Genomic DNA, 60,948 nt, shown 5'->3' with positions numbered 1-60,948 from the left:
AGTTGGTGCAGCACTCTAGAGAGCAGGCTGGCCTTACACGTTGCCTAGACAACACAGTAGAGCTGTCCCTGGTGGCATGAGTTCAGGAAATCTGGCCCTGCTACTCATCTCCTATAAGGTGGTTTGATCAAGGGAGATGTGCCCTCCACTACCTTGCCACTCACCACCTGTGACAGGCAGGAGTGTTGGTCATGAAAGCAGGAGAAATGGCTCTGACCCTCAACGGGTGCAGTACTTGGGAGATCTGGCCCTGAACCTTACCTGGGCAGCATAGTAGAATTGGGCCTGTGGCAAGGATGCAGGTGAGCTGCATGAGATGGCACAAGTGCTGAAGATCTGGCCCTACCATTCATTTATCATGTGCAGAGGCCTTGAACCAGACCACTGACTCATTGCAATGAACATTTGCAACTAAATGTTTGTGGACAAAAGAGTATACTGTGGGAGACACTATGATACACTACAGCTGCCACATTTAAAGTTTTTTTTAATACTGTTTTCTTTTGGGGTTTTGTTTTTATTTTATTTTGAGGAGAAAATTACAAGGTCAGATGGTGAATACACAGGGAAGAAGAGATGAGTGGAACTGGGTTAAATGATATGAAAACTCATTAAGAATCAATAAAATGTTTTTTAAATCTAAAAAACCCCTCTATTTTCAATAAAAGGAAAAAGATGGTTCTTGAAAGTGATAATGGAATTGACAGTCTTTAATTAGATTAACTTTGTTTTTTAAAGATTGATATTATTATCAATAGAAGTGACAACATATGATGCCACAAAGTGACAAGGTATAAGGAATTATAACAGAACAGTTTGTACATTTAGACATTAAGGCATGTAGTTAATTTAGACATTCTAGGAATTCCCACTATATCTTGGGTTCATGGGAAGTTTAAACCAACTTGCCTATATTTATGGTGAATACTAGGATTTGTGGTGTCATCTGGAGTGAAGGATTATCTGAGGCCACAAGTCGGCTTCAAGGCTATCCCCTAGTGAGGCATCTGGAGGTCCACAGAGGTATTTATGGCAGCCATAAACTCTCTAAAATTGTTTTAGATGGTCTAAAACAATTTAACTTTGTAAACTATTTGAATCAAATCAGAAATTCCATAATCAGGGATTAATTCATCTGAATAACAAATGGTACATCATTAACAAGATACTGTAGAAAGTTTTCTCAATCCGATCTGGTCAATACCCAGAAAGTCACAGTTCACACCAATGCCAGATGTTTTTTTCATTTTGAATTTTTGAGACAGGGTATCTATGTGTAATCTTGGCTGTCCTGGACTTGCCTTGCAGACCAGGCCTGCTTTGAATGTAGTCTTGGCTGTCCTAGACTCAATTTGTAGACTAAGCTGGCCTTAGACTCACAGTGATCCACCTGCCTCTACCTCCTTGAGTGCTGGGATTAAAGGCATGCACCAGCATGCCCAGCTCTAATGCCAGATTTTAGAGAGATAGAGCAGTGCACAGTTGACGGGGTTGTCAGAGGTTGGAAGCAATTCTGGGGTACATCACAATACAGACCTTGCAAAATACTGGATCCTTTCCAGAGATCTCTTATGCCTACTGAATTTCCCCAAATCAATGGCTCCTGACAGTGTGTCCAAAGCTGGAAGCAGATTGGGAGGTGTATCATGGAATACACCTTGCAAAATACTGAATAACTTTCTAGAAATCCCACATGCCTAATGAGCACCTTTAACAGGATGGCTATTGGCAATATTAACAGGAAAAAGATTCATGTGCAAGGTCCCACTGTGAATGCGACTCCCAATATAAGCTACAGTCCTTACACTGTGGATTTTATATCTGTACATCAAAAAACTGAGAATAAATTCTATATATAAACCAATTAAATATAAACAGTTCTTTCTTTTATCATCTTTATTTCCCATGGATGACTTGTGCCTAGGCAACCTTAATGTTAGATGAGGTAGTAAACATGAAATATGTTTTGGCATATGAGAAGTTGCATTTCTCTCTACGCAACAGATTCAGACCATCCAAAAGGTCTAGGGTTCCTCTCAATTAGTTCCTGTGGATTCTTAGGGTTGGCTATATATTTGACCATACAACCTAAGCTCTTAATGCCTCTGAGTTTTGTTTGCTGTTTTGATGTCTTTGTTTTTCTTTGAATTCTTTATCCTAACCTGTACTTGAACACACACATAGCCCAGGATTACAGGCATGACTCACCATGCTGGCTGTACCTGAGAAGTAACTGACTATTTTTTCCCACATAATTTTCCTCTATGTCATGCCACATCAATAAAGAAATGCAGGCCTTCTGCTATAGGATGAAAGGGGAGGTCACTCATTCATCACGGCCACCTGACTGGGTAACTGAGCTTTGTATCTACTCGATTGGTGACCATACACCGATACTCTCCTTCATCCTCCAGCCTGACAGAATCTATTCTGAGTCCGCATTTTGTTGGAGACAGTGTCATCCTCTCTGTGAACTTCAGATTGTGGTTGTTGAAGAACCAATGGATGGAGGTCACAATGTCAGGTGAAACACAGGTGAGCATCACAGATCTGTTTTCTCCGACTGTAGTGTTAGTGATTCTCACAAAGGGCTGTGTTAGAGGCTCTGTGAAAAAAAACAGAAGAAGGGACAAAATGATAGTAGTTCTTCCAAGAGCTCAGCCAGACCCTCCTTAGTTAATACTTGATAAAGCCTCCAAGCAGAAGTTAGAGCTGTGACTATGGACATACCCTGTGTTTTTACCTGCCACCCATGGTCTATGTGGCCCTGATTCAACCACTGTGTTTCCTATGTCTCAGTTTCCATATATTAGAACACATGATAAAGGATCACTGCTGTGTCTGTGGGTTAAGATGGGGTATGGACAATGAATGGCCTGACCTTGGGATGGGTGGGCTGCTCAAATCAGCAGCTTCTGTTATTATTTACTCACAGAAGACAGTTCCCTAGGCTGAACCCATGAGAAGAAGCTGCCTGGAGTAACTCTTTCTGCAATGGGACTCTGTCTTTCATATAAGTCTCCTAAGCCCATCAGAACAGTTGGGTTATGTCCTGCCACCTGTCCACTGAGATGCAGGAGAAGGAGATGCACAAGTGATCCACATAATTACAGCTGTCATGACTGCACATAGCTGGTTCCACACCCTATAGAATTTGGACAGTTAGTAAATCCCTGTTTCCTGTCTGGTCTAACAGGAAATCAAAATCCACCATTACAAAAAAAAGTGTCACCCAGAGCCCATCCAGGGACAGAGTTTTGGAGCCAGGGCTACTTGGTACTGTCTGTGAGGACCCTGTGGCTTCCTTATGCAGTACTTGACTGACTCCCAGAGTCTTTCTTGGCACCATGTAAATAGTGAGAGCCACAAGAATGTGCACTGAGGCTGATGCCCTTGTGCTGAGTTATCCCATACATATTTTGGGATGGGTGGAAACAGGTGAGGGATTCTGATTACCCTCAGTTTGTCTACCCAATGTATCCTACAGTAAGTGCCCAAACCCCAGTGTGGAGACACAACTCAGTGAGAGAGAGAGAGAGAGAGAGAGAGAGAGAGAGAGAGAGAGAGAGAGAGAGAGAGAGAGAGAGAGAAGACACAGCCTTGTTCTTACAGTCCAGTGTATAGAGTAAGATAAGTCACACCCAGCATCCAGAGGCCATAGAGAGTCACTTACTGTTTACATAAAATTGCACATGTGCTGTTTTAATTTTGGAATCTTTGTTTTGAAATTCTAGTGTGTACATTCTTGCATCGTTTTCAGTGACACTCTGGAGCAGCAGGGATCCTCTGGTGTAAATTATCTCTCTTCCACTGTATTCAGCACCCCAGGTGGTGGAATTCTTGACTCTGCTGTATTCTGCAATTTTAAAGGCTGGGACCCTGTACATGGCTTTGTACCAGGAAAAGGCTTGCAGATCTTTTGGCAGATTATGAACAAGTAGAAAAACGCTTCTACCTTCAGCAGTATACCTCGGCACTGGTTCAATCAAGACTTGGGAAGAAGTGAGAGGGTTGTCTGGAAGGGAAAAGATAAATAGCCATTATGTGAGGATCACTGGACTTGGTGGAAAGATGATGACCTCCATTCTAAGCAGATGGATTCTTCTCTCACCCTAGAGTTGCTGCTGTGGGTGTGTCTATCCCAATTGATGACAGTTAGCAACATGACCTCCTCCATTCGCTCAGGCCTTGAAAATGCCATTTCCTCTGCATGGAGCTCTCTCTTCAAGTATCTTCATGGCTGCCCCCCTCACCACCTTTAGTCAGACACCGTCTACACTCATGCACACTGGTGTTAGAGATGATGCCTACCCTGAACGCTACAGACTCAGACTTTCTCTTTTATGTGCTTTATTTGTTTGGTTGGTTTAGTTTGGTTTTTGGTTTTCAGTTTCCTTTGTGGCTCCAGTCAACCCCTGACTTTACCTTCTAGATATTCTTGCTACACTTTCTGGCAGCCCACAGGACTGGGGTCAAATGAGGATCAGGAACAATCTGATCTACAGGGTGCGATCAGTTCTTGGATAAGGCTCAAGTATTAGGCAAGCTAATTTTATGTTAACAAGACCAAAACAGACTAGTCTAAAAGATAAGTTACTTTCCATCAAGGTCTTTCTTGATGCAGGTAGAGTCTAAAGATGGAGTTTGATCCATCTCTAGTGCGTTTTTCTACACTAAGTGTTCAAACCTTTACATAGGAACAAGGTGCAGTAGAGGTAGCCACAAGCCAGGCATGACAGTCCTGTGTATCTAAGCCCCACCCAGCACTGAACAATTACAGAGAATTACTTACTGTCCACCTGGATTTCTACATGTGCTTCTTCACTTTTCATATCTGTACCCAGAATCCGTAGGGTGTACAATCCAGCATCCTTCTGAGTGATGTTGTGTAACAGCAGGGATCCATCACTGTACAATTTCTCTCTGCCGCTGTATGCAGGCCCCAACACACTTGATTTACTGGACAATATGTATCGGCCAATCTCAAGGTGCCTGGACACAGTCATCCCTTTGAACCATGCAAAGCCTCGAATATTTTCAGGGGGATTGTGAATTTTTAGGATAACCTGTCCCCCTTCAGGAGCAATGGGTGGCAGTGACTCAATAGTGGGCTGGGAAGAGGTGGCAAGGCGCCCACAGTTCCAAAGAAAGGCTAGAAATGAAGAGAGAGAGAGAGAGAGAGAGAGAGAGAGAGAGAGAGAGAGAGAGAGAGAGAGAGAGAGAGAGAGATATTATTTTAAATTGGGACCTTTGTATTTTGGTAAGATGAGGCCCCATATCCTGAGCAGGTGTGTACATTACAGAGCCTAGCTGTGCAGATTTGTGCCTCCCCATCCTACTTCGTGTCCCTACACTTGCATTTTCTTTCTTTGGTGCTCTCTCTTCAATTGACAATATGGCCTTTGTTCTCGGCACCCAGATCACTGTTTGCATTTATTGTAGATTGGCACTGAGCTGATAACTCCCCAACTTCTTGCCCTATACACACTGTTGTTATTTTTCTCTTGTGCATCTTGTTAACACATGGCTTTCCTTTCTAGTTTTATTTACTGATATGTCTTCCAGTCCACTCAAATTCAGGCATTGTGAGAACCATAATTTGACTTATTTTTTAATGCTATCTAGAAAAATCTGAGATACCTGTGGAGAATGAATTACTGAATGATGTTGAAAGACCCTGTCTGTTCACAGGTTTATTGAAGAAATCCATAGGTTTGAAAATACAATATGGGATTTTCCATTTGTTTTTATTTTCTACCTATTTACAAATTATAGTTGTGTGTGAGTTGAATACAAGGACTAATCTCTGTGTGAGGTGGGTGCAGGACACAAATCCTATGTGGAGGTCTCAACTTGTCAAACAACGAAACAAATATCCACTCAACCATATCACTAATCAACTTCTTAATTGGGATGTCAAGCTAAGGACGCCATTCTTCAGAATACTGTGCTTATGCTGATTAACTTTGGATAAGAAATAACTTCCACTCCTCTTACTTTTTCCATATTAAAAAACAGCTTGTTGATACCGAGCCTCCATCCAGCACTGTGTCTTCTCTCCTGCAAACTCTGAGACTCCTCTAGGTTCTTTGTTCTTCATAGGAGACTCCAGACAGTAGGTAAGTCCTTACCTCTCACATACTATAAATTTGTAATCTCCTCAACTGTGTACAGGAGACCCTAAAATGTTGTGCACAATTTGCACAGGAATACAGAGGATGCCTCCCTGGTCTTTGTGACCTGATCTGTCCTCCCTCTGTGGCATGTCTGTTTACAGCACAGTTCCCACATACTCTTGTCCTCCCCCTCTCTGAGATAAGCCTCCACCTAGGCAGGAACATATCCCATGCAGGAAAACTTCCCATATTCCCATAATTTGGGGGATGTTCATTCTTAAAAAAAAATGTCTGCCCCACTCTCAGTCCTACTCCATGCCTCTCCAGATTACAGAGTGAGTAGGAAGACTAATGAGCATCTTGTGACCTGAGAGACTAGCAGATAACCCTGAGGCTGCCTTCTGCTCTGTCCTGGCCTTCTTCTGTCAGCAAAAAAATGGAAACTCTTTGTAACTATATGACATAAAATCCAGCTCTGCACCCAGTCTGCCCTGTGTTCTCAATGTTCTGAAAAGATCAAATTTGGTCTCATCAGGAAGGTGACAGAAATGTCTGTTAATGTTCAAAGGGACAAGCTGAGTGATGAATGGGAAAGGAAACAGATCTATGCTCACTGGAGTGAGGAGTCGGGATTATGACCCAGGATAAAGGCCCAGGATTTGCCAGGAATCTCACATTCTGAGTGTTCAGAAGGAAGTGACCTGATTCCTGAAAAATGCTAGGAGCTCTTTTATCTCATAAAGTATTGCAAAAGAATGCTCCCAATTACTCTGCTTTCTTAGCTGTATAAAGGGTCTGCTCATGTGCTCCCTTGGACCTCTGTCTAATGGATTTCCCTTGGCTTTCCTATACTTCACAATGAAAACACATGAAATAGATATGGAAGATGATCCTTTGGCAGCAGAGTAGCACACATATTAAGCAGTCAGTAGGTTTGAGAACATTGTGTCCATGATTTCCATGTCTTCAAAACAGGTGTGGAACACAGCTACTAGGTAAATTCTGTTGACTATGTTTTCAGAGGCTGCCCCTGATTATCACAGATATCATCATATCTGGGGAGCTGTCAGATGATCAGAGCCTGTTTCTATTTGTATATTGAAGGGAATACTCAAAGAACAAGCACTTGTCAGGAGGGTGTTCTCTGTCCCTCTTCTTGGGACACTGATCTTCTTGTTAAGTCTCATAAGTCCATTAGGATGGTTATCTAATGTCTTGCACACCTGTCCAGCTATGCTGTCCCTGATATGTCACTGGAGAAGATGACCAGGAGACTGATCCTAACCATAGCTCTCATGGCAGTGCACTGGCTTGTTCAACACAGCACAAGACTCTGACTACTTAAAAGCACTGTTCCATGCCAACAGTAAGTAAAAATCCAACCCTACCCTAGTAAACTGTTTCTCAGGGTCACCTGGAATTAAGTCTATAACAGAAGTCTGGAACCAGGGTTTCCTGGAGCTCATGTCTCTGAGGATCCCATGTCTTCCTCAGCCAGGCCAACTTTACTCCCATGATCTTTCTCAAAGACATGTTCCTGGTAAGATTCTCCCAGAGTCTTTATAGGGGCTGTCCTTGGCTCAGCTACCTACCTTGTGTCCACTTGTCTGCAAGGCAAAAGTCAAATGATGGATTTTCTCCAACATGGGTCTACACTCAGACCCTAACATGGCAACACAATGAAAAGGGGAGGTGAGCATGCACATACCATGGAAAGAATCACTTACTGTTCACGTGGAGGTAGGTGAATGTTATTGATACAATTTCTTCATGTCTATTAATGGTTTTTAGTGTGTAGTATCCTATATCATTCTGGGTGACATTGTGGATCCCAAGAGATCCATTTCTGTACACAGTCTCTCTACCACTGTATGTAGGACCCATCACATTTGCATCACTGTTCAGTGCATATAATGCAATTCTGAGGTTCATATCTGTCATCCGTTTGAACCAGGAGAAGGTTATAAGATTATTTGGCAGATCATTAACAAGGAAAAGGACATTTTCCCCTTCAACCACTTGAGGTGGTACTAATTCAATGGTTATTTCATCAGTTGTGGGTGGGTACCAGCAAGTTAAAAGGGAGGCTAAAAGAGAAGAGAGAGAAACAATCAATATTGAGCAAATGTGGTCATCATTTAGCTTAGGTGTGCAGGTAAGGGTGTGTCCACCTGCCTTAACAGGGGTTAATAATATGACCTCTCTCTATATACTTACCTCTATTAGAAATTCTCTGTTCAAGTGTCTGCCTGGGTCATTCCTCAGTGTCCCTATAGTAGGTGTGAGGATGCTTCACTGACCTCCTTCTATTGAAGGTCTTCACTGACTTTTTTTCTCTGTTCCCTTTGTGGTACCAGTCAACCCCCCAAGATAATCTTCCAGATGCTCTGACTTCTGATCCACTATAACCAGGGCTATGGGAGGACAGGGATTAACCTGACCCTTTTGGAAGGTTCAGTTCCCGAAAAGACTAAGCGACTGGTAGATAAAGGAAAGAAAATGGAAGGAATCAAGTAAGGAGACAATGTGTCTCTATGAATTTATCTACATAGTTGCCAGAACTGGAGCTAATGACAAAAATTATAGTTAAGTGTGATTTCAATGATTTTTGGCTTTACTTATATATTGCATGTGTGTGTTTGTGAAGGAAAGTGTCTCAGTGTTCCCATGTAAAGGTGTACTGCAAATCTGTGTGTGGAGGCACATGTCTCAGTTTGAACATGTGCAGTATCATGACACAGCACCTGTGTGGAGGGAAAAGAGCCTGCAGAGCTCTGTTCTCTTCATCTAACATGTGAGAGGTGAAGATTGAATTTATCTTGTCATGTCTTCACACTCTAATATATCTCACTGGCCCATCCCTGTTTAATTTCTATTTGGGGATTCACCCTGTCATGGTTTGGAGGACCAGTCTTCAAAACATTGCAGCCAATGCAATTGGCTGTGAATGTGGAACATTTCAAGCTTTTCTCCTTTCCTCAAAACTTCCTGTCTGCCGAGAGAGTTTCTGGCTGCTGAGCCTTTGTCACTCACTCTACCTTCTGCTCCGTGAAGAAAATTGAAACCCCAAATTTCATCTCAGGATCTTGTCCTCTTTAAGAGAATCCATTCTCTCTCTGAGTTTCCCTCCACCACTACCACCACAGAGAGTTGGTACACTTACCTGTGAGCAAGAGCCCCTGCCAGGGTTTACCCCACTTGTGGAGAAGCACAGAGGATGTTTGCATTGCTGTTCTCACTGTGCTATCCTCTCACCGAGAAGAACTTCACCTTCAGCACAACACCAGCCTCTCTGCTCTTCTTCCTCCCTCTGAGGTAAGTGTCCTCTCAGGCAGAAGAACTTCCCAGAATCCAATGGCCTGTGAGTGGTCTCCAAGCCACCTTTCTATCCATTCCACTCTCAGTGCTGCCCCAAATCCCTCTCAACTTCCCTTTATGTTTCTACCTCAAGGAACACATTGAGCAATTAGACTGATAAGCATCCCCATGCCCTCAGGGCTGATACCTGTGGTTTCCTGGCTTTGAGTCTGTCAGCATCAAAGAGGGAGACTCCATTTTGCCTATGTGCTCTTGTGATACAGAAACCCAGCTGTGTACCCAGTCTTCTCTGGGTCCCCATTGCACTGGAAAAATAGGATTTCTTTATTCCCAGCAGGAAGGTAACAGAGAGGTCTGTGAGGTCTGGAAAGAAGCTAGCTGAGTGATGACTAGGAATGAAGGGCAATCCTTTATTACTAATGTCACCAGTCAAATTTCTGACCTAGGAGAGACAACAGTTGTGTAAGGAATTTTCTGTTCTCAGTGTCAGAAAGAGGTGACTCCTGTGTCCTGGAAAGGACTGGACTCCTTATTTCTTTTTTAATATATATATTTTATTAATTTATTCATATTACATCTCAATTGTTATTCCATCCCTTGCATCTTCCCATTCCTCCCTCCCTCTCATTTACCCCCTACTCCCCTCCCCTATGACTGTGACTGAGGGGACCTCCTCCCCCTGTATATGCTCATAGGGTATCAAGTCTCTTCTTGGTAGCCTGCTATCCTTCCTCTGAGTGTCACCAGTTCCCCCCATCCAGGGATGTGGTCTAATATGGGGCATCAGAGTTCGTGTGAAATTCAGTCCCCACTCTGTACTCAACTGTGGAGAATGTCCTGTCCATTGGCTAGATCTGGGTAGGGGTTCAAAGTTTACTGTACGTATTGTCCTTGTCTGGACTCCTTATTTCTAAGGAGGGGGTTTTAAATAATAATTTATTTACATTACATCCTGATTGCCATTCCCTCACTCTTATCTTTCTGTTCCCACCCATCCTCCCTCTTCCCTAAACCTCTGTCAGGTGGAACCCTATTCCTCCACCATCTGACAATACCCTATTAGGTCTCATCTGGATAGCCTGCATCCCTTTCCTCTGTGTTCTCACAGGGACTCTCTACAAAGGGGCAGTGATCAAATTGTGGGCACCAGAATTCATGTCAGAGACAGTACCCCATTCTTCTGAGGATGATTTCAAGATAACCTTCGAGCATTATTTGTTGACTGAGGTGTGTGCTAGATAAGTCCCTGACTTCTCTGAGCTTCCTGGGTAACATTTGCCCTCTGTCTAAGTGATTCTCCAGTAGTAATATTGCCTTTCCCTATGAAAGAAGGAAAGGCATTTTCAGGTTTCCCATGTGGAAACGTATTCTCAAACACAAGAAGCAGCCCAAACATCAAAGAAGATTCTATGGAGGGAGCTCCAGGTCAGTAGAGACAGAAATGGAAATCAGTCTCCTAGGCAAGGTCATGGCTCAGAGAAACAATTTATGAGTGTTGAGTGTGTGTCTTGCTATCACTCCCTGGAGATCACTGGGATAAGTGGGAAAGTACATATGGTCAACAAATCAGATGTGACCTACCCTGATACCTTCAATGTAGGTGGGATTCAGGGCCTGTCATCCTGCTAACTGTACTACTCAGTGCTCCTATTTCCATGTAGTATAGAGTGAGTCTAGACAGGATTCCCTATTTTTACCAGTAAGTCCTAGACTAAAATTGAAATAATGTGCATCCAGAGGCTGGACATCCTCTGGAGGAGCCTTGTATTTGGAAATTTTCAGAGAGAAATCCTATGACATTTTTCTTCAGCTTCAAAGGAGATGTCACAATGCAAGGAACTGTACATGTACTTTCTGGTCCATTGTTTGTGTCTGAACCCTTCCTTCTCTTTTCCCACAGGGTTCCAAGTGGGTCTTCTCTTGAGAACAAAGAATATTGATTCAAATGTATGTTATCTGCACTGCTCTAGACTTTTCTTACTATAATAAAAGCACATTGAGCAAATGCAGCTTAGGAAAGGGTAAAGGGTACATGTCCCTTCTGGGTCTGGGTCATTTTGTGTCCCTAAAGGACATCAAGACAAAAAAAATGCTGCTTGTTGAATCATTCACTTGCTGACTAGATGGCTAATGCCTAACTGTCTTATACAACGATGGGACATCTGTTCCCCACAGTGGTCTGAGCCCTCTTGTATCAGTTAAGACAGTCCCTCAAAAACAAGTACACAGCCTGACCAGATAAGGGTAGTGACTCAATTGAGATACTTTTTCCCCCAAGGTAAATTTGGGCTATGCCAAGATGACAGTGCATCTTAATTAGGACACTACTTCAAACTGTCAAGTCTTCCTCCACATTGAAGTTCCCCATTCTCCAACTCAGTGTCCTTCTCTGTTGGTTGTGATAACATGTGCTACTGTACATGGTCCCATATACCTGGTCCCTCAGAGTCATGGCCCAGCTCAAGAACATCTATCCCAGCTTTCACTTTCTCATTTACAAGAACCTGAGCTGAGGGAAACCCTGATGTCCACCACAAAAATTGTTAAGTGTAAATGAAACATCATCAACAAAACCATGGGATCATCCTGACTCAGGACAAGCCTTCCAGGCACATTCATCACTTGCCTCTTCTGACTCCAATTGAATCAGACCAGAAGGGAATCCCCATCTGAGACAATACAGTAGCTAGTAGTGTTTGTGGTAAAAGAGCATGAGCATGGTTCAAAGTTCTCTGTGGTCTTTCTGGGTCATGGTAATTATGAAAGCAAATGAAAAGGGTAAGAAGCATGAGTTAGTGCCAGAAAGAAAAATCTACTTAAATCTGAATAAAGCCTCTTTGCCTGGGAAGTCACTCCCTCCTGGGAGAACTCCTGTACACACACACACCACATTCCAAGACCAATCCAGCATCTCCCAGCATAATCAGAGAGGCAGAGGCAGAAAGGCATAATCAGAGAGGAGAAAAATGGATCTGGAATCCTCATGAGAATATTGGGATTTGTTTGTGCCCATGGACACTGGCAGGTAATTAATTTCTACTTCTACTCACAAAACCAAGGCTTCACTTCAAACTCAATGCTCACATTTTAATATTTCACTTACCAAGACCTGTAATTATCTCTACTGTGATCTTATCAAGGTCCATGGCTGAGATCTGGACAAGGAAGATGTAGATTTGCTATCATTAGTAACCAGGTGGGGGACAAAAAGCTCTTGGTAGTATGACTGGCAGTTCCCATTAATGAGCTAAGAGTACTGTGCTTGTGGATGAGAGACTGCATGGCAGGAGAAGTTGAGGTTTCCCCCGAGATAGAAACAGATATCTGAAGGGGATATAACTGGGGCGCCCAGACCATCTGACACAAACAATAAAGCCACATGTGATGTTAACCGAGGGAAGGGGAAATCCTGGTCTGAAGCAGGCAATGGCATCTGTGTTAAAACCTCAGTTAAGCAGGTCCCAGCCAGAGCTTGGGTTCAGAATGCACAAGGCCATGACGATCTCAAGCACACACACAGAACATCCCCAGTGGGCACACATGGAACTACTGAAATGCAACATGTCAAACCCTGGAAATATCAAATACGAGGTTTAAAATCTCATCCTGAGAGTGGAGGTATGGGACAAAGCTCTTTCCTGTTTCTGTGCTATGTGTGTGCTGGGAACTGAACTTGGCTCCTGTACAAGAGCATCTAGTGCTCTTATCAACTGAATCATCTCTCCAGAACTCTCAGGTAGATGTTTTCAGTAGGACATCTGATTGGTAGAAGGTACAGAGCAAGAACTTGATGGGACTCTGGCTCTAAGGCACAGGTGTGTTTGACAGATCTGAGGTAGGGATTCGGAACACTATCTTTCTCCATATGAAGCCATTGTTACTAATATCTTAGATCTAAGGACAACCCCTGGGAAAATTATATCTTTAAAGAGAACAGTGATGTTTAATGTGAAGGAGATGCTAAAGTTGTTTGAAATCAGTGACTCCCTGAGCAGAAAGAACCTTGTATTTGATCCTGGATCTACTAGGAGGGACAAAGCAAAGCCATATTACTTGCCTTCCAGGAGGAGTGACAGCAGATAACCAGAGAACACATAATTTCCTATCTGGTATGTGGCCTGGAAAGTACTAGAATTCTGCAGAAATTCTCCAGAGGCAGATGACTTAGTTCTAGAGACATTATCAATTGTCCATTTGTTTTTATATCCTGGACAAGATGTCCCCTCAAGCTGCTGATGACCAAGATTAACATCTCTGAAAAATAACTCCTCCCACTCTATAGACATCTGAGAAGGCTGTCAGGATGAAGACACTGGATACGTGGCTGTAGACAGATGGATCATCTGTCACCTAAGTCCTGTGTGAGCATCATGTGACCTCTGAATTTTCTGTGTCTCAGATTCCCAGTTGATACACACATGGTGTATGAATTTCACATTGTCTATCAGGTAGCCACAAGTATGAATAAGGACTTGTCACTGGTACAGGAAGGGGTCCAGCATTTCAGACTGCCCCATACAGGACTTATATTAAGCCTGGAATTTCTTAACATTTAGAGACTGGACCTCAAATACTATTCCTCACATGTTTAACCATTTTTTTCTGAAATTTATTTGGGTCCCTACATAGGTATTATTTGCCCCAAATAATCCTGAAGAACCCTTAAGAGAAAGTCTCCCTATTTCCATTAAAGGGGGTTGGGGAGGTTTTTAATTGCTTTCTTGTGCTATAGATGTTTTTTGTCATTGGGAGTTGGTTATAAGCTATTATTGGTCTTATTCAGAGAGAAAACAAAGTTAGACTCAGGAATTTCTCTCTTTTCCTTTATCTTCTTTCTTATGTATGGAGATGGGAGTTGCAAAGAAATAAAGGGGAATATAGAAATATATAAGGATGATAGGACAAAAAGTAAATTATCGAGTTTACTCTTCAAATAAAGGCCTTAATTGTTACTCACAAATAAGGTTAATTTTAATTCATTGATATGAAATTTTATATATTGATACAAATCAGTTTAATTTCAATCCATTGAAATAGACTTCTAGCTTAATATTATTCTTCACATTATATTTCTACTCTAATATGAAGTATTGTACACATACAACCCAACTAATACATGGCTTACTTCCAATATTCTGATAGCGTTACTACAGGTTGTTTAGGATAATTAAGTAATGCGAGTCAATTGTTGAACAGTTCATGATCATGTCAAGTATAGGAATATACATGCTAGGCTTAACAGATTTAATTCTATAGTTAGATAAGACCTTTAAAAACTCCACATGTTGGGGGATGGTCTGATGTATTTTGATGCTAATTACATCTTGCTGTCTCTGTGACCCAACTTTTGCTTAATAAAAAGCCATTTTACCTGGGCAGGGCAGAGGAGATAGGTGGGGCTAAGAGAGAAAGGGATCCTCAGAAGAAGAAAGGAAGGCCACAAGGAGGAAGGAGAAAGACCCAAAGGGAAGAGAGGAAGGCCGCCATGGGTTAGCTGGAAGAAAAGCAACTGGCCAGCGGCGTGGATGGAGAATCCAGCCCAAATGAAAAACATCAGCAAGTGTTTGGGATTATTGATGGAAAGTAGCTTGATAGAAGTTATTGGAAACAGATGGTATGGATTGAGACAGGTATTTTATACCTGCCCCACTATGGGATGTAGTTTAAGGTACTGACATCTGCCCTGCCCCAGGTTAACAAATGTTATTTTAAAATATAACACATGTCTGTGTCTTGATTGATTGCTAGTGGGTTAGGAAGTACTGCTGTAATAATATTTATAGGCCATTTTTAGGTCATACTGGTAAATTAACAACAACAGAGGGGAACCTACACCTGATGCTCTACTGCAGCACTTGTGGTGATCTTGAGAATCAATGATAAATATCATTTAATTTTTATATATAAAATTAAGATAAGGATTATGAATTTTCGAAAGGTTTAACTAGACTTATATAAATAATTCATGTCTCAATCTTTTAGGAAATGCATATGGTATCTACCTAGGAAGCTCTTGCTTTATCTAGTATTGTAAAACAGTATCCATGTGATAAAACTCTAGGTTGAGGGCCTGGATGGAGGCCTCCATGATTGAAAGTTCTAAATGTTCTCACCCAAGACCAGAGTTCAGTTACTAGCATCTGTTTACTCCAATTCCAAGAAATCTGATGCCCTCTTCTGACTTCCGTGGGCAGTGCACTAGTACATAAACCCACACAGAGATACAGAAAAACACACATAAGTTTGAACTAAATTACGGTTAGTAACTTTAATATGCTTTGTGCTACTGTGCACTACCATATTTGTAAAGAGAAAGATTGTAAAACAAAGATTGTATGGCTTGATCGCTGTTTATACTTCTCATTTGGTACCCTACTTGAGTTCCTGCCATAACCAAAGTACTAGAAAATAAGAGTAGAGTTTCAACTATGTAGGAACTGGCTCATCCTTTCCATGTTTAATGAGTTCTGTTTTCTTCAACAATATGGTTTGCTGTCAGTTTGTGGATGGCAACTTTTTTTTTTGGCAACGGCTTTGGTGGTTTATGGATTTTATGGGATCTGTTTCTATAATAGTTTAGTTGGATACAACAGAGTTTCTGAAGTATCTTCATTTGGTAACAAGAGGTGACTAGTTGGAACTTAGTCTCCCTCATTCTTTGAAGACATTATTAGGATCACCTTAATACCTTTTAGGTAGTTTCCACTGCACTAGGTTTTCATACCACACTTAACGCCACCTCCACAAAATGGAAACCCATACTTGATACTGCTTGAGTCACCAAGAACCAGAGACTAAATAGTCCAGAGACCTAAGGTAACACCTAAAATAGTACCTGGTCTAAAACAAGAAAAAGTAGGACCTCCCGTGAATGCATTGGTGCAAAAGACAGCTCCAGAATAACAACTGCTCAGGCTCTAAGATTAACAACTAACAAATGAGACCTCCTGATGCTGAGAAGCTTTTGTAAGGCAGAGGATACTATCAATTGGACAAAACGATTGCCTACTGATTTTGAAAAGATCTTTATCCACCCTACATGAGACAGGGGGCTCGTATGCAAAATGTATGATGAATTCAAGAAATTAAACACAATCTTCTGGTTCCTTCTTCCCAAACGCCTGTATCTTGGTGTCAAGTTATCAGAAATGTTGCCAGCACAGTATGTATTTTTCTTATTTTGGATTTGTCACTTCAGCTGTTACCATTCATCATTGAAAATAAAAATGACTCCACAGTTTTCTATATGACCCGTTTTTTCCTGTTTATTCTATTTTTTCCTGATTATTATTCTCTAAAATATGATATTCATATACTTTTGGATTCTTAAGCATTTTGGTTTTATATTAGTACCAGGTTTTCACAGACATACAATGTAAGGTACAAAAATGGTATTGCAGCTAAAACAATTATGTGACAACCAAGTGTGGTACCACATGCCTTTAATCAACATACTCAGGAGTCAAATACAGGTAGATCTCTAAGTCAGGAGCCAGCATGGATTACATGCTGAGCTCCAGGACAGTGAGTGTTACAGAGTAAAACCTTTTTGTAAAAATTACTATAAAACAAATCAAATAATATTTAATAATGATATGATGAATCAATATGAACCCCAAATTAACCACATATTGTTGTATTGTCTCAGGAGAGGTGTGGTCTGTGAACTCTCAAACTGTGAACTGACAAACAGAAGTAGATCTGCTGAGCATAAATCTTATGATATAATAAGCATTATATGGTGCTGCTTCTTCAATCAGCTACATAGTAGTTTTATATATTGTATTAATTACTTTTCTATTTTAGTGATAAAATGTCATGACCAAAACAGTTCATAACAAGAAGATTTTAATTTGGCTTATTGTGTTAATAGGGTTATAGCCCATGATGATATAATGAAAAAACAGCCGAAAACTCATTTATTTACCCACAAAATGGGAATGATGAGAGTTTTAAAACCCTCCTCCAAGGGCAGACCGCCTATACATTTCCAAACAGTTCTAATAATGGGGAACAAAGAACTAAAACGTATCATCCCATGGAGCTGTTCTCATTCACACCACTGCATACATTTTGCTGAAGCTTGTGGAAATTGAATAATTCTCAGAAAATGAATCCAGCCATATAAACAAAAAGAGAAATATTGAGCATCCCACTGCATAGTTGCTCTTGTGACTCCGTCATAGGATTCAAAGACTTGAAGGAGGCTGTTTAAAAATGCCATCTTCCTTAGCTTCTCCATGTTTCCAACCCAAAACTTGTAATGCTAATTACTGCAGCATCATATCAATTTCTACACTATAGACAAGGAACTTTCATCCCCCCAAACATGTTATGCAAATGGTATGAATTATGAACTTCCTTTGGTTTATTAGAACCTTTAGAGGGGTTCAACAATATTCATACCAAATGTCCCATATAAACTCTAGAAAGCCAGACACGCCATTTCCTCCCTATCATATTGCAGCTAGAGTTACCAATTCACAATTTGGATAGATAAGAACAGGGCATACACATTACCTATGCAGGTTAGAAGAAAGAGATATCAAAGGAAAATAATCAGTTTTTCCTCTATGCCAAAATAAAGCATGTCTGTAGGCTTATGGGAAACACCCCATCTTCAGATATCAAAGATGCCAAAAATGGTTGGTGTCCTCAGTTCCTGCTGTGGTTCTTAAATGATTCTGGGTTTCCACTTTAGAGAGGAAAAAGTAGTAGCAAAGTTTAAGAAAAGAAATCATCTTTTATCCAAGAGAGTCTGATCTAGTTGGAGACAATCACCTGGCCAAGGAATTACATCTCAAGAAGGAAGAGCAAATCCTTGGAAGGTGGGCTCACCATAAGTCATACTAAAAAAGATGGGAAGAATAATGATTTGCTTCATCAAATATGCTAATTTCCTTCCCACATTCCTACCCCTAGCACAGGCTCTTAGGACAGCTGTGCTCTTTGGAAACACTCTTCTTTCTATCTCTGCTCTAAGCTAGCTTGTGCTAACACGTGGCATTGTTTAGACTTTCTCTAAGTCCTGCTCAACACAATTTGGCTCTCTGCCCCTGTGTGGCTAAATTCCATGCTTAACTTATGGTTCTTGCTCTTTTTAAGTGATTGTTCATTCCCCTTCTTTGAGAAGCTGTTGGCATTTACAGCTTGTCTTATTTTATTGTTTTTCTTTTAAATTCCAATAAAATAATTCATTGGCCTCTATTTGATACTTTCTTAATACTTTTATTAGTGAAATTATCAATTCCATGAAATAACCCCCAATTTTCATTCTAGAATCTTGTTAGCATAAAGACACCACCCAAAATTGTAGTTCCAATGGCATACGCACACATGAATTTACTCACATAGGGTAATATAGGTAATTTTAAGATTAAAATATTATTGGAAGTACACTACTGAATTCTAATCCTCTCTATTATAGCATTTGTTTTCCATTGTCTTCCTTTCCACTGTCCTTTTATGATGTTGCAGAGGGGAGGGGTGGGACTTACTCAACCAAGCCACTCCTTCCAGGACACACTGTGGAAATCATATCCTGCTTTGGAACTGCTGTTGAAATTATAGGTACTCAGGTCTCATGCACCTATTGTGGGTGCTGGTTAGCCAAGGATCCTCAGTATAGTCTCTGGAGATACTACAAGATAAACCTCCTGACACCCACCATCTTAGATTCTCTGGTGATTTTGTCCTATGATCAAATTTTACTACCATTAGCCTCAACCACTTTCTTCATCTAAGTAGATGTTCTTTAGATTCTGTCCATCACTCACTCTTCAAACCTTTCCTGTCTGTCTCTGTCTGTCTCTGTCTCTGTTTTTGTCTCTCTCTCTCCATCTATCTATAAATCTATCTGTATATCTATGTCTCTCTCTCTCTCTCTCTCTCTCTCTCTCTCTCTCTCTCTCTCTCTCTCTCCATAGATGCATGTACCATGGCATACATGTGGAGAGCAGTGGACAACTTATGGACTCTGTTCCCCAATTATACTACATGAATCAAAGAAAACACTGAAGTTCACAGGATTCAGATAATATGGTAGTTTTATTTTTAGCTATTTAAAAAATCTTAGGTTATTCCACTGATTCCCACGTATGGTTACCTTAGGTAATCTCTAGTCTCATGGAAAGCTCAGCCTTTGACCTCACTAATCTAGTCCACAGAGATATTGTAGCAGTCAAAGATTTTGAATGCACTCTGGGAAGATGAGATCTATGTTTGACAGGTGTGGAAATAAACACTGACATGAAAGATCTATAATGTCACAGGGCCTGGTTAAACACCCTACATCTCTCAGCAAGACTTTGGTGGTGACTGAAGAAATTCAAAGTTCTAAAAGGTCTCTTGCGCTCTCTCTGTCTCTGTCTCTCTGTCTCTCCCTGTCTCTTTCTGCCTGTCTGTCTCTCTTTTTCACACACACACACACACACACACACACGCACATGCACACAGAGATGGGGGGAGAAGAGAGAGGAAAATATAGTTTCTAAGATTCTAAAGCAGTAGGTTTCCATGAATCCTTTATAATATTGCATAAATGGACCACATTCTCATTATCATTCATCACCTAATGGACATTTAAACTGTTTCTATTTAATGACTTTTGTGATAGACCAGCAGTGTACATGGATGGTTCTCTATATTAGCTAATGATTTTTCCATTCATGTCCTTGCCTATCTGTACATAATTAATTCCTTTGTAATTATATAAGAATTAGCTCAGTCTATTATACTTCTAATAAGGCTCCAAGGGGTATCAGAAAATGAGTCATGATCTCCCTCAAAACAAATCACATTGGAATAACCCAAGGAAACACAGGCTTCAATTTGATTTGTCAGACTAAACTATCTTTGCACACATGAGAAAATAAAAGGCTCCAGATCAGAAGTCTTTATGCAAGAGTAAAAACGTAAATGAGCCCCCTTAAAATACATCTAACAAGTCCCTTGAGCCGTTCTGGAGGACATGTCTCCACACCTGATTACAACACCAATTCAAAAACTTAGACTTTCCCAAAAGGAAACATGGAAACCTTCTAACTTCTGTTTAGATGCTGATTAAGAGCGAACAAACTCTTGTGCATCATCAGTAATTACCAGAAAGTAAGAATAGTGATTTGCTCTGGGGATAAATGTTTTTCTTTCATTAGAGTTATTCTAACATCCCCATACAAACATGATAAATAACACTACATATTACATAGCAATAGACTCTCTGAGGGATGTCTGGTTCAGGTACTGTCCCTTTATGAGCTCTTTTACCTGGCCTCATTCTGTGATCTGCACAGCACTTCGTAGAAAATATGGGACAGGTAGGCATTTCCTTCTATCTGTCATAGGGAATAGATGCCCAGAGAAGATCTTTAAACGGAGCAGAAGTAAGGACTGTGTTTCTGTAGTAACTGTTCATGATTTTGCCTTCATCTCTGTGAACAACACTTTCCTTGCTGTGACTGGGCAGGTGGGATTCTTGCTCCTGTAGGTTTCTCCTTGAAGTTGTCCTCTAACCTCTACATTTCACAGTGTCTTCTGAAGCCAACATTAATCATTAGAATGGTTTCTTTTTTTGTCTCAATGGCTTACCTAATTATGTTCATGGTTTCCTTAGTCTGAAGAAATGTCTATTTTAAGGCTCAGAACTCTCGGAAATGTTCTCTAATGTGATATCTATATGTAAGATTATAGTCATTTAGCTGTTGTATGGAACTGATTATTCCTATGGAAAACAAAATAAAACAAGAAAGTGGCAAGCTAAACAATAGTTTTCAAAAGCTGAATTTCAAATAACCTGTCTGGGCAAAAACTTTAATAGTGATAGCATTAATGTTTTTGATTGTGAGTAATGAAATTTGGAGGGGTATCAAGTACATGTCCAACTGATTCCTTAGAAAAGCAAATAAAATTGAGAACCTTGAATGATATACACGGGTCTTCCAGATTTTTTCCATACATATGATTTTTGTGTAAAAATGAGGTTACTCTGCATTAACAGAACACTAGTGACTCAGAAATACTTTGTGTATTATCATTATGGTGAATAGTATAAAATATAGCAAAATGACATGGATTGTTTTGGGGAAATATACATCAATAACATTCTTTTATGAAGTATAAATTTTAAACTAGTCATATTTTTAAAGATATATGCATTTATATTTTATGTGCACTGGTATTTTGCCTGCCTGCGTGACTGACAGTGAAAGTGCCAGAACACATGAAACTGGAGTTCCAATGGTGAGCTGCCATGTTGTTCCTGGGAATTGAACCTAGGTCCTTTGGAAAATCAGTTAGTGTTCTTACCCACTGAGCCATTTCTTCAACTCTGTACAATATTTGGTAAATATACACTTATTTTATTTTATGCATATGTCTGTTTTGCTCACATGTATGATAGGAAATACATGAATGCAGTGCCATAAATGTGAGTAGAGGGCCTAAATTCAGAAACATTGCTCTAACGACAATTTGTATTTCTTAACATATTGTTATAACGTTATAACGTGTGGGAAGACATTGAGTTCTAATGGAGCTAACATGCACTGCTGTCTATGAATGTTCACAAATAAATGTGAAGAGCCCACACTGTGTTAAAATGTGTGTCATGTTATTCTCCAACAGAGACAGAGATGCATTGCATACATACTTCCATCACAAAGCAGAAGAAAAGTAAAGTAAGTATATAATAAAGTAAGTATACAATTAATTACTGTCCATGCATTGTTTTCAAGACGTGGCTCCTGTACTGTTATAAATTAGTGTTTTCATTCTCTGGAAAAGGCTCCAAGTCAACTCAAAATTTCAGACAGTTGAGAACACTCTGGAAAACAGCACTGTCCAAACTTACCATTACTCCACTGTCCAGTGAAGCAATCTCCATGTTGTCTCAGAATGAAACCCTGCAAACCACAGAGGAAGTGGCTTTTCAGATCATTTTGGCTTCCCAGGTTGGGGTTGGGACTGTGGCCAACATCCTTCTTTTTATCCATAATTTCTCTCCAATCTTGACTGACTCTCAACTGAGGCCCATACAGATACTTCTTATGAACTTAGCTGTGGCTAATGCCTTCAAACTCCTCCTTTTTGCGGATCCAGATAATTTGCCTGATTTTGGTCCAAGGAAGCTCCCAAGTGAGCGAGTGTGTAAAGTTGGATACTTCTTTCACCTGTTGGCTCGAAGTACAAACATGTGCTCCACCTGTGCTCTGAGCACCTACCAGTTTGTCACCCTGGTTCCTAGTAGGGGTAGGGCAATGCTGAGACTAAGGACCTCCAGGGTCCTGGGTTATTCTTGTTACAGTTGTTGGCTGTTCAGTGTTTCATATAATGCTTACATTCCAATCAAAGTCAATCGTCCACAAAGCACACACAATAACATTAATTCTAAAAGAAAGTGGGCCTGTTCAACCTCTGGTTTCAGTGTAGCCATGAGCTTCTTGCGTTTTGCTCATGATGCTGTGTTCATCAGCATCATGGTCTGGACAAGTGTCTCCATGGTGACTCTCCTGAAAAGACATCACGAGAGACTACAGTACATTCACACTGCCAACCAGGACCACAGAGGCTATGGTGAGACAAGAGCAACCCATACCATCCTGATGCTGGTGGTCACGTTTGTGAGCTTTTATCTTCTAGACTGTACATGCACTTCCTTTCACATTTCTTTTGTGGACTCCCGTTTCTTGCTGAGACATATAGCTAAAGTTTTATCTTCAAGCTTCCCCACCATTTCTCCATTACTGTTGATCTTAAGGGATCCTAAGGATCCTTGTTCTGTGCTATTCAGCTGCTGGAAATCACACCCCAGGTGACAAACACAGATGATAGCTTTGCTAACAGCCATCAATATCCTATGCTATAAGAATATGTTGAACATCGTCCTTTATGAACCAAGCACGGTGTCTCATTACTGTAATCTCAGCACTATGGTACATGATGTGGGTAGATTGCAGTCTACGGTAGTTCCTACGCTAGCTGGATATCCAGCTGCACTTCTGATGTAAAGAAACTGTTGCACAGCTCCATCACCTCTGAGGATAGAAACAAGGCAAGAGAAAAAGGCCAGTCACTACAAACATTCAAATTATTTTAGGAAATAATTGCTTTGTTCTTGCTATGTGAGAAAATCAAATATACTCCAAAGTCTATATTCTTGATAATCTTTTGCTTCTAATGATATGGTTGTCCAAATAAATTCATTCTACTTATTGGAAGGGTTTCCAGAACATTTACCTCAAATTCATGGGACTAATAACCCATGTTTAACTGTATGTTTCCTGACATAAATGTCAGTTGAAAGCACAGGTGTATGCTTTTCCTAGAGCAGCATAAGATACACAAACAGTAAATGATATATTGTCCTTTTTTCTGGGTCATTTTCTCAAATATTCCTCCCAAGTGCTGGCATGTTTACTAGGAAAAATAATGTGTATGATAGCTTGCTTCTCACACCTCCAGGATAATTGATTTTGAAAAAAAAATACTTGCTTCAGGTTAGAATATCAGGGAAAGCATAGAAGCGTCAGTTTTTGGCCTTATCACTGAATTTTTACATTTTACCATTGAAAATAAAATATAAGCTTCTGTTTTTTTATTAGACCTATGAGTCTTTTTTGAGGTTAAAAACTCATTTAATGGCCTCTATGTTATAGCCTTAGCTACAAGATTCTAATTCTGTCCAGTACCCTCTCTCAGTGGAGTTCCAGGAGGCTGCTCATTTTACCAGCATTGCTGATTCAAAATTTTTTTTGCAGGTGGGTTTTTGTTCATAATCAGAATTAATGTAGAAAACATTTAGAAATAAATGAAGTAGAAGAACTAAGAATAAGTAATTAACTATAGTGCCCAAGGAAATATGACCTGGCATTTTCACCATATTCTTAAAACATTAAAACCAGTCATAAAATGGTAGAAACAATTTCCTGATAATGTGCTTTTTAAACTATTTTCTGGCTCCCTTTCCTTCACTCATTTTCATAGGTGAATTTTTTTAGATTTTTTTTTACACATAAATAAAATCCACTACATACAGCAAGAAGAACCATGAAACAATCAGAAATTTTGGAAATGTTACATTCATAGTGTTTTGGTTATTTGTATTTGGCAACCTTGCAGAAAATATCTTTCTTATCTTGGTGAATGTACAATTCTGAGCTGGGCATGGTAGTGGACATCTTTAATCCCAGCACTTTGGAGGAAGGGGCAGGCAGATCTCTGTGAGTTTGAGGCCAGCCTGGCCTACAAGTGAGTCCAGGACAGCCAGGACTACAAGAGAAACCTTGTCTCAAAAGAAAAAAAATAATAATAAAATTCTGAACATAAATCAATACCTATCATATTTCATCTCTGTCTGCTTAAAACATCTATCTAGACCTAAAAACATCTTACCCCCTAAACAACTAAGCTTAATTGTAAAGCTAAACTCTCTGATCTTCAACCCCATCAAAGACGTGAAAGGGAATAAAAATTACCCGAGTAAACAGGAAGTGCAGGTTAGCAGCTTCTAAAAAAAAATGACAGAAACAGTTTACTGTCTGAACAGTCACCCAAAACTCTCTACAATGTTGGAGCATCATCTTCAGCCTTCTGGCCCAATATATCTGACAGACATATTTGTGGGGCAGGGAATATTGAGGAGTTGCTTACCCAGTCTTGAGTTTGTCCTTTGACTCTGCCTGTATCCAAGCTTGCTCATTTCAAGGCAGAATTCTGTCTGTGTTAGAAATGAGGACATTTTACCCAGTGACTGGTTTGCCACATTTGAAGGCATCTCCATAAGAAGGTTATTTGATGCTTATCATCTTCTTTGAGGATGTCTCAATGTTGCTAGGAGTTGACCTGTCTTGTCAAAGAATCTTTAAGATAATAATAATAAAAAAAAATCTTTAAAGGCCATATTCTGTAGGTCTCCTGCAGGTTTTTGAAGAATGTATCTATTTTATTTTATATATCTATAGAGTTATATCTATATGTTAAACCTAGGATGTATAATATTGTGATAAAGATAGACTAGTAATTGCCCTGACCATGATTTGATCAACTAACAATGAACTTGTATTACTTAACTATCCTAAACAGCCTGCAATACCACTTACAAAGTATTGGAAGTAAGCCTTGTATTATAATTGAGTTGTATGGCTACAATACCTCATATTAGAGCATAATCTTAAATTTGAATTCTATACCAGTGAATTAAAAATAACCATATTTGTGAGTAAAAATTAAGGCCTTAAGTGGAGGAGTAGATTTGATAATCTACTTTTTGTCCTTTCATCCCTAAATTTTTTTTTTATATTCCCCACTTCTTTCTTTTCAATGCCTATTCCATACCTACGAAAGAAAGACAAAGGAAAAGAGAGACAACCCTAAGTCCAACCTCATTTTCTCTCCGAATAAGACGAATACTAACTTAGAATGAACTCCCACTGAAAACAATTATCTGTAGCCTAAAAGATCAAGCAAAAACCTTCCCAACCCCTTTAGGGATAATGAGGCATCGTCCTCTTAAAGTTTCTTCCAGCTGATTTGGGGCAAATAATACTTTTATAGGAGCCCAAATAAAATTGGGGAAAATGGTTAAATAAGCCAGGAATAGTATTTGTGGTCCAGTCTCTAAATGTTGAGAAATTGCAGGCTTAATAGAAGTCCTGTGTGTGACAGTCTGAAGTGCTGGGCCAATTGGGACCTCAAAATTTCTTTGAAGCTGTCCTCGGAGCTGTCCTGCTCTGATGAGGAACAGCAACTGAAGTGCTTGGTGCTGAAACATGAAGGATGCAGGATGTCAGCGTCCAGCATGCTGGGAGGAATGAATCCTGTCGGGTTTGATCTGGCGACTGTGTCTGGTTCCTTTCTTCTTAAAACATAAATTCTCACAAGCACTATACAGTCCTAAAATTATAAATGTACGAGGTGTGTGGATTTCACAGAGCAATTAAAGCTGGTTCTCTGTACTCTGTATGAGCAGAAGAAAGACATATACAAATCTTTATTCATGCCATATGAAAAATGACATTTAATAAGAAGTCACAGAGATTCTGTGACCAATTAGAAGCATTGACTATTCATGGACATTCATATCTCAGCTAGTCTAAAAGCTATTCCCATGTATTTGGATTCACAATATAAGATACCTGCTTGTTCTGCAGTTTGAATTCTTTACATCCTGACTATAGACCCCTCCCTTATCACCTCCCAATCGCACCTCCCCCTCTCCATTATCCCCTCTCCCTCTTTCGCCTAGTCCTCAGAAATGGGAGCCCTCCTCTCCTAACATCTGAACTCACCCTATCCAGTCTCATCTGTACTATCTGTGTCCTCTTCCTCTGTGGCCTGGCAGAGCCACCCTGCCAGGGAGAAGTGATCAACCTTGGGAGGCCAGAGTCTATGTCAGAAGTAGTCCCTACTCCCCATATTGTGGGGCCCATAAGGAAATTGTGCTGCCTGTCTACTACATCTAGGTCCATATCATACACTCTCCTTGGCTGGTCTCTGTATTGTAGTGTGGTTATCCTGTATTAAAGTGGCTAATATCTGCTTATGAGTGAATAAATACCATGCATGTATTTCTAGGTCTGGGTTACTTCACTCAGGGTGATTGTCTCTAGTTCCATTCATTTGCCTGCAAATTTCAAGGATTTCTTCTTTTTGATAGCTGAATAACATCCCATTGTGTAAATGTACCACAGTTTCTTTATCCATTCTTTGGTTGAGGAACATCTAGGTTGATTCCGGATTCTGGCCATCGCAAGTAAGGCTGCTATGAACATGGTTGAGCAAATGTCCTTGTTGTATGGGGGAGCACCTTTCAGGTATATGCTCAGTTATGGTATGGTTTGGCCTTTAGGTAGGATTATTTTCAGTTTCCTGAGATATTGCTAGATTTATTTACAAAGAAGTTGTACAAGTTGCAATCCCCCAAGCAAAAGAGGATTCCCCTTTCTCCACATCCTCACTAGCATGTCCTGTCATTTGAATTTTTGATCTTAACCATTCAGATAAGTATAAGATAGAATCTTAGAGTCATTTTGATTTGCATTTCCCTGATGACTAGGGATCACGAACATTTCTTTAAGTGTTTCTCATTCATTCGATATTCCTCTGATGAGAATTTTCTGTTTAGGTCTGTACCTCATTTTTTAATTAATTGGGATACATGGTTTGGTGGTGTTTACATTTTAAGTTCTTTATATATATTTTGGATATTTTCCCAGTATGTAAGCTGTTGTTTTGTTCTGTTGACCATTTGCTTTGCCTTATAGAAGACTCTCAGTTTCATGAGGTCCCTTTTGTTAGTTGTTGATTTTAGAGCTGGAGCCATTAGTGTTATCTTCAGGAAGTTTTCTCCTGTGCCAATGAGTTCAAGGCTCTTCCTCACTTTTTCTCCTAACAGATTTAGAGAGCCCAGTTTTAACTTGAGTTCTTTAATCCACTTTAGTTGTGTGCATGGCGATAAATATGGATGCTAGAAATGCACAGATGCTGATGTTTTTGTGAGCCAAGGCTTGCTCTGCACCCCAGAATTTCAGATGCTGCCCACCAACCAGTCCTGTTGTGTGTGCCTAGTCTCATGGTGGCTGTTTGGAAACCCAGAGCTTTCTGTGGGTTTTGTGGGTGACCTGAGGTCAGATCCACTTGTTTTTCACACTGTGGTGTCTGCTTAGTGCTAGAACCCACAGGTGCTAGTGTTTTTTAGAGCCACAGCTGGCTCTGTGCTCCAGGATTAGACAGGTATGTGGTGCTAGCCTTCTGAGGCTGCCTGCCTGTATTAGTGGGGACTGGAGACTTTTCTTTATTTTTTTCTGGGTGGATGGAGCCTGGACCCAACCATATTCCACACAATCTAGACCTCTCTCATGTCTGGATTACTGGTACTGGTGTTTTTTTGTTTGTTTTTTGTTTTGTTTTGTTTTGTTTTGTTTTTGTTTTTTACTTTTAAATTTTATTTTATTTTTTATATTTTATTTTATTAATTTATTCATATTACATCTCAATTGTTGGCCCATCCCTTGTATTTTCCCATTCCTCCCCCTCCCACTTTCCCCCTACTCCCCTCCTCTATGTCTGTGACTGAGGGGGACCTCCTCCCCTGTATATGCTCATAGGGTATCGAGTCTCTTCTTGGTAACCTGTTATCCTTCCTCTGAGTGCCACCAGGCCTCCCCATCAAAGGGACGTGGTCAGAAATGGGGCACCAGAGTTTGTATGAAAGTCAGATCTCATTCTCCATTCAATGGTGGAGAATGTCCTGTCCATCGGCTAGGTCTGGGTAGGGGTTTGAAGTTTACTGCCTATATTTTCCTTGGATGGTGCCATAGTTTGAGCAAGACCCCAGGACCCTGGGTACTGGTGTTTTAAAGTTCTCAGATCAGTCCTTAGGTTGCTGAATAATCACTGCTGTCCTGCTGATCAAACAAAGTGTGTGTTAGGCACTGCCATCTTGGATCCAAGACTTATGAGTCTTTCCCTGCTTATTCTGTCTTTCTCTACATGGTATTATTTCATTGTCTTTTTTTTCTCACAATTGATTTTGTAATATTATATTTTTTGATATTTGTGGTTTTTCATTATTGAAATGACCATTAAACAATAGTGTTCCAAATGCTAGCCAGAAAAGCTGGTAGGCTAACTCCAAGCCTTTACTTCTCCTCCAAATAGTTTCCGCAGTCTCAACTGCACATTTGTAGCACACCAGCTGCAGTCTTCATTCCACCCCACTGCACCTATATCCAGAAGATCACACAGATCTATTCCTAACCATCCCATCTCTGTTGCTCTGTTCCATACTCCTGCTCCACCAGTCACTCCCAGGGAACCCAGAGTCCACTCCTGTCAGGAAAGCAGGTAAGCTAACCACAGACCCCCAACTCTCTCTCCATGCCTCCAAGCAGAATTTCCCATTCTCATCTTGAGCTCTGCATATATAAACTAGGTAATTTTCAGGTGCTTTGTCCAAGCCTATCATTATTAGACTCAACATGAAGTCTGTTGCCCATCCTATACCACCGAGATCCTTGCATAATCACTGGTCACGTAAGAAAAGCCATCATTTACAGTCTCCATTTTACAGAGAATCTAAATCTTAATCTTGTTAACAATTTAGGGGTAAAGTGTTTCCAGCAGAGGTGATTGTCTTTATCTTAAGACATAAAGATTTCCCAAATAAAAACAGTTGATAACATGATCATCCATCCAGGTGAGAGTGTGATCCGTCCATCTAAATTCCTCAGCCATTAACTTGAAGAAGAAAGATGTTTTTGAAGAAGAATGACGTTTTAATTAATTTGTTGATGAAATAATTTATTTTATTTATATCCTGTCCACAGTTTTCCTTCCTCCTCTTTTCCCAGTCCTTTCTGAGATCTTTCCTTTACCACCTCCATCCATTCTTCCTTTGGTTTTCTTCAGAAAAGAGGAAATCTGCTATCATATCATCTTGCAGTACAAGGGGCATCATCTCCTTTTGAACTAGATAAGAAAGCCCAGTGGTGTGGGCGCATTGCTTGGCAGGGTCGAAGTCCTACCTCCTCCCATTAACCTTTCTAATGCAAAACTCCCATATGATCCCAGCAGGGCTCCTAAGTCCCATCTGATAATAGGTACCACAGATATGGTCCTGTTTTGATTAAAAACTTCAAGGCCACCTCCAGATTACCAAGAGCTGTCAAGATATTTACTATCCACACATGCCATATTCTGGGATGTCCCCTTATCACAACCCTCAGTTCTACTTCTTACAACTCCCAAGGCTTAAAAATGCCAGATTCTTGCACTGGGCTTCCCTTGTAGCCTTTTCTGGTCAGACCCTTTGTGGTTCTTTTAGTCCTTCCTGTCCATCCTTTTCGTATTTTGGCTTTTGGTTCAGCTTAGACTCCCTCTTCTACACCAAGTCCACAAGGTTTAGAATGCACAATAAAGCTTAGCCCCTGCCTTTTTGTCTATCTCTCTTTGGTTGGGGTTCCAGCAGCTGCTCTCAGCACTTTCCAAGCCCCAGCTTCCTTCTCTGCTTGTGAGAAGCATTGGAGGCCTAATTGCACAGAGAGGTGTCAGAACCAGGATTCTCTCTGCTCGGAATCATGAATCCTGTAAAACCCTGTACTCCTTCCAGGAGAGTCGCTGCAATGCTACATCTAGTCCCACGGCCTAGGATGCAGTGACACCCACCCTAGTTAGTCTGGTTCTCTTGGACTTCTGTTGCCTCAGAGCTGTTCACAGAGCACTTTACTTCCCAATGTGCCCAGACCTCAGGGCCTATGGCAAGCAAGTTTCCCCAAAGCAGGAAAAAACAAGGCTAACCCAGTAGGTTGAAAGGGTCCCAAAGGCAGGCAACAGAGTCAGAGGCAGCCCCTGTTCCTGATGTGAGGATTCCCCACATCAAAACCAAGTTATACAGCTGTTACATATGTGCAGAGGGGTGTAACTCAGTCCTATTCATACTCTCCTGGTTGGCAATTCAGTGTCTGTGAGCCCCCAAAGCCCCATATTAATTGATAGTGTAGGTTTCCTTGTGGTTACCCCTCTGCTTCCTACATTCCTTCCTTTCCCTCTTCTTCAGGCTTCCCAAGATTTGCTTAATGTTTGTTTGTAGGTCTCTTCATCTGTTTCCATCACTTGCTGGATGAGTGATGTTGGTTATGCTATGCTCCTGTCTACAACTATAGCACAATATCATTAACAGTGTCATGGGTGGACTCCCTCTCATATTATAGGTCTAAGATGAGGGCTCTAAGGGGGCTTTTCTTTGATATTTCTGTTGTATGACATAATAATCAATTTGATTGTGTTTTTGCTATTTACACTCACTTAATGCCACAGGCATGTCTACTATCGACCATTCTCTGGAATATACCAGACAGAAAAGATTGTTGACTAACTTCAGATTTCTATGGGGTTCACTGGGGAATATACAAAGCCTCACACTTATACAATATCTACACCAGTACTATATTGTTTAAATACCTGAATGTTTTTCTGGAGTGGTAAAGAAATCTGGCAAGGCTCACCAAGTTGTAACAGACTTAGTAGATCATAAAAGAATGTAAAAAGATTAAATGATATGATGCACAGATCACGTGTAACTGTGGAAACTGAACTGTAGCAGGAGTGATACTGACAGGTGCCCCAATGTCAAAAGTATCAATCTTAAGACTGACAGGAGTAAGGACTGCTTCCTACCTGTGCTGTGCCTGTATTCCCTGCTTCCTATTATCTTGCAACACCGACCTCTGCCAACCTTGAGGACCTCATGAAGGCTGGAAACCAGGACATGTCCAGCTGTCATCTGCAATTCCTCTCAATGCAAATGAAGCATTCCCAGCAGCTCAACTCCAGCCAATGATGTACACTCACAAGAAAATCCTAACCACTTATTCCCACCCCAATAAAGAGAGCTGTATCCAAGTAAAGGCTGTCAACGAAAGGGCTGTATCACTGAAAGAGCTGAATTGGAGAATCTTATCTCGCCACCAACACTAACAACAACACACAGCACTCATTGCAAAATTGAGACCCTGCAATTCCAACAGCCTGGCTATGCTTCATTCTTTTGTGCCCAGAATTTGTAGTCATTGGTGCCCGAGGCCATGAAATAAAGAAGTGAACTCTAGGTTCTGAATTGAGGTACTCACATGGTTTCAACAGGACCTCAGGTTCAAATAGAAAGGATAAGTGCCCTCCTGGCCATTGGCATAATCACACAGGGCCTTATCTCTCCACACTCTGAGGGCAGGCAGACTGTCTTTTCCTCATTTCTTATCAGTTTAAGCTAACACATGGGTTCAGACAAGTTGAAAGGACAACCAAAGTCTTCTGGCCAGAGCACATTTCTTTGTTGGCACAGGGTCCCTAAACTTCTGCCTGAACCCAGAAAGCATGGTGAGCATAGGCAAAGAAAACCTATATTTTTTCTCTCCCCATCCAAAGAAAGCAAAGAAACAAATAAGAACAGGCTACACAGTATCCAGTAAATGTATAGATGCCAGAGCACTTAAATCTGCAGATAGACTGAACATTTTGGGCCATTGCAGAGCCTCCTGGAACCAAAAGTTTCCAGTAACATTCACCTTGGATAATACCTTACCTTTCTTCCTCTAACAAGGAAAAACTATTCTCACATAAAAAACAATGACTCAAATGAGAAAATATGGTCCCTTTCAAATTCTCCTATAAAGAAACTCACCAAAAATACATGTGAGCCCTCAGCCCACCTATTCCCCCTCCCTCACACAACAACCCTGTCTTGCCAGATCATGGACTTCCTGCCTATTTTCCTTTTGCCCACCAGGTCTGCACCTCAAGGACACCCCTTGTCACAGGAGCAATGGATTACCATGCTAGTTCATTTTTTCCTACTCCATCTACCTATGTCAATGCTGCACAATCAAAATATCACCAAGGAAATGAGGAAACCAGTAAATTTTTGGCTTCCCCTCCACTCCCCAAAGCAGAGAAAATGATAATCTCCATACTAACATCACTACTCCCTCTACACCTGACTCAGCCAGGAATCCAGAATTCCAGTTATTTCAAATGAATGTCCACTCTACCAGTAAGGATTCATCCAGAGTCAGGTGGCCATTTAAAACAGTTTTCCCCATTGGGAGCTCAACAAACAGCCCCACCAGCAAAGAATAACAACCAGGTATACCAAGCGTAAGACAAAGTTGCCCTGCACTCTAACAAAACCCCACCACGGGCTCCACTAGCATGCCCCTGACATGTGTCACTTTCTTGGCATACTTTAAAGGGGTTACACAAACAGAAGGGCACACCCCCTACAAAAGTGGCTGCCACTTGTGAGGCTGTGCAGACACACAGCCAAAAAGCTCATGTGCTATGAGTAGAGGAATAGAGGGACCTCAAGAATAAGCATGCACTCCTATGCCTCTTCAGTTCACTGGGCTATAACATGCACGCTAAAAAAGTAAGGCATTCACAAAGGTGGTAGCCTAAGCCAGCAGTTAATGACTACAATGTGGGCTACTTTAAAGGCTGGGCATAGGTAGCACTGGAGTTTAAAGGATCCACCAGGTCCACTAGCACAGCCAATCACACACCTATTTAGCCCCTGCCCTGGGAACACTAAGTATAGTTGCTGACTATCGGCATTTCAGCTAAAGGGCCAATCAACACACAGATACAAAACCTGCCATCCAAGAATGATGGGTGGAGTTCTGCCCAAAGGTCTAGGTTAGTTGACTCTGTGTAGCTCACTCAAAATTTAAAATTTTCTTCTTTGTTTGAATGTTCTTTGTTTTTCCCTAATAGAAGAAATAACCACTCAAAAGTTAAGTAAATTTTCTAAAACCTTACAAGGTGAATAGTCCAAGAAAATTATCAGGTGAGTCTAAAGGAAAATTGGTTGAAGAAAAATAAACTACAGGAGACACAGACAGATTGCTTGGATCCAAAACTCAATTGTATTTTGGTTGCTTTGCTTCCTACAAACTATGGGTATGCTCTCTGTCTTTACTCTTTAAAAGATACTTTATTTTAACATTACAAAAACAGAGAATTATGATTTGAAAAGGCTGTCAAGATTCTAACCTACTTTATCTTACTCTTAAACTTTACCTATAAAGATGTAGAGAGGGAATTATGTAGGAGAGGGTGTGTGAAGGGACAAAGGGGGAAATCAGTTATGGAGAGAGTGAGGATGGAAGATTAGAGGGCTTGGTGAGAAAAAGGAAACCAAGGGTATGGACATCACAGAGACAAGCTGGAGACCTGAGACACAGAAGCAGATAGGGAGAAAATGGGAATGTCTCTAGCTGAGCTCCTAGCAGCCAGGGACATGGCAACAGAGGAGGCCACTCCCTACACAGATGGGCTTATAGTGGTGGAAGAGGAACACCAATCCACCTAGAAAAAAGAACTTCAACCCAAAATTTACCCTTCCCACAAGGTGTGCACAGATAATGATAGAGACTCAGGGACTTTCCAACCAATGCCTGGAGTAACCCAAGAGCCACTAATGGAAGAAAGCAAACCCCTGACACCATTAACAATACTCTGTTATGTTTACATACAGGACCCTAGCATAACTGTCTTCTGAAAGAGCTCACCCTGCAGCTATAGTATTAGACGCTGAGACTCACAATCAAGCATTAGGCAGATCTAAGGAAGTCCTGTGGAAGAGGGTGGTGGTGTAAAGAAGGACCTGTAGCCACAAGAAGAACAGAGTCAACTAACCTAGATCTTTGGGGCATACAGAGATGAAGCACCAACCAAGAGCCTCCATAGAGTGGACCCAAGCCTCCTCCACATTTGCAACTCATGGGCAGTTTAAGATTCATGTGGGCTTCCTAGTAAGTTGAGCAGGTGCTATCTTATGATATGGATTCTGTTACATGCCTTTTTATCACACATCTTCCACCACTCTCAATGAATAATTATATAAAATTCACAATTAGAAACTCAATGAGTTAGTCACATGAGCTCAAAAATCCATGTTCTTCATTATCATTAGCCTTTACCAGAACTGTCTAAACAAAATAATTACTTCTTGCTACTTGAATGGCTTCAACATATTTAATTTCAATATAGATGTAGCTGATAACTCATAGATTTGGCACATAATTGTCAACTGGTAGACGTACATTTTATTATAGGAAGGAGAGGTATCAAAGCTAGAGAATGTTCTGATATACTAAAAAATCAGTGCCTAGCCCAGCTATCATCAAAAGGGTATCATTCAGCAACCAGTGGGAGAGACTACAGCAGAGACCACAACCAAACACTAGGTGAACACCGGCTTATTCCAACGGAGAGGGGAGGAAGGATTCTAGGACCCAGAGTAGTGGAGCACACCATAAAAACAAGGACAGATCACCTAAACAGGGCTCATAGGGGCTCACAGACACTGAACTAACAATCACAAACTTGTATATGTCTGACCTAAGACTTCTGCATGTATGTTATGGTTGTGTGTGTACCTTGTGTTCTTGTGTTACTCTTAATGATGGAAGGAGAGGTGCTTCTGACAATTTTGCCTGCACTTTGGAGTTTTTTTCTTTTACTGGGTTTCCATATCCAGCTGTGGGAATAGTGTTTGTGCCCAGTCTTATTGTATCTTGTTAGGCCAGGTAAGGTTGATATCTGTGGGAGCTCGCATTTTTGTTGTTGTTTTTTATAGTTTTTGAACAGAATGAGAGGAGTTGGACTAACTGAAAGTGAATGTGGGAGAGGGTCTGGGAGGTTTGGAAAGGGGAAGTGTGTTTGGGATATAATCTATGGGAGAAGAATAAAAGTTAATTTTTTTATTTGTTTATTTATTTATTTATATTTTGGCTTTTATTTTTTATTTAAGTAATTTATTCAGAATGACATATCAATTGTTATCCCCACACTTGTATCTTTCTTTTTCTTCCCTCCCTCCATCTTTCACACTATTCCCCGCCACTAGGTCTGTGACAGAAGGGGACCTCCTTCCCCACCATATGATCACAGCCTATCAGGTCTCAACCTGGAAGCCTGATTATCCTTCCTCTGAGTGCCACCAGGCCTCCCCAACAAGGGGAAATGATCATATATGGGGCACCACAGTTCATGCCAGAGTTTCTACTCTCCACACAACGGGAGAATGTGCTGTCCATTGACTAGATCTGGATAGGGGTTCTAGGTTTACTGTATGCATTGTCCTTGGTTGGTACAGTAGATTGCACAGACCACCTTGGTCCAGATCTGCCAGCCTTACTGGTCTTCTTGTAGGTTTCTAGGACCCTCTGTATCCTTCTTTTCCCCATTCTACCTTATCTCTCTCACCTGGAGTCCCAATAGGAAGTTTCAATATTTATCCCAATCTCCTGCTAAGTGAAGACTTTCAGGGGGCATCCCTGGTAGGCTAGTGTCCAATTATAAGTGAGTATGTATAATGTATATCTTTCTGGGTCTGGGTTAACTCACTCAGGATGATCATTTTTAGTTCCATCCATTTGCCCATAAATTTCATGATTTCCCTCTTTTTAATAGCTGAGTAGTATTCCATAGTGTAAAATGTACCACAGTTTCTTTATCCATTCTTCAACTGAGGGACAGTTAGGTTGTTTTCAGGTTCTGGCGATTATGAATAAAGCTTCTATGAACATGGTTGAGCATATGTTCTTGTGTTATGGAGCATCTTTTGGGTATATTCCAATAAGTGGAATAGCTGGATCTTAAAGTAACCCAGTTTTCTGAGAAACCACCAGATTGATTTCCATAGTGGTTGTACAAATTTGTACTCCCTCCAGCAATGAAGGAGTGTTCCTCTTTCTCCACATCCTTGCCAGCATATGCTATCACTTGAGGTTTTTTTTAACGTAGCCAATCTGATGGGTGTAAGAAAGAATCTCAGTTTCATTTGATTTGCATTTCTCTGATGACTAAGGATGTTGAGAATTTCTTTAAGTGTTTCTCAGCCATTTGATATTCCTTTGTTGAGAACTCTCTGTTTAGTTCTGTACCCCATTTCTTAATTGGGTTACTGGGTTTGGTGGTGTTTACTTTCTTGAGTTTTTCATATAATTTGGATATTAGACCTTTGTCAGACGTAGGGTTGATGAAGATCTTTTCCCATTCTGTAGGCTGTCGCTTTTTTTCTGTTGACAGTGTCTTCTTCCTCACAGAAGCTTTTTAGCTTCATGAGGTCCTTTGACTAACTTTTCAGGAAGTTGTCTCCTGTGCCAATGAGTTCCAGGCTCTTTCCCACTTTTTCTTCCAACAGATTTAGTGTTTCTGGTTTTATGTTGAGGTCTTTAATCCACTTGAACTTGAGTTTTGTGCATCATGATAAACATGGATCTCCTTGCATTTTTATACATGCAGATATCCAGTTAGACCAGCAATATTTGTTCAAGATGCTATCCTTTTCCCATTAAATAATTTTGGCTTTGTTGTCAAAAATCAAGTGTCCATATGTGTGTGGATTTAGTTCTTGGTCTTCTATTAGATTCCATTGGTGAACCAGCCTATTGCTATGTCAGTACCATACTTTTTCAATTACTGTTGCTCTATAGTACAGCTTGAGATCAGGTATGGAGATTCCTCCAGATGATCTTATTGTACAAGACTGTTTTAGCTATTCTGGTTTTTTCCGATATAAAGTTGAGAATTGGTCTTCCAGTGTCTTTAAAATTGTGTAGGTATTTTGATAGGGATTGCATTGAATCTGTATATTGCTTTTAGTAAGATGGTCATTTTTACTATGTTAGTTCTCCTGATCCATGAACAAGGGAGGGAAAGAGAAAGAGTGTAAGTACAGCCTGGCACACTAGGCTGTGCTGGGCTTTGGATACAGTGTCCACATGGTTGCCATCCCCTGGGGCTTTCTGTGGACTCTCCTGGCTACCTGAGGCTACACCCACCCAATTTCCTGGGTTTCCCCCAGACCAAAGCTCCAGACTCTGGTGCCTCACTACCCACAATTCAGTCCCAGATACAAGGTCCGTGATATAGAGCATAGATGCAGCTCGCTGTGGGTACTGGTTCAGACTCTCGGGACTGGGCACCCAACCTGCATGGATGAGTTGGATGGCACAAGGACCCACCTGTGATCTTGACTGTGTGGACCTCTCTCACCTAGGGCTCTCCTCTCCAGGTCTTGCAGTCTATAGCTTCCAGCTGGGTCCCTAGTCTCCACCCTGCACATCAGATACATGCATATTGAGTGCTGCCATCTTGGATCGTCTGCCAAAAGCTGATAATTTAAAAAGATGAGTCTGTCATCCTCTTTATTTTGTATCTCTCCTAAACGCTGATAATACATTTACCAGAGAAATGCATTGTGCAACACGTTGCATCTTACTTACCCAGGTAAGCCTTCTTTATCTTGGCCAAATGAATGTTTCTAGAGATATGGAAATTAAGAAAGGTGTGTGTGTGTGTGTGTGTGTGTGTGTGTGTGTGTGTGTGTGTCTTTGTGTTTGTGTGTTAGTTACAGATTCTATTTCTGTCATAAAACACCATGATCAAAAGCCAATAGGAAAGGAATGGGTTTAGTTCATTTTAAAGCTGTTAGTTCACTATCCATGGAAGACAGGGAAGGAACCTAGAGGCAGATACTGAAGGAAAAACCATGGGGAAGTGGGGGTTCCTGGCTTGCACATCCTGCTTTTTACAGCACCCATCACAACCAGCCCATAGAATTGTGCCACCAACAGTGAGCTGAGTCCTACCACACCAATCTTCAATCAAGAAAATGCAGCACAGTCTTGTCTGCAGGCCAATCTTATGCTTCCTTCTTTCCAAATTCCTGCATCTTATGTAAAGTTAAGAGAAAGGTGGCCAGCATAGAGTGCATGCTTTATATTTTTGGATTTTCTGTTTTAGTTTTTACTTTTATCATTCAAAATCAAAACAGAGGTGACATTTTTCTATTGATCTATTTTCTCTTGTTTATTCAGTATTTTCATGATTGTGATTCTCTATGATCTGATCTTCATACACTTTATAAATCTTAAACATTTTAGTTTTATGCTAATACCAGATTTTCACAGCTTTAAAGTGTAAGGCGACAAAACTTACAATGTAGTTAAAACAATTATGTAACAACCAGGTATGGTACCAAATGCCTTCAATCAATGCACTCTGGAGCCAAAAGCAGGTGGATCTCTGAGTTAGAAGGTAACAACGATTACATGCTAAGGTCCATGTCAGTGAGGATTTCAGAGTAAAATGCTTTCTTAAAAATTAGTATAAAACAATTCAAATATTATTTCATAAATCTGTATAACATAAACATAACACATATTGTTGTATTGTCTCAGGGGAGATGTGACACATGAACTCTCAAAGTGTAAAATGACAAACAGGAATAGATCTACCGAACATAAATCTTATGATATAATAAGCAGTTTGTGGTGTTGCTTCTTCAATCAGGTATATAGTAGTTTTATATATTATCTTAATGAATTTTCTATTGCAGTAATAAAAATGTCATGACCAAATCAGTTTATAACAAAGATTTTAATTTGGTTCATTGTTTTATAGGGTCATATCCCACTATGACATGATGAACAAACAGCTAAAAACTCATTTCTTGACCCACAAAACAGATAGGCATACAATGGAAATGCTGAGTGTTTTAAACTTCCTACAAGGCCAGACCTCCTATACATTTCCCAACAGTTCTTCTAACTTGGAATCAAGAATTAAACCATATTATCCCATAGGAACTGTTCTCACTCAAACCCTTTTCCTAAATACATTTTCCTAAAGCAAAGGAAAATTGAATAAATCTCAGATAATGACCCCAGCCACGCAAGCCAAAGGAAAAATGTTGAGTATCCCAATATATAGTTGCTCTTGTGTCCCCATCATGAGATTCAAAGCCTTGAATGAGGCTATTTAAAAATACCGTCTTCACTGGCTTCTTTATGTTGCCAACCTAAAACTTGTTATGCTAATAATCACTGCCTTTACATCACCATCACATCAATTTCTAGTCTCTAGACAAGGAAATATCATCCTCCCTAAAAGTGTTATACAAAGGGAAACAATTGTGTAGTTCTTTGATTTATTATAACATCTGGAGGGGCTGCCCAACTTTCATACCAAATGTCCCATATAAGCTCTAAGGAGCCAGATAAGCCATTTCCTCAATAACACATTGCAATTAGGGTTACCTATTCAGAGACTGCATAGATGAGAACAGGAGATACATATTGCCTATAGAGATTAGTATAGACAAGAAAGGAAAATCACCAGTTCTGTTTTGGCTAAAATACAGAAGTGTCTGTGGACCAAGGGGAAATATCCCCTCTTCAGAGATCAAAGATTCCAAAAATTAAGAACTGTTGGTGTCCTCAGTCCCTGATGTGGTCCCTAAATGATTCTGTGTTTCCACTTTAGAGTGCAAAAGATCAGAGTAACAATAAAGAATAAGAAAAATAAACATCTTTTATCCAAGAAAGTAGAGGCTGTGACCTGCTTGTAGACTCAACTTTCAAGTCACATGAGTCAATCACCTGGCCAAGTAATTACATCTCAAGAAGGGAGAGAAAACCCAGGGAATATGACCTTGCCATGAGTCATGCTAAAGAGATGAGCAGAACAATTATCTGCTTGATGAAACACACTAATTTTCTTCCCACATTTCTGCACCCTAGCACAGGCTTTTTACACAGGATAGCCTTGCTATTCTGAAATTCTGTTCTTTTTACCTCTGCTCCAAGCATGCTTATCCTAATACTTAGCATGTTATAGAACTTTCTCCAGGCCCTACTCCCCACCATGCAGCACTCTGCCACTGTATGTCAAAAATTCCATGCTTACTAATTTCAAGGTTCTAGTTTTTTCCTATGGCTTCTTCATTCCCTTTCTTTGAAAAGGTGTTGACATTTACAGCTCATCTAATTTTGGTGTGGTTTTCTTTTAAATTGTAATAAAGTCATTCTTTGGCTTCCATTTGGTGATTTCTTAAATACTTTTATTAGTGGGACTATGAAATCCAAGAAGTAACCTCCCATTTTTATTTTATAGTCTGGTTAACATGAGGAGATCATAACAAATTCCAGTTTCAATAGCATAAATTCACATAAATGCACTCACATAAACTAATAAATGTAATCATAAGAATAAAATTTATTGGAAGTACAATTCAGATTTCTAATTCTATCTATCTTAACACTTAAAACCCATTGCATTCTGTTGATTGCCCTCTCATGATGTTGATGAGTGGAGGGGAGTGGGACTAGTCAAACCAAGCCACTCCTTCAAGGACACTCTGTGGATATCATATCCTGCTCTGTAACTTCTCTTGAAATTATAGATACTCAGATTTCATCCACCTATTCTGGGATCTGGGTAGCCAAGGATCCACAGTATATTCCCTGGAGATACTAAAAGACAAACTTCATGACATCCACCATCTTAGATTCTCCGGTGATTTTGTCCTATGGTCTAATTGTACTACCATTAGCTTCAAACACTCTCTTCACCTAAGAACTTTTGTTTAGACTCTGTCCACTACATGGTTTTCAAATCCTGCCACTTTGTTTATCTCTCTCTCTCTCTCTCTCTCTCTCTCTCTCTCTCTCTCTCTCTCTCTCTCTCTCTCTCTCTCTCTCCCACACACACACACACACACACACACACACACACATGAACAAATGAAAAAATACTGATATAGACACAGATAGCTATAGAAGAAAATGTAGTCTTTAGAAGTCTAAAGTAGTAGGTTTCCATGAAGCTTCTTAATAGGATTTTAGTATTATTAGCTCTCCCAATACTCTCTCCTCTACACTGGCTTTCCAACACTCCACCATAATGTAACTCTCTGTGTTCCATTACCCCCTGTAGTTCCTTAAACAATTGTGTTCTTGTAAAAGTCCTTTAATCATATTTTCTTTTACCTAACTCGTGGTTTTATGAGGTTATTCAAAAATGAAACACACATAATTCAAGATTCAAAGCTAATGTCTACACACTAGGAAACTAAGCAATGTTAGCATTACGTTGTGGGTAACATATGCAGAATGATTGCTTCTCAACCATCCATTTACCTACAGATTTCATCATTTATTGTTGCTTACCAGATGAATAAAACTACAGGGTATAAATGTACCTCATTATTATTATCCATCCATCACCTGATGGACATTTAAGCTCTTTCTATTTCATGGGTATTGTGAATAGACTGACAATGTAAATGGGTGGTTCTTTATATCAGTTAATGATTTCTCAATTTATATCCTTGTCTGTATGTACAGAATTGACTCTTTACATATAAAATTCTATAGAAAACTGCATAGCCTATTATATTAAAAAGGCTCCATGGGTAAATTTGAAATGAGTAATGATTTTCCTCAAAACAAATGAGATTGAAATAAGCCATGGATTCATGGGCTAAACTCTGCCTTCCGTAGTTTGATTTGTCAGACTAAAATGTCTTTGCCACACAGGGAAAATAAAAGCGAACAGATCACAAGTCTCTCTGAAAGGGCTTGATGGCAGTTCAAGAGTAAAACCTTAGGAAATACATCTAACAACTCCCTTGATCTATTCTGAAGTGCAGCTGTTCACACCTGATGACAACACCAATTCAGAACTTATAGTCTCCCACAGGAAACATGAAAAACTTTTTCTAATTTCTGCTCAGCTACTCATTAAAATCTCACAAAGTCTTGGGCATCATCACCAATGCCCAGTAAGTGAAAATGGTGATTTGCTCTGGGGAAAAAGTTTTTCTTTCATTACAGGTATCCCAACATCATCAACTAAACATGGTCAATAACAACACAGATGATACAGAAATTAACTCTCTGAGGGATGTCAGGTCTAGGCACTGCCACTTTATGAGCTCTCATATCTGGCTATGTTCTGTGATCTCCCCAGAGCGTCCTGGAAAATATGGGAGAGGTAGGTGTTTCTTTCTATCTGTGTTGGGGAACAGATGCCCAGAGAAATTTTTGAAATGGAGAGGAAGTCAGGGATGTGTTTCTTCAGTAACTCTTCAGGAGTTGGTCTCCATCCCTATGAGCAACTCCTTCCTTGCTGTGACTGGGCAGGTGGGATGCATGCAACTGTAGGTTTCTCCTTGAAGTTCTTCTCTAACCTCTACAATTCACAGTATCTTCTGAAGCCAACTGTAATAATTATAATGGTTTCTTTTTGTCTCAATGGTTTACATAATAATGTTCATGATTTCATTATTCTGAAGAAATGTCTATCTCAAGGCTCAGCACTCTTGAAAATGTTCTTTAAGGTGATATCTATATGTGAGATGACAGATTTTTAGCTGATGTATGAAACTACTTATTCGTATGTAAAACAAAATAAACCAAGAAAGCAGTAGACTGAACATGAGTTTTCAAAAACTGGCTTTCAAATAACCTGGCTGGGCAAAGACTTTAATGGTGATGCTGTTAATATTTTTGGATTGTGAATTATGAAAGCTGGAGATATATCAAGTATGTGTCCAGCTGATTACTTAGAAAAACAAATAAAATGAATAAATTTAAATGATATCCTTGGGTCTCTCAGATTTTTTCCCACACAGATTATTTTTGTGTTATATGAGGTTCTTCTATGTGAACAGAACACTAGTGATTTTTTTTTCAGAAAAATTATGTGTTCTATCATTACGGTAAGTAATATAAAAATGTATCAAAACTTCATGGATTATTTTGGGAAAATAAACTTTAGTCACAATCTATAATGAAACATAAATCTTAACTTAGTTATATTTTTAAAAAATGCACTCCTGTCTATGAATGTTCATGTATAATTATGCAGAGCTCATATGGTATTAAAATGTATTCCATATTGTTTACCAACAGAAACAGAATTCCATTACACACATAATTCAATCATGAAGCAAGAGAAAGTATAGAAAGTATGCAATTGATATTTTGGAGTATTGTCCATGCTGTGTTTTTCAGACATATCTACTTTAGTGTGATAAATTTGTACTTGCTTTTGTGGGAAAAGAAAGGACTGCAAATGAATTGAAAATCTTAGATGGTTGGGAACACTCTTGAAGACAGCATTGTCCAAACTGATCATATTCCATTCTCTTATGAAGCCATATCCATACTTCCTCAGAATAAAACCCTGCAAACAATGGAGCAAGTGGCTTTTCAGATCCTTTTGGCTTTCCAAGTTGGGGTTGGGACTGTAGCCAACATTCTTCTTTTTGTCCATAATTTCTCTTCAGTCTTCATGGACTCACAACTGAGGCCTATACAGGTCCTTCTTATGAACTTAGCTGTGGCTAATGCCTTCAATCTCTTCCTCTATGCAGATCCAAATCATTTCCCTGTTTTTGTTCCAAGGAAGCCCCTAACTGACTGCTCATGTAAATTTAGATACTTCCTTCACCTAGTAGCTCGAAGCACAAACATGTGCTCCACCTGTGCTCTGAGCACCTACCAGTTTGTCACTCTGGTATCCAGCAATTCGGGTAAAGCAATGGTCAGAGGAAGGACTTCCAACGTCCTGAGTCATTCTTGTTTCAGTTGTTGGCTCTTCAGTGTTTTATATAATGCTTACATTCCAATCAAAGTCACTGGTCCCCAGAACACACACAATGAAACTGATTCTAAAAGTAAGAGGGTCTGTTCCACATCTGGTTTCAATGTGGGCATGGGCTTCTTGCGGTTTGCCCATGATGCTTTGTTCATTAGCATCATGGTCTGGACAAGTGTCTCCATGGTGATTCTCTTAAACAGACATTATCAGAGACTGAAATACATTTACACCGCCAACCACAACCACAGAGACTATCCTGAGACCAGAGCAACCCACACCATCGTGATGCTGGTGATCACATTTGTGAGCTTTTATCTTCTAGACTGTATTTGTACTTCCTTTCACATTTCTTTTGTGGACTCTCGTTTCTGGTTGAGAGATATTATTAAAGTTTTAGCTTCCAACTTCCCCACCACTTCTCCTTTACTGTTGCTCTTAAGGGATCCTAAGGATCCTTGTTCTGTGCTATTCAGCTGCTGGAAATCACACCCCAGGTGACAAACACAGATTGTGTCTTTGCAAACAGCCATCAATATCCGATTCTATAAGAATATGTTGAACATCTTCCTTTATGAACGAAGCATGCTGGCTCACTACTGTAATCTTGGCACTATGGAGACTGATGTGGGTAGATTGCTGTGCAATCTATGGCAGTTCATACTCTAACTGGAAATCCAGTTATGTTTTTTACATGAAAACCCTGTAGCACAGTTCCCTGGCCTATGGCAATTGAAAGAGGACAAAAGAAAGAAAGCCGTTCACTACAAATACTCGACTTTTTTTTTTTAGGAAGTAATTGCTATATTTTTTGATATGTGTGAGGATCAAATATTTCCAAAAGTCTGTTATTAGTTTTTGCTTTTACTAATGTGCTTGTCCAAAGGAATTCATTCTACTTATTTGAAGGATGTCCAGAATATTTACCTCAAATCCATGAGGCTAATAACCTCTGTTTAACTGTCAATTGCATGACATAGATTTCAGTTGAAATCAGAATGTCTTGCTTCAGGTTAGAATATCGGTGAAGGCATAGACGCTTCGTCTCTTAGCCTTATCATATGAGTTTTTACTTTTCACCATTTAAAATCAAATCTAAGCTCCTAGTTTTCTCCTAGACCTCTGAGTCTTTCCCTGCTTATTTTGCCTTCCTCCAGGTAGTATTATTTTACTCTCTTATTTTGGCACACAATACAATTTGGAATACTTTAATTGTTAATTCATCATATTGTTGGTCTTTCATATTCTATATGACCTTTAAAACAATAGTATTGCAGATGCTGGCCAGAGAAGAAAGTAGGCTAATTCCAGGTCTTTGTCTCTACTTCCCCTCCAAATCAATCCTTGAAGTCTCAATTGAAGATTCTTAGCACAATGCCAGCAGCAATCTTCCTTCCCCCACTGCTCCCATCTTCAGCGGATCACACAGATCTTCCTTTCCTAAGCACACCATCACTGATGCTTTGTTCCATACTCCTGCTCCACCAGGCACTCCCATGGAACCCAGAGTCAACTCCTGCCAGAAAAGCAGGTAAGCTAACAGCAGACCCCCAACTCTCCCTCCATGTCGCCAAGCAGAATCTCCTAGTCTCATCCTGAGCTCTGCATATATAAACTAGGTATTTTTCAGGTGCTTTGGTCCCAGCGTGTCATTATTAGACTCAACACAAAGTCTTTGTTCATCCTACACCACCAAGATCCTTGAATAATCACTGGTCATTCAGGAAAAGTCATCATTTACAGTCTCCATTTTACAAAGAATCTAAATCCCATTGTTAACAGTTTAGGTGTAAAGTTTTTCTAGCAGAGGTTACTGGTCTTTATCTTAAAACATAAAGAGTTGATAACATAATCATCCACCCAGGGGATAGAGTGCTCCATCAGTCAGAAAAACTCAGCCATTAACTTGAAGATCAGAGGGTTTTAGTTGATTTATTTGTTTATTCATTTCTTTATTTACTTTGAATCCTGTCCAGTTTCACTTCCTCCTCTCTTCCCAGTCTTTTCTCTGGCATTTCCTCAGCTGCACAGCAGCCTCTCCTCCTCCAGTTTCCTTCTAGAAATGGAGACCTCCCATCATAGCAAGTTTCAATACAACTAGGTGCATTTTCTCTTATTGAGACTACAGGAGGAAGCCCAGTAGGTTGAAAGAGTCTCAATGGCAGGGAACAAATCATAGGCAGCCCCTACTCTTGCTGTTATGAATCTCACATCAAAACCAAGTTATACAAATATTACATATGTGCTGAGTCCCTAAGTCAGTCCCATTCATACTCTCCTGGTTGGTAGTTCAGATTGTGAGGCCTTAAGTGCCCAGATTAATTGATTCTATAAGTTTTTTACTGTGGTGACCCCTCTACCTCTTATAATCATTCCATTCCCTCTTCCTCAGGATTCCCCAAGCTTTGCTTAATGTTTGACTGTGGGTCTCTTCATCTGCTTCCATCAATCTCTGGGTGGGTTATGCCTCTCTGTTGATAGATACGCTAGGCTTCTGTCTACAAGTATAGCAGAATATCACTAATAGTGTCAGGGTTGGGCTCCCTCTCATGACATGGGACAAAGATGAGAGCTTTAAGGGGGCTTTTCTTTTTATATTTCTTTTGGATGATGTCATCATCAATTTCATCAGGTTTTGCTATTTACATTCAGTGCCACAGGCATGTCTGTTCCCAACCATTCTCTGGAATGTACCAGGCTGACTTCTGATTTCTATGGGGTTTGCTGGGGAATCTGGGGGAATATATAAAACCTTATGGTTATAAAATATCTATATGAGTAATATAGTATTTAAAAACCTAGGTGCTTTTCTAGAGTGGGAAAGAAAGCTGGCAAGGGTACCAAGTTATAGTCTTAGTAAGTTATAAAAGATTAAATGATGCAGGACACATGATCTGTGAATGTGGGAGAACTGAGCAATAGCAAAAGTGAGGCTGATAGATGCCCTAACACCAACAATTTCAATCTTGAGACTAACACTGCAACTATAATGTCAGATGCTGAGACTCAAGGCCAAGCATTAGGCAAAGCTCAGGGAGTCCTGTGGAAAGAGGAGGGGGATAGAAGTGCATAGAGCCACAAGAAGACAAAAAGAGTAGACTTACCTAGACCTGTGAGGGCATAAAGAGATAAAACATCAACAAAAGATTCTGCATGGACTGGGCCTAATAGCCCTACACATATGTAACTGATGGGTAGTTTGATATTCATGTGAGGCTCTTTGAAAGTCGAGCAGCTGCTGCGCATGACACGGAGCCCGTTGCCTGGTTTTTCATCTCTTCTCTCCTGATGTGGCTGTCTTGACTAGCCTCACCGTACGAGGATGAGCTCGGTCTTCATGCAACTTGATGTGTTGGGGCAGATTGTGGGCCTCCCATTTTTGAGGATAAGGGAAGGGTGGGTAGGGAAAAGCTAGAAGGATGGGGAACTGGGAGAATTACAGGAAGAGGGCTATGATTGGGATGTAAAATGAATATATAAATTTTAAAACAAAAATTTTTTTTGTTAATATCATACTCAAAAGCTCAGGGTTTTAAGTTTCCTTTGATTAAAAAAAAAATCTTATCGTTATGCCGGAGTCATATTCATTATCTTCACAGTTTGCAGTCAAAGTAAAGAATGTTCATGCCATTAACTCAAAACCGTTTTCCAAGTTTGACTATGACACAAAGGTTTAAAAGCTATTGCTTCTTCTACTGTGTGAGTTTCCATAAATTTAAGATGTTTTTAAGCTTCAGAAATCATTTCGGATCTGCCTCTCAGGTCAAATGGACTACAGATTATCTATCTGTATACATTGTATACACTATAAGCTAACAAGAAATAGCTCAAAGTCATTTTAGTACATTTACTTTTTATTTGGCACTATATCTAGTGTGTCATTTCTAAATAAAATTGGCATAAAATTAGCTGAGATATATGTTTTCTCCTCTTTTATTTACTTTATTATTTATACTTCAACTAACATAATAGAGGCAAGACTATGTCTTTCAGATAGTTTATTTTGCATTGGTCACATAGGTTACCATAGCTTTTCCTTTCTCTGATATTCAAAGCATGTGGGATAAATGATGCTTTAATGACCCCAAAGAGATTTTAAATGTCTACAATACAAAGACACTGCTGTTAATATCACTAGATTTTACAAAGGACTGCTAAATTAAGCCACCTTATATAACCTAAGAATGTGTAATCCTCAAAATATAGATCAAAATGTGTTTAATTGGAGAAGTAATTTTTTCACCAGGAGGCAAAAAGCAGTAGATTCCTTCAAATTTAATAAAAATAGATCTTATGAGGAAATGCTTCCTGAAAATATTGGATACAGAGATAAAGGAAGAACATTCTCTCCCTAACAAAACAACAACAACAACAAAAAGTGGGGTACAGTCTGGTTATACAGTCCAAATGTACTTATAAACTTTGATGCATTTCATATGCTCAAACAAAGAGGAAAGAATCACCATTAACTGAGTTGTGCACACAACACATTCCATAAAGAGGATAATACAAAAATGTACCTAATACGTTACCTTTAGGAGTTTGTGTGTTTTAAGAGAAAAAGGACAAAGGAGGTGGATGATACACCACTACTGATGGAACAACAAGATCTGGAAGGACATCCATGATCTGATGGCTGTTGCTCAGGTCATGTGCCTTCCATAGGTTTCTCTTTCCTCTATTCTTATGTCTTCCTGTTATTCTTCATTCTAACCCTGAAACTTCCCAGCCTCTTTCTAACCTTCCCAACACCTGACACTGGAGATTCTTTGCTAAGGACACATACAACTGACAGAACAAAATATTGGAACTCAGGACGGACCACATCAAGTATGCCAGAAGAGGATGGAGAACCCTCTATATCCCAATTCAGTCCCCACTCTTCCGAGACCTTTAATTCACTTCCTTACTGAGACACAGGAGACTGCCTCAAGGATGCCTCCAGATATGAAGGTTGAAGACATTGGGCATGCCAATTGAATCTAGCAGTCATAGTGGCACCATGCTCACCAACATTAAAACTAATTTTCAGCTTTCCATCAGCAACCCTTAGTTGTGGGTAAGCTCCACCATAACGCCCATGCTAAATACCCATAGCTAATTTATATGTCTCTTGCCAGCTTGTCCCTCCCTCCAAATCTGTCTTCATCCAAGTTAACATTATTTAAACTTAGAAGGAGTTCCAAGCCACCCTTTCCTGGCTATAATAAATCCAATATACATCACACCTTCTTTCCCTATCATCCACCCCAGCTCCTCTCAGTGCTTCTCCTTTGCTTCCTGCACTGCCTGCTATTGACAGCTGTTCCCATTAACACCTCTATTCATGAACCACATTGACCCTTCCCATACAAAAGTTACATTCCTCCCTTTAATCTAACCCTCCCCTTTTGTCTTGCAGGACCCTCTTCACGATCCCATCTTACTTGTTCCTAGAACACCATTGTCATCAAACTAATATGTGTTATATGAACCAACTCCCCTCTGTTCTGTGGTGCAATAAGACTACTGGTTCCTACATTAAATCCAGTTTTTAAAAAAATATATCTCCCCCCCCCCAAAACACGGTTGCTCACCAGATTTATTGCTATATCCTAAATAACTACCTTTACAGTTAAGAGGATATTGAAAGAAAAAAAAGGTCTTTGTCTGAACATGGGATTGTGTCTCACTATCTTGCCATGGGAACCACTGGACCAGCCCTTGTCCAAAAACACCATCTGGCCAGTGACTTCCAAGACAAGTTTGATCAGGTAATAGTTTCCATAACAGACAGCCTTGAGTCCCTTCAACAACAGATCACCTCTCTATAAGGCTTGTTCTCCAAAATGGGAGAGTTCTGTACTGACTTCTGAACAGGGGGTGACTTTGATTGTGTTGGAGGAGGAATGTTGCTTCTATGTCAATGAGTGTGCTGCTTGAACAAAATATACAAATGCACAAAGATCTCTGGTGAGATCAATTTTCATTTTATACACCCAACACCTCACACCATGGTAATCAATCTATCTGGTAGCTTGGCTTCTTTCCTTCCTTGGATACATAGGGTGATTGGTGCCCTACTTCTCCTGAGCCCCTGACTCATCTACTTTCTAAAACAGCAGAAAAGTAGCATTGCAAACTCACTGATGATTGGGTTCTGGTTCAATAGCAATCTGCTCTTAACATAGAAACTGGTGACTCTGATGACACCTCCTCTTTGTAAGAGAAAAGGATGGAAATGTTGGGAAAGTGGGAGCAGGGAAACTAGCCTGAGGCAAGAGTGATGTGGAGACTTGTCCAAATCTAGAAAAATCTCATCTTGAAACCAGCAGTGTAAGGATTGCTCCCTTCAGGTTCTAGGCAAGCACTGAGCTGTGCCAGTAGTCTTGGAAAAACACACCTCTGCCTAACTAGATGTAGTCACATAGGCTGGTGGCCAGGTTTCAGGACATGTCCAGCTAGCACCTAGAGTTCTTCTACATGCAAATGGGACATTCCCAGAACCCCATTCCCAGACAATAATGTCCATTTACCCCACCGCCCCATCCACATCCCCAAGGCTTATATAGCCCTTATGCCCTCCAATAAAAAAAGATCCATTTCACTTAAAATGGTCTCAGAGAAGACTTTCCCTCCTGTCACTAACTGCCTGACCCATATCCTGTTAACTTACCTACGTGCCTAACCTACATTCCTTCCAACACTGTTATGTAATGGAGTCTGTACATGCTGAGGCCAGAAGCAAACCTGGAATTGCACTGGCTGTGGCTGGGTAGGTGGAATTTTTAAAAAATTCTCTTCTCCCTTCTACACTTTACACTACCTTCTGTGTTGGGGGTCCTGCAAGTTTTATAGCTGGATGTCAAATGATCCATGCGAGGTGAAGAAAAGAATTCAGGTCAGCACCACCTTCTTGGGAACTGGGTCAAACATTTCCACAGTCCTACTGATCCATGAGCGTGGGAGATCTTTCCATTTTCTGATATCTTCTTTAATTTCTATCCTTGGAGACTTGTAGTTCTTGTCAGGCAGGGCTTTCCCTTGCTATGTTAGGATTACTGTAAGGTATTCGTAATGTCCAGATTAAAAAAGACTGATTCAGGTGAATGTAGGGTCAGAGTGCAGCCTGTCAGACTGGCCATTGTGATGAGGAACTCAAAAGCAGTTCTACTTGGTAGAACCAGTAGTAGTTCACAGACCTCGAGACTTTCCCAGGTGAGTTACCTGAGGCTTATGGTCTTCCTTCTACCAAAGCCACTCCTTAGCTAATATCTTCATTGCTTAACTATAGGTGGTCTTAATTAGACAGAGAGATCTTGGCTCTTTTTCCTCAGAGACTTTTATCCATCTTTTCTGGCACAGTGCATCAATTCTTGTCCTCTCTCCAAGGCCTGCACAATCAGAGCTAATTTCTTGGGGCTGTGAAGTCATGTTCAGACCATTGGTAAAGGCTAGCTGGGCCTGGTGGCGTACACCTTTAATCCCAGCACTCAGGAGGCAGAGGCAGGTGAGTTAGAAGCCAGCCTGGTATACAAAGTGAGTCTAAGACAGCAAGGGATACACAGAGAAACCCTGACACAAAAAAGATAAAGTCAATAGGCCTGTCAACTGGCAGTGAACCAACGAGAAATGGTAAGAAATGAAAGAAAAAAGCATACCCATTCACTCAAAAGATGGATGAAACAGGAAATTTCAATCAAAAAATTCCCAGAATCTCACAGATGATGATGATGATGATGATGATGATGAGGAGGAGGAGGAGGAGGAGGAGGAGGATTAATTCAGCTAGCATCTCCTCTGCAGAAACTGCAGCAAGTACAGGCTTCCCTCAGGAAGAACCTCTTTCCTTATCAGCTTCTATAGCTGTTTCCACAGGCTCATCCCATAAGTATACATAGTCAAACAATCAGACATAGAGTCCTGTATATATTTATACACATACTCGATGGATGATACAAACATGGCTCCTTACATACAGACAGACAATGAACATACATTCATGTAACATATATCCAAAAATAGATGGTCACATTTACACATAATCACGTATTTTCATACATATTTACAACTCATAGATGAAGTGAATTCCAATGGGCTTCAACCAATGTTTTATTGTCTGGTCATAGTTTTATACTTCTGAGACAAATCTCTCTACATCAAGAAAGAAATTATCTCCTAGTCAAAAAAAGCAATTAATCACAAAAGATGAATGCAAGAGGATAATATGCTGCATTTTTCAGTAAAACTAAGCATTTCTTATCTATGTATCCATTACATAACTTCATAGTGAGTTCCAAATGACAAAAGTTGACAAGGCCTAAAGATAAACAGGGTCCAAGAGGTTAAAAGAAGATATATGTCTTTTTTATTAGGGCTGAATTGGCTGCATATTTCAAGCTATCTCTTAGATTATAGTGAGCTCTGTACAATATTTTAACTGTCTTTCATTTCACCATACAAAGTACAGATAGAATGACAGTATTTTATGCCACAGCTGATAAGGCACATAGTACAACAAAACAGTTTGTATTTTTGACATTAAGCTTTTTACTTAATTTAGTCATTTCTTGTTAGCCCCATTATATTTTTGATTCATTGGAAGTTTAAGCAAACTTGTCTATATTTATGGTGCATTACCAGGATTCATAGTGCCATCTCTAGAGTGAAATATTATCTGAAGCCACAAATCTGTTTCAAGCCTGTTTCCTAGTGAGACATCTGGATGTCCACAAAAGTATATACTGCAGCCGTAAAGTTTCTATTAAGTTTTTCACTTCCAAAATTGTTTTAACCAAGTCAGGAATTCCATTATCAGGAATTAATTTTTCTGAAGTAGCAATGCATCTTCATAAAGATCCTATAGTAAGTTTGTTCAATCAAAATGAGTAAATAACCAGAAAGTGAGGGTTCACACCATGCCAAATTTTGGATAGATATAGCAGTACAGAACAATGGGTATCAGAGGCTGGGAGAATTTCTTGGGTGCGTCATGTCACAGACCTTGCAAAATACCAGATTACTTTGCAGAAATCCCACATGCCTACCTAACTTCCCCCATTCAATGGCTCTTGGCAAGGGATTTTATATTATTTGTGGATCTTGTGAAAGGTGTTGTTTCCCTAATTTCTTTCTCACTCTATCTTTTATATGAAGAAAGACTACTGATTTTTAAGTTAATTTTGTGTCCATCTACTTCACTGAAAATGTTTATCATCTGTAGGAGTTCTCTGGTGGAGTGATGGGGAACCATTATATATACAGTCACATCATCTGCAAATAGAGATACTTTGAATTCTTTCTTTCCAATTTGTATCTCCTTGATCTACTTTAGTTGTTATATTGCTCTAGAAAGAACTTCGACTGCTATATTGAATAGATTTGTAGAGAGTAGAAACAATCTAGATGTTCTTCAACTGAAGAATGGATAAATAAAATGTGGTACACTTTCATAATTAAATAATACTCAGCTATTAAAATCAAGTGCATCATGAAATTTGAAGGCAAGTGGATGGAACCAGTGTCATAACCTGTTTAAACTCAATAGCCCCTTCACAGAAACTGACTTTAATTTCTAGCATAACTATAGCTCTTATATTAACACTGGCTCTTATCACATCAGAAACTATTGTTTACTGCAAGTCTCCATTTTGAATTTTAGATAAAATTAAGTTCAAGTTCTCAGGTCCTAGGTGCCTCAAACCAGGAAGGTTTAATGCTTGATGCTTAGAATAAACCAATAGATGATAAATTCATGTTTTGCTTGGGTGAAACATAAATGATGTTCTTTTAGAGATAAGACTTGACATACCAATATGTTCCTTACTTCCAGAGAGTTGGAAAGTCCCCAAGAGCTCTCCTACCTTAAATCCTAGCCAACCAGCTTATAATGCTTTGTCTAGCTACCTGATTACATTTTGCTCAGAACCAAATGGATTCTTCCTGTCTTTAGCTAATCTAAATGATGCAATGGTGCATTCCCCCATTGCTTGCCACCTGGTTACCTGGTTATGGTTTTTCATATAAAAACTCTGCATTAGAAACAGATCAATGTCTGAATCTGGAATTTTGACTGTGGCCTTGACTGATTAATTCTTGTTACCATTGTCTCAGTCTGTGTCCCTGAATGGTCAACTCTTGTTCAGCATTCAAATAACTTCCATCAATCTGATTCTGGTGCTCAAATGGTAAGTATGCAGCTATTCCTGAACCCTAATACCATAAAAGATTATCCTGACTGAGATAATCCAGTTCCAGAAAATCACATATGGTAAGAACTCAATTATAAGTAGATATTAGCTGTAAAGTACAGGATAGCCATTATACAATTCACAAACCCAAAGAAGTGATGTAACAAAGAGGCCCAGAGGAAGATGCTTAAATCTCACTCAGAATGGGAAACAATATATACATCTGAAAGAAATGTAGGGGGGAAACTGAATGAGAGAGAGGGTGGAGAGGGAAGCAGGGGTGGAGATCAGATGTAGGAAAAGGAGAGAGGGCTGGGAGTAAGAACTGAAATTGGTGGTGGTAGAATCTCTGGGGTAGAGGATCCTCCCAGGAGTTGATAATTGTGAAACTATCTGGGACCCTTAGCAGAGGGGAATAATGATCCTGAAGTGGCCACCTCATGGAGCAAAGTGGGATTTCCAGTGCAGGGAGGGAGACATGAATCCACACACAAAATGTGAAATCAGCCAATCAATGACTGGATCAACTTGAGTCTCATGCTATGAAAAAGAGAGCTCAACATTGACACTATTAATAATATTCTGCTGTTCTTGCAGAGAAGAGGTTAGCATAACAATCATCCCAGTGGCTTCACCTATCAGCTAGTGACAAAAGACTCAGAGATGCACAGCCAAAGACTAGACAGAGCTGGTGAAATCTTATGGAAGAGGAGAAGAAAGGATTGAAAGAGACAGAGAGGTCAAGGACACCACAAAAAAACCTACAAAATCAAATAATATGGACCCAAAATGGCTTGTAGAGAATAAACAACATCAGAGGGCACCTACAGGACACATGCATGTAGATCTAGGCCCTGAACACATATGTAACAAGTGTAGTTTGGTCCTCTGTGGTACCTCTAACAGCAGGAACATGATATGCCTCTGACTGCTCTCTGCCTTGGTATCTGGTTCCCATGGTGGGATAGCTAGACAGTCTAGCTTTAATAGAAGATGTACCCAGTCCTACTTGATGTGCAAAAGCAGACTGACATGCATGGTAAGTCGCTCCTTGTCTGAGAAGTAAGGGAGGGGGGATAAAAGAAGGGGAAAGGAGTGTAGAAGCAGAGACTGGGACAAGACAAGGGAGGGAAACTATTTGTCTGTGTGTTAATTAATTAATTAACTAACTAATTAATTAATTAATTAGAAGAACTATTAGAAATTTTTACAATTAAAATTGCTTTAATTGGGAATACAAGAAGGCAGCGCCAATTAAGCACCATATCTGAACAGCAGTTAGAGGAGAGCAGCTGTCAGGCCTGCAGTGAAACCCAAATCCCAAATGTCTATCTTTCCCAGGTGTAACAAGAGTCCACAGTGTATGAAATTTGTGGGCCCAAGCCCAGGTCACCACAGAAAATCTCGCAGGCTCCCAATTGTGTGGCCTCAGCTTCAGGCCTTCCTGAACCTGGGCTGTAGAACTCCAACCACAGGCACCAACAGTCGCTGAGCAAAGATTTCCCAGATACTGCAGCTTGTGGCTTCAAAGGCAGACCAGACACCCCCATGAAGCAGTTACCTCCAGGGACAAGGACACACAGCTCCTACCTCAGGTGCCCACTATCACTGACAAGCAATGAAGATTTCCCAGGTAACACGTTTTATGGCAGCAACCTCAGAGCCTCCTGAGAAGTGGTTCTTTCCAGGACAGGAGCCACATCTCCAACCTCAGGTGCTCATAATCACCACCAGTCAGCAGAGGCTTTCAGAGTACTGAGTCTTGGGGATTCAACCTCGTCCCTTCATATGGAGGAGTGGATATCTTCTGATACCTGGGCAGGCGGATCCAAGAAGAGGCTCCCCAACTCAATGAACACAATGTCTGAGCACAGTGGCTGGGCAGCGGGACCACATTAACCTTGGAGAAAGAAAGCCAGTAGCTGGACAGAAAATTGTGCAACTTCCATTCTTGAGGGGGGGCCAGATTCCTGAGGAGTCCACTTGGAATCCAGTATTATACAGCTGAGGAGAACCCCCATCAAGTACCAGAGAACTATCCACCACTCTGAGACCATTCCCAACAATCTGAGGAGGACATCTTCAAGAACATCCAGCTTCCTGCCTACAGCTCATCCCACATGCCCCAAGAATTCCAATAAGCAACAGATTCTACCATCCAACATTATAGACAAAAGGTGGCTAAAGGTCAGCCTAAAAACACAATCAACAAAAAACCACAACAATACTGCATCTTCTGAACCCAGTTATACTACAGAAAGCACCCCCGTATTCCTCTAATACAACTGAAACACACAAAAATGCCATTAAATTGATAGTATAGAAGTGATATAGGAAGAAACAGAAAAATACCTTAAAGAAATACATGAAGAAGAGCGACAATTAATCTATGAACCCTCATGAAACTGCAAAGCTTTCGTAAGAGTAAGGATGCTGTCAACAGAACAAAATGACAGCCTACAAACTGGGAGATATTCACCAACCATACACCTGACAAAGGGCTAATATACAAACTGTATAAAAATAGAGGAAATTAAACACCACCAAAACAAATAATCCAATTTAAAATTTGGGTACAGAGCTAAACAGAATTCTCAACAGAGGTAAATCAAATGGCTGAGAAACACCTAAAGAAATGCTCAACATCCTTAGATATCATGGAAATGTACATAAAAATGACCCTGAGATCACATCTAAGAAAAGAAAACATCTTTTATCCAAAAAAAAAATGTACAGTCTGTGATCTGCTTGTAGACTCAGATTTCATGTTACAGGAGTCAGTCACCTGACCAAAGAATTACATCTCAATAAGGAAGAGCAAACCCTGGGAAGGTGGACTCACCATAAATCAAGCTAAAGAGATGAGGATAATAATTATCTGCTTGATGCTACTTGTCTTCCCACATTACGCTTCCTACCACATGTCCTTACAAAGGACATACATGCTATTCTGAAATACATTTCTTTTCTATCGACGCTCTGCATATGCTTACCCTAACACTTGGAATTCTTTAGACATTCTCCAAGGCCTGCTCTCCACCATGAGGGTTGCAAGCTCCTGTGTGGCTAAATTTCATGCTCACATCACTCAAGGTTCTAGCTCTTTTCCATTCCTTATTCTTTTCCATTTTTTGAGAAAATGATGATATTTACAGTGTGCCTATTTTGGTGTATTTTTTTAAAATTATAGTAAAAGTATTCTTTGGCTTCCATTTGATATATTCTTAAATACCTTTATTAGTGAAACCATGATTTCCAAGAAGTAACCCCCAATTTTCATTTTAGAATCTGTTTTTAGAACCCAAAATTCCAGTTCCAATGGCATAAACACACATGAGTGCACCCACATAAAGTAATACAGGTAATTTTAAGAATAAAATATTATTGAAAGTACAGTATGGATTTCTAACCCTTTATATCTTAATATTTGGATCCCATTGTCTTCTGTTCAACAGTCTTCTCATGATGCTGCACAGGTGAGGGGATGACTTGCCAAACCAAGACCCTCCTTCCAGGACACACAGCTGCTATTGAAATTATAGATACTCAGGTATCATGCACCCATTGTTGGAGCTGGGTAGCCAAAGATCCACAGTGTATTCCCTGATACTAGAATACAAACTTCCTGACATCCACCATCTTAGATTCTCTGGTGATTTTGTCCTATGGTCTAATTTTACTACCGTTAGCTTCAATCACTTTCTTCACCTAAGTAAATATTGTTTAGACTCTGTCCATCTCATGCTTTTCAAATACTACCACTTTATTTAATCTCTCTCTCTCTCTCTCTCTCTCTCTCTCTCTCTCTCTCTCTCTCTCTCTCTCTCACACACACACACAGAGTGAGGGACAGATGTAGAAACAGATAGATGCAAATGAAAATGTAGTTTTTAAAATTCTAAAGTAGTAGGTTTCCATGAAGCTTTATAATAGGTCTTGAGTTTTATTAGCTCTCTCCATACCCTCTCTTCTACACTGACTTTCCAATTTCCCACTGTAATTCAACTCTTTGTGTTCCATTATCCCTTTTAATCCTTCAAATGACTGTGTTCTCCCAAAAGGCACCTAACCATATTATCTTTTACCTACCTCCTGATTTTTTATTGGTATAACAAATGAAACACACATTATTAAAATTCAAAACTAATGTATACAACTCTGGAAAACAAGCAATGTTAGCCTTTAGTTGTGGGTACCATAGGTAGAATGATTGCTTTCACCCATCAATTTACCTACAAGCTCCATCATTTATTGTTGCTTAACAGATGAATAATATTTCAGTGTATACTTATGCCACATTGTCATTATTCACTCACCACCTGATGCACATATAAGCTCTTCCTATTTCATGGATCTTGTGAATAGAACTGCAATGTACATGGGTGGTTTCCTATATTAGTTAATGATTTCTCAATTCGTATCCTTTCTTGTATATACAGAATTGATTCTTTACATATAAAATTCTATAGAAAATAGCATCATCTACCATACTTCAAATAAGGTTCCAAGGGTGTGTCAAAAGTGAGTCATGATCTAACTCAAAGCAAATGACATTGAAATTACCCATGGACTCATGGAGGAAACTCTGGCTTCAATTGTTTGATTTCTCAGACTGAAATGTCTTTGCCACACATGGGAAAATAAAAGACTCCAGATCACAAGTCTTTATAGAAGGACTTGATGTCAGCACAGTTTTGCAAGAGTAGAAGCTTATGGTAAATGCAACCCCTGGTAATACACCTAACAAGTCTCTTGATATATTCCGGACTGCACTTTTTCACACATGATGACAACACCAATTTAGAACAGAGATTCCCCCAAAGGAAACATGAAAACTTTTTTTCTAACCTTCTGCTCACCTACTCATTAAGATCTCACAAACTCTTGGACATCATCAGTAATGACCAGAAAATGAAAAAGATGATTTACTCTGGGGACAAGTTATTTTCTTTCATCATAGGTATTCCAACATTACTACATGGACATAGTTAATAACATGACAGAATACAGAGTAATGGACTCTCTTAGGGATGCCAGGTCCAGACACATACTTTTATGAGCTTTGATATTTGGCCTCATTCACTGATCTGCACAGCACTTTGTGGACAAAATGGGACAGGTAGGCATTTCTTTCTATCTGTTTTAGGGAGTAGATACTCAGAGAAGTTCTTCAAACCAAGATGAAGTCAGTGCTGTATTTCTGCAGTAACTGTTCAGAAGCTGACCTTCAGCCCTGTGAGCAAACCCTTCCTTCCTGTGAATGGGCAGGTGAGAATCTTGAAACTGTAGATTTCTCCTTAAAGTTCCCTTCTAAATTCTACAGTTCACAGCACCTTCTGAAGCCAACATTTAGTAGTTAGGATGGTTTTCTTTTGTCTCAATGACTTACCTACTTATGTTCATAATTTCATTAATCTGAAGAAATGTCTACTTCCAGCTCAGCAGTCACTGAAAACGTTCTTTAATGTGGCATCTGTGTGTGAGATGAGATCTTTTTAGCTGTTGTATAGAGCTGAATATCCCTATGGAAAACCAAATAAACCAAGTAAGTAGCCAACTAAACATGAACTTTAAAAAACTGAGTTTCAAATATCCTGTGTGGGCAAAGACTTTAATGGTGATGGTGTTAATGTTTTTTGTTTTGAGTTTGATTGCTGGAGATGTATCAATATATGTCCAGCATTGGCTTCCTTAGAAAATAAAATAAAACTCAGAAATTTGAATGATTTTCTTGGATCCCTCAGATTTGTTCCACAAAGATGGTTTTTGTGTAAACTGAAGTACTTCTATATGAAAGGAACACTAGTGACTTTTTCAGAAACATTTTGTATTCTATCATTATGATGAGTAGTATATAAAATATATCAAAACTATGTGGGTAATTTTGGGAAAATATACTTCCATCAAATGGATTATTTTGGGGAAACAGATTTCAGTCACTTTATTTAATAAAGTATAAAATTTAAGTTAGTTATGATTTTAAAAGACATATTTACTTGTTTGTATTTTATGTTCATTGGTGATTTGCCTGCATGAATGACTGTGAAGGTGTCATATCCACAAGAACTTGAGTTACAGACAGTGGTGAGATGCCATGTGGTTGCTGGAAATTGATCCTGGGTGCTCTGGAAGAGCAGCTAGTGTTCTTAGACAATAAGTTATTTCTCCAATTCTGTATTATATTTTTTCAAGACATATTGATTGTATTTATGCACATGACCATATTGCTTATATGTATGACTGAAAATTCATGAATTCAATGCCACAATGGTAAGTAGAGGGCATCAAATCCAAAACCATCTCTTCAAAAACAAATTTGTATTTCTTTAACAGATTGTTATGAGTAAATATGTTGAATCCTAATAAAATAGAAACACACTCCTGCCCAACAATGTTAGTGTATA

The 60,948-nt window shown here is 39.9% G+C and overlaps 2 protein-coding genes and 1 pseudogene across 2 annotated transcripts; 2 read left to right on the top strand and 1 right to left on the bottom strand.

The window, feature by feature from the left end:
- Positions 1-2,333: 2,333 nt before the first annotated feature.
- LOC127203619 (pregnancy-specific glycoprotein 22-like) lies at positions 2,334-9,343 on the bottom strand (annotated as a pseudogene).
- Positions 9,344-22,282: 12,939 nt separating this feature from the next.
- LOC127203204 (vomeronasal type-1 receptor 4-like) lies at positions 22,283-23,245 on the top strand. Its single transcript, XM_051161999.1, has one exon. It carries the CDS (start codon positions 22,313-22,315, stop codon positions 23,243-23,245), a length of 933 nt encoding a protein of 310 aa, XP_051017956.1. The 5' UTR covers positions 22,283-22,312.
- A 20,372-nt stretch (positions 23,246-43,617) lies between these two features.
- LOC127203203 (vomeronasal type-1 receptor 4-like) lies at positions 43,618-44,876 on the top strand. The gene is made up of 2 exons (XM_051161998.1): positions 43,618-43,629; positions 43,953-44,876. The coding sequence occupies exons 1-2, from the start codon at positions 43,618-43,620 to the stop codon at positions 44,874-44,876; spliced, it is 936 nt and encodes a 311-aa protein (XP_051017955.1).
- Positions 44,877-60,948: the final 16,072 nt, after the last annotated feature.

This window comes from Acomys russatus, chromosome 19 (genome assembly GCF_903995435.1).
Source record: "Acomys russatus chromosome 19, mAcoRus1.1, whole genome shotgun sequence".
Lineage (NCBI taxonomy): Eukaryota > Metazoa > Chordata > Mammalia > Rodentia > Muridae > Acomys > Acomys russatus.
This window is presented reverse-complemented; position numbering and strand designations above follow the sequence as displayed.

Coding starts and splice junctions, on each gene's coding strand:
- LOC127203204 (XM_051161999.1), top strand. CDS start 22,313: ATGTTGTCTCAGAATGAAACCCTGCAAACCACAGAGGAAGTGGCTTTT.